The sequence below is a fragment of the Sceloporus occidentalis genome, unplaced genomic scaffold (assembly GCF_023333645.1).
Source record: "Sceloporus occidentalis isolate IW3139 unplaced genomic scaffold, rSceOcc1.0.p SCAF_240, whole genome shotgun sequence".
Lineage (NCBI taxonomy): Eukaryota > Metazoa > Chordata > Lepidosauria > Squamata > Phrynosomatidae > Sceloporus > Sceloporus occidentalis.
In genome coordinates, this window is record NW_028317220.1 from 1,103,172 (window position 1) to 1,167,940 (window position 64,769).

Sequence of the window (64,769 nt, forward strand, 5' to 3'; positions counted from 1 at the left end):
GAGAGAGGCACAACCAGGGTTCATGGAATTTTATTAAGGAGAAAAACTACACAAAATCCTGATCCGTTTCATACATTTATTATACATCTATGCACAGACATGTAGTACATACATATATTCCATTTAATCTGTAATAATTGAAAACTGTTCAGATCTTTAGTCATAATATAAACAAAAGCCACATAATAGCTTGATTTATACTTTCTATGCCGACTATCCGTTTTAATGGGTTAACTACTTCCATGTCTGCTTATGGTGAACATTTCGCCCTCACAAACACGGCAGCTCCTTGAGATGAGGTACAGATGGCAGACCGCACGGAGGGCACTGGGTGTACAGAACGGCACTAGAAGCATGAAATAAATACGTTAAAAAAAACCCACTGTATTTGTTGTTCGGTTTTGTTTATAATCCAGTCCCTCGTTTGATTGCTGCTAAAACACCGACATGTTTAGTGCGGCTGGTAACAGGCGGTGACCCGCCAACACGTCCTCTTCATGCGGAAGCTTTATATATATACGAGACCAGAGTTCTCCTCATTCCACGGTAAGCTGGACACTGTCACTTTGACCGTGCTGATCGTGTTTCCGTGCTGAAAAACATCAAGAATATTATCTTTTATTTATAATATAATATATATTTAGAATATATTCCTATAGTCCATACATTCAGAGTCTGACAAAACTAGAACTGACAGATTAAAAACGATCATTTACGTTAAGTAAATAGAGACCGGTCCGTAAACTTACAGTCTAGAGGATATTTCGATTCAATGGCCACCATCCTAGATTAAAACGCAAAAATTAACACATCTACCACTTTTGCTCCGGTTACATAGTTACATAGTTACATAGGCTGAAAAAAGACATGCGTCCATCAAGTTCAGCCTTTCCTATATCTGTTAATTTGTTGCTGTTTGATCCAAAAGAAGGCAAAAAACCCTGGCTTCGCTCTTTCCAATTTTGCACTAACCAGGGAAAAAAATTCCTTCTTGACCCCAAAATGGCAGTCAGATTTCTCCTTGGATCAATAAGCTGTTTCCCCATAATTAAAGATTATATCCCTGAATATTATGTTTTTCCAGGTATCCATCCAGTTGCAGTTTAAACGTCTGTACAGACTCTGATAAAACTACCTCTGCAGGCAGAGAATTCCACATCCTTACTGCCCTTACTGTAAAAAACCCTTTCCTCTGCTTTAGTCTAAATCTCCTTTCTTCCAGTCTAAATGCATGACCACGTGTCCTATGCATAGTCCTGTTTATGAACAGATTTCCACACAATGGTTTGTATTGGCCCCGAATATATTTATATAATGCTATCATATCCCCTCTGAGGCGACGTTTTTCTAAACTAAACAGATTTAAATTAGTTAACCTTTCTTCATAACTATATTGCTCCATTCCTTTTATTAATTTTGTAGCCCGCCTCTGCACCCTTTCTAGTGCTATGATATCCTTCTTTAGAAAAGGCGCCCAAAATTGCACAGCATATTCAAGGTGCGGCCTTACCATTGATTTATACAGAGGCAAAATTATATCTTTATTCCGCGACTTGATGCCCCTTTTTATACACGACAATACCTTACTGGCCTTAGCAACCGCAGACTGACACTGCACATTGTTGCCTAGTTTGTTGTCTATAACAATTCCCAAATCCTTCTCATTTGTCATTACCCCTAATTCACTACCGTTTAGGGTGTAGGTTGCTTGTGCATTCGCTACCCCGAAGTGCATAACTTTACATTTATCTACATTGAATTTCATCTGCCATTTGAGTGCCCAGTCCCCCAGTCTATCTAGATCCCTCTGCAGCACATTAATATCCTGCTCGCCCTGTATAACTTTACCTAGTTTTGTGTCATCTGCAAACACAGAAACATGACTTTCAATGCCTCCTGCCAGGTCATTTATAAATATGTTGAATAAAATTGGTCCCAGAACAGAACCCTGAGGGACACCACTTACCACTTTTGACCAGCTTGAAAATTTACCATTTATAACAACTCTCTGTTCTCTACCTCTAAGCCGATGTTCTACCCAAGAACAAGAATTTGCATCTAGGCCAATTTCCTTCAGTTTGAATACTAACCTATTGTGTGGAACCGAGTCAAACGCCTTGGCAAAAACCAAGTAGATTCCATCCACCGCGACCCCCTGATCCACACTTCTACTACCATCTACCATCTTAGCTTCTAGAACTTCCTTGTCATTGACATGACCACCATACTACCTCTCACCCCATCACTGATACCCCCACACCACCTCTCACCCTTCCTCTGTGCCTTATGTTTGTCACCCCATTCCCTCAAGATTGTAAGCTTGCAGGGTCCTCTCCACCAAATGTATCGGTTTGTCTCGTCAGACCCCTTGAATTTATGTATTGTATTAAGCGCTGCGTAAACTGTTGGCGCTATATAAATAAAAGATAATAATAATAATAATAATAAGATTATTAAGGCAGAGAACCAATTAACACTTTTCTGTTATAATATAGGGGGTTTTAATTTTTTATTTTATAATGAAATTAATAAAACACATAATATTCATAATTCTACCAAACTCAAACTATCTCTGCCAGCCTCATCCAAAAAAAGCATGCTGTATTTTTTATAATACAATACAAGGCAGTTAAAGGGGGCATATTAATCACTGAATGTTTAACTAGACTTGAGTACATGGACCAAAAATGATTTGGACACAATTTCAATTTTTCCTTTCCTGCACCTTTCGGTTTGGATGAGATTCAGGGTTTTTTTTTTGTTTTTTGTTTTTTATTATTATTATTATTATTATTATTATTATTATTATTATTATTAGTGCTCCATTCACTATCACACTCTCAATGTCCTCATACCTTTTTCGCCAGCCAGCATAGCTGAGCAGAAATCAGGAAGAAGATGACCAAGAAAGAAGATGGGGACACGGAAGAGATTAATGGGAAAATGTGTGCTGACGACCTATAGGATATGCCACAGCGTTTCGGCAGTGAAACAACTTATTTTCTCTTATTATACCCTATAGGGATTCATCTGTCATTCTCTAGCACACAGCTATATTTTCACTTAATCTGACTCTTAGAACCTGTGACTGTACTAAGTATGTGTGTACCAAAATCTACGTTTTATTCCTATGAACACTGACCCAGTGCTGTCATTCCGTAGGGGAAAAAAAAAAAAGATATAATTTCACTTAGTTTGACTCCAGAAAAAAACACAAAACATCTTATTACATTGGACATTTAACCATTTAACATTTAATCATTCATCTGTCACTCCCTAAAACACAGCAATTGTTTAAAATGCTATAAAGGGTGATAATGGCTCACATGCAGGGTTCTCAACTACTAATGTGTTAACTGCTCCAATTTAATTGTACAGCGCATCTTAATTTCTTTCTCTGAACAGATAAAGGGTAATAATAATTCCATCTAATCTAACTACCGCATTTGCTCGATTATAAGACGACCCTGATTATAAGACGACCCCCCAAATCTGAATATTAATTTAGGAAAAAAAGAAAAAGCCTGAATATAAGACGACCCTAAAGGAAAAAAGTTTTACCAGAAAATGTTAATTCATGTAAACTATTTTTTTTATAAAGCTATGATTGAGAAAAATATTTTTTTTGTTTTTATTTCCTTGTATTTTCCAACCTGTCCCCCAGTTACGCACATCTGCCCCCAGGCTTGCCACTCCAATATGGCACTGTGGCCCATGATATGCCTTTTAACCCTCTATATGCCACTGTGCCCCATGGTATGCCTTTTGACCCCCTATGTGCCACTCTGCCTCCAGAAATGCCTTATACCCCTAAATGCCACTCTGGCATTTAGGGGGTTAAAATTCATATTATGGGGCAGAGTGGCATATAGGGAGGTATAAGGCATTCCAGGAGGCAGAGTGGAATTAAGGGAGTTAAAAGGCATTGTATAGAGCACTCTGCCTCCAGAAATGCCTTATACCCCTATATGCCACTCTGGCATTTAGGGGGTTAAAAGGCATATTATGGGGCAGAGTGGCATATAGGGAGGTGAAATGCCTTATACCTCCCTATATGCCACTCTGCCCCATAATATGCTTTTTAACCCCCTAAGTGCCAGAGTGGCATATAGGGGTATAAGGCATTCCAGAAATGCCCTATGCCCCCATTTAACACACACACACACACACACACACACACACACACTTACTTACTTACCGGTGCTTCCAATTTCCTGCTGTTTTGCCGGGGCAGCGGGTTAACATCTCCTTCCGCTGCAGCGGGGTTTGTTGGCAGCGGGGTTTGTCTGCGTCCGTCTCATATAGCTTCCCTGGCTGTCAGAGATCAGAGTTCCCCGCACCGGTGCGAGGAACTCTGATCTCTGACAGCCGGGGAAGGTATACGCGACGGACGCAGACAACCCCCGCTGCTAGCCACACCTCCTTCCGGCTGCAGCGGACGTTGTGTATGCGGATCGCTGCCCCGGCAACACAGCAGGAAGCACCGGTAAGTGTGTGTATGGGGGGGGAGACAGGAGGATCCAGGTCCCCTGCAGCGGTGCGGGGGATCTGGATCTTAGTCTCATAATCAGACCTCTATTTGAGGTCTGATTAGAAGACGACCCCGATTAGAAGACCCAAAATGTGGGGTCACTTTCATGTATCAATTGCAAAAGGTTTTTTTAACGATTGATTAGCCTTTTAAACTTGGATTAGCAAACACAACGTGCCGTGGAACGCAGGAAAGATGGGTGAGATAAAGAGCCTCAAGAGTTATTCCATTAAAAATCACCAAAAAAGAATACCAGCTCTTCATCTAAACCCAGAGAAAGATGGGAAAGGGCAGACCTCCTGGAAGTATAATCTGTCGGCACTAAAGAGATTACCTGCTAGCCATACTGACCACAGAACATAATAAAACAAAACAAAAGTACACTCAGCACTGGAGATACATAATAATGTCGATCCTTAAAAGAAGGGAAAAAAAACAAGCACTATAATAGAATATCTGGAACAGACACATCGCGGACCCCTTCTAGCACACTAACTGTCAGGGGCGTAACTAGACGCCTCAGGGCCCGGGTGCGAGAATCTGTTAAGGGCCCCCCCACCCCCTCACCCCCCCCACCCCCTCACCCCCCCCAAAAAAACATGATTTTTACCCAACAATTTTTTTTCAACTAATTCAACAAATTCAATTTACATATTGAATCATAATCAAAGAAAAAGGGGCGCATGTACAAAGGGCATAATCCAGGGGTGTCCAAGTTTTTTCTGCAGTGGGCCACTTCATCAGAATTGTATACATGCGAGGGCCGCACTCATTTTTCACTGTGACAAAAAATATGGCCTTTAATAAAATATGCAGATTAAAATAAAGTAAAATGACACAAAACCTTTACTCTTCCTCTCACTGATTTCTGGGCCTTGAAAGTTTTGCGACTACAAATTCAGGATTCCCTAGATTTATTCTAAAGATGAACTAAAATGAAAATTCTGGACCAAAACATTCAGGGTTCACTTAGCCAAAACCGAAAATGACCCCCACCTTTAAAAATAATAATAAAAACTCACATATTTAATAAAAGTAGGTAACACACAATAGGACAAAATTAGCAATATGACTTGGCATGATAGGAGTGTGATTGCTGTTAGCCTAGGCAACCAGTAAATGCTGGTACCTAGGCATGATGGGACTGTGCTCGCTGTGATTGCTGTTAGCAATCACACTCCTATGATGCCAAGTCAGCCAGTACATGCTGGTACAGGGTGGCTGTAAGTGATGTCCAGACCCCATACTGCTGACAGCATCACTACACAAGGGGGGCAGCTAGCTAGGTTTCAGCATGTACTGGCTGACTTGGCATGATAGGAGTGTGATTGCTAACAGTAGTCACAGTCCCATCATGCCTAGGTTCCAGCACTTACACATCCATCCAGTAAATGCTGGAACCTAGGCATGATGGGACTCTGATTGCTGTTAGCAATCACACTCCTATCATGCCAAGTCAGCCAGTACACGCTGGTACAGGGTGGCTGTAAGTGATGTGGAGACCCCATACTGCTGGCAGCATCAATACACAAGGGGGGCAGCTAGCCAGGTTTCAGCATGTACTGGCTGACTTGGCATGATAGGAGTGTGATTGCTAACAGCAATCAAAGTCCCATCATGCCTAGGTTCCAGCACTTACACATCCATCCAGTAAATGCTGGAACCTAGGCATTATGGGACTGTGATTGCTGTTAGCAATCACACTCCTATCATGCCAAGTCAGCCAGTACATGCTGGTACAGGGTGGCTGTAAGTGCAGACCCCATACTGCTGGCATTATCACTACACAAGGGGGGCAGCTGGCCAGGTTTCAGCATGTACTGGCTGACTTGGCATGATAGGAGTGTGATTGCTAACAGCAATCACAGTCCCATCATGCCTAGGTTCCAGCACTTACACATCCATGCTAACACACACACACACACACACACACACACATTTATTCATATAATCATTAATTCACAGATTCATTCCCTCAATCACACACACTCATTCAAACACCCTCCCCACCCCCTTACCTGTACTGCAGCTCCCTCGATGCCGCTCACAGACTTCAGCAGGGGGCGCGGCCTCCCTCTGCCTTCTCTGCTAAAGCACAGAGGAAGTAGGAAGTCACGTGAACTCCGCTTCCTCCGTGCTGTCCAGAAGACCCTCCCACAAGTAAGTAGCAGGGCTTGAGGTGCGGCTCGTGTAAAATCGGTTGCCCTGGCTGCCGATCTTACGCGGGCCGCACCTCGAGGTCTCGCGGGCCGCATTTGGCCCACGGGCCGCATGTTGGACGCCCCTGCCTTATTTAAAAAAAAAAAACGTAAAAAAAAAGATTTCGGGCGGCCCCTTGGCTTGGGCCCCCCTGCCGCCGGGGCCCGGTCGCAGTCGCGACCCCTGCGACCCCTGTAGATCCGCCACTGCTAACTGTGAATAACGGTCAGGGACCCAGAACCTCCTCTAATGATCACACAAACCGCTATCTCCAGCGGCGCACACAGGCGCGGACCCGCATACATCTCCACACGGCCGACATAACAGTAACAACACGGCAACACCGTAAACTACACGGGTGTACACAACAATCTCCTGACCATACAAAGTGCTCGTGTTACTCCGGGACACAAGAATTATAGCAAAACATTCCTATGAGAAGGAGGACATCCTAAGAGGAATGTAATAGTCTTAAAACTTTAAGATGTAGGGTTTATAAAAATTCAAAAAAAAAATCACTTTTTATGCCCCTTTTATTATAGTCTACGGCCTACGGCCTTCCTTTTTATCCTCCCTGTTAGCATGTACCATGTTTCAGTTCTCTTATGACATAAATGAGCTCTAATGACGCCATATAATTACTAATTCACGCAAACACGAACATTACAAATGAGTGTGAATGTGCAGGTGAAACCTGTGACAGCCGGTAGCGCGGATGCAGAATAAAGGTATTTGGCGGTACTACAGACTTCCAAGAGCCCCAACACCGGCCCATTTAAACATAAAGGCATGCGGTCACCTGCTCACTAAACCGGCTCTCCTTGGCATTCTGTACCGGCGGGGCGACCACGAACCCCAAACACACAGGGAGCAGGAGCGGGTTCATGTCCTGTCACTCGTACCGGAGTCCCTCACAGCATTCTGACACAACGTCGCTTCCTGCTTCCTGCTCAACTGGCGAGAAAAGAGCGCTGGGATTGGTCCACGCATTCTAGCGGCTGAATGCTCGCTCATTATTGGTCAGAACTGATGACACGTCCTCCCAATAGCAATGCGCACCCGCCATCTTTATTCCTGGCAGCGATTACGCTACTGTTCGTGATCTGTCGCTTTTTCATTTATCTGTTTTGTGTACGGAATTCGTGTGGATTCTCATAACACTGTCTATATGTTTATTATCTGAAGCAAAACGATTGTTGAATAAAATAAATATTGTTTCCAATATATAATACTTTATCAATGCTCACTCACCCTTACACATAGACATTCATGCTCAAAATATATTTTCTGTAAGATATAACAAAATATTTTTCTGTATGTGATGTAAGGATAAAAATAAAAATAGAGATGTTTGTTGCACTCACAAGTGTATTAGAAATAGAAAGCTCGTCAAAAATCCATACTTTCTTTCGTCTTAGGAGCTTCTGTGTAGAAGATAAGAAACGAAATAGTGCAATAAAAACGATATTGTTTAATGAATATAGATGTCCCAAGACACTGTATAAAATGTAATAAATTCTCGTTTTCCGATTTTAAAGTAATAGGGATAGATTTAGTATCCCCCCACTGGCGGGGAGGAGATGTAAAAGATATGCTATCAAGAAAAGAAACTGAATGGATATATAAATTTCAAACCTACAAGAAAGACGGATTGAATGTAGAATTCGATATATCCATTTTTTTGTGAATCCATTCATTTTTTGTGTATTAATTCCCTTTTCAAACAATCAAAATTTATTTTTTCTTTTTTAAATTATATTTATTTTATTAAGTTTTTATTTACAACATATTTTATCACACATACTAATTAAAATTGCATATAAGCGTTTTTATTCATATACTTTTTATATACACGATTTTATACACATGATTTTTAAACAATATTTTTACAAGATTTCTCTCTTTTAATAACATCATTTTTACACCATGTTTGTTCCATCTGAAGGTTAATTGTTCAACCACAGAACAGATGGATATCAGTAACATAATCGTGACAGCATTCAATTAATCAATTAGCGAGAGTACAATCAGAATACTTTCTTCTACATCTCTCTCTTATGTCTTCTTTCGTGTGGGAGTTCTGTCCAACAGGATAGATTCCTAAGAAAATAAAAATACATTCACTGAATACATTGGATCTTTAAATTGGTACCAATTAATATTGTTACTAAGTTGCTACATTGTTTCACTTGCCTATTGAGGTTTGGACGGATGCCAAACCACATACACAGATGTCTTCTATCTTGAATCAGCCTGTCTGTCTTTCCTTCTGTTGGTCCCTTGATGCTCTGCCGATATATCCCTGTAACTAGAAAAGATAGTTAAATGAAAAACATTCTATATGTCATGTTTTTAACTGTATAAATCTATTTTACACACTTACCGATTTACGAATACTGCCGACTACGAGTCCCGTTGACAGAATGAAACAGAGGGTTCCACAACATCTGCCGTTATTTCATCCTGAGGAATTAAAAAAGAAAAGAAAAAAGAAAAAAGACTAAACGTGATGACGTCGAAATGACGCAAATAGAACAAGACGGCGAGCCGGGACCTTTAAAAGAACCGCGAAAACACAGACAGGATACAGATTGATTTCTTAAATTTTCTCCTGAGGAAGCCAGAATTGGTGAAACGCGTTGAGATATTTTGGAAAACTTTACAACTATTGAAAACCTGGACTTTACATGGACTTGATGATCATCCACTTATCTTTATAAAGGACACTGCTCTTACGCATAACCCAGTTGTTATGCCTACTTGTTTGTAAGTTTTTAATCTATATTCATTAAACAATATCTTTTTTATTGCACTATTTCGTTTCTTATCTTCTACACAGAAGCTCCTAAGACGAAAGAAAGTATGGATTTTTGACGAGCTTTCTATTTCTAATACACTTGTGAGTGCAACAAACATCTCTATTTTTATTTTTTTCGTATTAACTTATTACACTATATTTGTTTTATTTTTTCCCACATATCTATGCGCCCCGACCTTTGCCTATACATCATTTGTTATAACACTTATGAGGAGTGTTGATCTGCGGGAGCAGCAAGATTTGTAGGGTACTGTAATTTATTTCATATTCATTTTTTAAGACCTACCCACTCGTGAAGGTGTTTCTTTTCCGTTCTATATTGTGATGTAAGGATCTGGGGTATTACATAACTTTTAAGTCACTTAAATGCAAAATAAAACCAAACATGTCAGTGGTGACATTAAGTCACATAAAAATGATGTATTTCCAATCTTTAATCAATGTGCATTGCTATAGAATGCTTGATTCTTGTTTTGGAATCCACACAAGATATGAAATCTGAGATCGGTCTAAGCTTTTCCTTCAAGCATGCGAGCACGGTTTAATTGTTTTATTATTCAACATAAAATTTCCAGGTACTTAAAATCTAAATTTGTAAAATATAGCAAGGAAAAGGTATTTTTGCCAAATAGTAAAAGGAATTTTATTGGTGTAACAGTGCTATCCGCGTCAGGTTGGGTCTCTACTCTCCCTTGTTGAATTTGTCCTCATCAGTGTTCAAAAGCAAAGGAAATCTCCTCCCTGCGCAGATTCCAGATCTGATTTAGAGCACGGTGGTTGCCCATCAGACGGGACTGGGGTCTACTCGTGATCTTTTTCGTAGATACCAGTGAATGAAAACCACCAGCGGTCCCATAACCATTACAATGGCCGCACTCATTATCACTGCCACTAATGTTGTTTGAGGGATCCGGATGAATGAGGCGTTCTGTAAGTCTACACTTGGGGAGTCAGATCTTACGCATGAGTTGTCTTTTCCATTATATTCGTATAAAGGGGAACAGGAAGTGCAATTATTGGCAGACGACCCTTTACACGTAAAGCAGGATGGGTGGCAAGCGGCACAAGAACGAACAAGGTGAAAGCTGCTGGGCTCTGACACCTCCGCTCTCTGCGTAGACTTAAAGTATTTGGCAGGGCAGTAAGATAGACAGAGCTTTCCAAAGGTATAATATGGTGCCAAACATTCTATGCACGACCCATTTCTATCCCGCCTCAGACACTTTCTCATGACAGACTTCTTGATTTTCCTGGACATCATGTGTTCATCTGTCCCGTACAAAATCAACGTGACGTGATGTAGAAATCTGTGGTTGGTGTAGCTTCCTCTGTTCCTAAATTCTAAGGTCCAAAGGCCCAATGGATTTTCATCCCAAGATTGTGTGGTCATGAAGGACCAATCTCTGTACCCATCAGTGCTGGTATCATGTGGTCTCTTGCCCATCAGCACAGAACGGGTGCCCATAGGACTGGTAAGATAGATTTCCAGGTCACCTCTGCGACTGTAGCTGAGGGTCATTTGGGCTTGGACATGCTCAAGGGATGTTATGTGATTGGGGGACCCAGAACAGGCAGTGACATTGTAAGTCAAAATCAGATCTGAATGCACTCTTTTAGGGGTGCTCACAATTGTTATGAGGCACTTTCTTTGAGGCTGCGTTGTCTCCCATGTTTCGGCCAGCTCCACTACTCGTCCAGCATGCAAGAGTCCGTAGCCGAAAAAGTGGCTCACTTTTCTTCCCACTCCATTTATGACCCAATCGTCAGCCATTAGGTGGGCAGGACTGGACGCTCTTACCACGATATGTTGTATATCCCTCCATGTAAGAGCTGGGTTTGCCTCCAATGCCAAAGCAAGGATCCCGGCAGCAAGTGGAGTGGCGGCTGAAGTCCCGGTGTGTTTATCTGTACACGTGTGGCGTATATCAGTGGTGATAAAAGTCTCTTCCTCACCACCACCGCTGCTGTAAGTGCTTGTAAGTTTGCATGCACACGCCTCACTGTACCAAGGGACTGTTCCATGATTTGTGACACCCCCAACAGCAACAGTGTAGATACTGTTGGAGTAGCCGTCACTGTTGCAGTTGTCATTCCTGCCACCGTTTCCAGATGCCCAAACAAAGATAGATCCAAGGCCACGGCGGCCATTTAGTATTCCTTTGTAAAAAGCTTCAGAAGACAACACTCCTGGGCCATCCAGTATCTTTCCATCATCAGTGGGACCCCAGCTGGCGCTATAAATGTCAATATGCTGTGGGTTCAAACTCAACGACTGAGCTTCAACAAAGTCTGTGACTATCCCATCCAGCATTCGCACACCTCCTATTCTAGCGTTGTATGCTACTCCAGCGCCGCAGATATCATTATTGGCAACCGCAGCCACCTCGCCTGCACAGCGGGTCCCGTGGTTGGTCTCATTAGATGAGTTATATCGGGGCTGAGGGTCAGGATCGTCGTCATTAAAATCATAACTCGCTTCCGGATCATAGTTTAATGCGAGATCGGGGTGGTCCTTTTCAAGCCCTTCATCCAGAACGGTCACCACCACGCTTCGTCCGGTATATCCACGGTTCCAAGCAGTCTGGATGCCTAAGTCAAGATTTTTACCCAGGTACCACTGCAAGCTGAAGAGGGGGTCTGTGGGAACCATACTAGGCTGTCTTTTCTCCCTTCTCCTCAGCGTCTGCTGCTCAAACCAGCTAACCTTGGGTTCTTTTTTCAGTTGAATATTTCTACCCCAGTGAGGGCTGAAGGATTTCCTTTGAATGCCACGATGAGATAAATGGTAGAAATCACTGCCAAGCACCACCTGGCCAAGGTTGATGAAACCGAATTTCTGTGCAATACGTTCTGCCTCTACAGAGCCATCAGGTATGTGCACAGCCCAGCTATTTGTGTAAATCTCCAAAGTAAAGATCACATGGATCAGAACAGTAACAACGAAAACCAGAGCTATGCTCCTCATCTTGTACTGTCAGCTTACAAAAGCATCTGTTGGCCTAACGGCCAGTGCTTTTATAACCTACACTATGTCACAGTAGAAGGGCATGGCACATCTGTTACATCACAATAGCAGGGCGGGGCTCGGAACTCTCAGCGACAAGCCGGCTAGAAAATGCTTACAGTTATGATGTCAATATATAATTCTGAACCAGTAGCGTGTGATATATATATATATTATAAACACGGTATATATACACACATATATATATATATCACACTCAGACTACCATTCTAAAATATGGGGTCACTTGGAAAATAACAATTGCAAAGGGGTTTTCTAACGATTGATTAGCCTTTTAAAGTTAAACTTGGATTAGCAATCACAACGTGCCGTTGGAACGCAGGAATGATGGGAGTGATAAAGAGCCTCTGAAAAATCAGCTGTTTTCAGCTACAATCATTCAGTCATTTATAACATTAATGATGCCTGTGCTGTATTTCTGATGCATTTCATGTCATTTTAATAGACAACATTTGTTTTCAGAGACAGTTCTATGTGACCTCATACTTTTGGATGGTGGAGTTAGATATGTATATATATATATATAGATAGATAGATAGATAGATAGATAGATAGATATAATGCCAATATATTAGTAGTAATATAAACAAAACTCTTGGGGACTCTTATCAAGAGAATCTAAGAGTAATAAAGTAACAGAGTAATAAAGTGACATTTAAAGAAGCGACCTGATTAAGGGTTAAAAATTGTGTAGAAAGGGCACGAGAAGACAAGCAGTCGCAGGGTCAACCTTTGAACACTGAACAAGATGGCTCCGGATATAAAAACATCAAATCCATGGCATGTAGCTGTATGTCCTAGCAAGGTCTTGGGATAAGAACGGGATCGGCATATTGTTATCCCGACGACTGAGTGAAGATGCGACCAAGGACTGATTAAGGTCGGAGTCTGCAGTCAAACTCTATTCCTGTGTTTCCTGTACAAAATTAAATATGATTTAATGATCTTTTTTTTCCCCAGTGTGATACAGTGTTAGCTAATGCATACACACATATATAACCCTGGGGACGGTCACCTGTGGGATCCACAAGGTCCTCCATGATGACCTTATTTTAATGAGAATATACAGTAACATTAATCTAAATGCCTATGTTATGTGTTTCAATCGTCAACGTGCGCATGCCCAAAGCGCTTTTCACAGGAGTGTGTACTTATGCAGGTTCTGGTACCCTAAACACCTACTTAATGAGTAGACCATCAGGCTACGAGTTATTCTTTTTCTGCTTGTAACAAATACGTGTTTTTTTCTTGCAAGGGTTCAAAAACCTACTTTCTTGTTACCATCCGGTTTCAGCTCAGTCATTTTGTGACATAACATTGTAACAGCAGCGGCTCCAGACATACCGTGAACTCCTTGTGGATGATTGCAATGTAGGGGACACATTTTGTGTTATCCCAATGGGCAATAAAACCACCGTACATAACTATCACACTATGCAATGAAGAGATGCATACAACATACATCATACACTGCGCATCAGGCAAGCCCCAACTCTTCAACCAGCGACATCATTAATTAAGAGACATAATCAGAAGCTTTGGGAAGCAAAAGGTACAACCAGGGTTCATGGAATTTTATTAAGGAGAAAAACGACACAAAATCCTGATCCGTTTCATACATTTATAATACATCTATAATAACACAAGACAGGTGGAATTAATATAATCATTGAAAACTGTTCATCGGACTTTTAGTCACAAGCCACGTATTGATAGCGAAGTCACTATAAAAACAAAGGGGTAAACTAGCAGTTTTAATGGGTTAACAACTTCCATGTCTGCTTACGGTGAATACTTCACTCCAGTGGCGACTGTAGAAACAATATATAGGGGGGGAACACAAGATACCACAGTCAAACTGTGGGGGCATTCATAATTTCCAAAAGTAATGTGCTATGGAATTATACTTTTGTTATTGGGCTAAAATAATACTTGATCATTCAACATGGGAAGCCTGAAGCCACAATTGAGTGCGACTAATCCTTGAAATAAATATTATAACACAATAAATAACTTTTCCACTAAATGATTTCAGGGCCTTGAACATTTTGTCCCCTGAGGTCACTACAACTTCAGGAGGGCATTTTATCTCTGGATAAATATAAATTAAATAATTCCTACTGTAAGTTAAGTGCCAGGAACAGATGACCAAACACACACACCAACACAGGCTCTGTCACACCAACACCCAGACACACACACCAACACAGGCTCTGTCACACCAACACTCAGACACACACACCAGGACAGGCTCTGCGACACCGACAACCAAACATACACACACACCAGGACAGGCTCTGCCACACAGACACCCAGACACATACACCAACACAGACTCTGTCACACCAACACTCAGATACACACACCAGGACAGGCTCTGTGACACCGACAACCAAACATACACACACACCAGGACAGGCTCTGCCACACAGACACCCACACACATCAGGACCGGCTCTGCCACACCCACATCCAAACACACACACACACACCAGGACAGGCTCTGCCACTGTTAGCAATCACACTCCTATCATGCCAAGTCAGCCAGTGTATGCTGGTACAGGGTGGCTGTAAGTGATGGGCAGACCCCATACTGCTGGCAGCATCAATAGACAAGGGGGGCAGCTAGCTAGGTTTCAGCATGTACTGGCTGACTTGGCATGGTAGGAGTTTGATTGCTAACAGCAATCAAAGTCCCATCATGCCTAGGTTCCAGCACTTACACATCCAACCAGTAAATGCTGAAACCTAGGCATGATGGGACTGTGATTGCTGTTAGCAATCACACTCCTATCATGCCAAGTCAGCCAGTACATGCTGGTACAGGATGGCTGTAAGTGATGTGGAGACCCCATACTGCTGGCAGCATCCATAGACAAGGGGGGCAGCTAGCTAGGTTTCAGCATGTACTGGCTGACTTGGCATGATAGGAGTGTGATTGCTAACAGCAATCACAGTCCCATCATGCCTAGGTTCCAGCACTTACACATCCATGCTATCACACACACACTCATTCATTCATATACTCATTCATTCACAGATTCATTCCCTCAATCACACATTCTCATTCAAACTCCCTCCCCACCCTTTACCTGCACTGCAGCTCCTGGACGCTGCTCACAGACTTCAGCAGAGGGCGCATACATCTATGCACAGACATGTAGTCCATTTAATCTGTAATAACTGACAACTGCTCAGATGATCTTTAGTCACAATATAAACACAAGCCACATATTAATAGCCTGATTTATACTTTTTATGCCGACTATCAGTTTTAATGGGTTAACTACATTTCGCCCTCACAAACATGGCAGCTCCTTGAGATGAGGTACAGATGGCAGACCGCGGGAGGGCACTGGGTGTACAGAACGGCACTAGAAGCATGAAATAAATATGTAAAAAAAGTATTTGTTGTTCGGTTTTGTATATAATCCGGTCCCTCATCTGATCGCTGCACAGACACCAACATGTTTAGTGTGGCTGGTAACAGGCGGTGACCCGCCAACACGTCCTCTTCATGCGGAAGCTTTGTAATGTGTATATATATATATATATATATATACACACACACACAAACACACGAGACCAGAGCTCTCCTCATTCCACGGTAAGCTGGACGCTGTCACTTTGACCGTGATGATCGTGTTTCCGTGCTGAAAAACATCAAGAATATTACCTTTTATTCATACAGCGCTAACAATTTGTGCATATAGCCCTTCATATAGTCCATACATTCAAAGAGTCTGACAAAACTAAAACCGACAGATTAAAAATGATCATTTACGTTAAGTAAATAGAGACCGGTCCGTAAACTTACAGTCTAGAGGATATTTCGATTCAATGGCCACCATCCTAGATCAAAATGCAAAAGTTAACACATCCACCACTTTTGCTCCGGTTGCCCACCGACTTGATGAAAGGTTACATATTATGTTTAAATAATTCCATAATTGGAACCCTGCTATGTGTACCCAATAAGTAGACACAACTACCTTGAACTGAGTACAGCAGGAATGAACAGTTTATTGTTGTAAAACATAGACTGATATAGCCACAGAACTTCATTAACATAAATTAACATTGATAAACAGGTAGACAACCCAACCTTTAATCCCCTTTAGCTACCGAATATCCCCCTGGTAGCCATCCTGTTAATGGGATTACTTTACACAATGGAGTTCCTGCCTGTTTGGCAGCCAGGCTGGAGCCATCTCTGAGTACCTTGGGCCCCTGTATGACAGGTAATTCTGTCACATATCTCCCCTTTTAAAAAGAAGACTGAACTGGAGCCAGACCCCAACCGGGTCTGCATCCAGTTCAGTCGGACAGCACAGCTCCGTCGCTCCTGGAGTTGTGGATGCAGGGGGCTGGCAAAGGGCACCTTTCCCACTAACCAGTCCTGGGGTGCACTTAGAGACTGGGGAGTTCGGGTCCCAGACGAGGACAACAGTCCCACTCGCCAGGGCAGGGAGACAGGGTCCATAATCTGCGGGTAGCAGGCATGCTTTCAGTCCTCTCCAGGGGCCCCAGTGATGGACAGTTCCGTCACACACTCCATCACATATCTCCTTTTTCTGGGGGAGACTGACGTCTGATAAGACCCCACACGGCTTAACTCCAAAGTCAGTCTGTATATCCGAACCACCACTGCCAGCCACAAATTGGTACTCCCCAAAACAATTTAACAAAGGACCAGTACTCACCCAGCCGCACTCTGCTTCTCCCAAATAGTGTAACTGCCGCTGGGGAGAAGGGCCAAATGTGCCTTCTCCCTGGAGTCCTCTCAGCCGCTGGGGAGAAAACAGAGAGGCTGGGGTCCCTTCCATATGGGGTTCTGGGCTGACTGCTCGGCACCTCTCGGGACTGCAGGTGGTGACCGTAGTCCAATCCACCTGCATGGTACAAATGTTTGTATGATCCTCGGCGAGGGGAGGAAAGCCACATGCATCCCCTCCTGTATACTCCATTTGCTGGGGAGGGAGAGATGTCGATCTGCCTCTCTCCCATTGCCAACACTTCTGCTGGGGATACAGGATCCATAAAAATCACTGCCTCTGGGCAACATTGGGGGGGTAAAGCCAATGGAGCTGGGGTCACAGAGGGGAGCGGGCAGAGGCCAGCGGCACTCTGCCCCGAGGGCAGCGCTTCAGCTGCATTTGTAAAATCCAGGGGCACCACCAACTCTGTGGCTGCCTGACTGGACCCTCCTTGGTTACTGCGGTCAGGCTTGGGAACAAGTAGAACGGGTGGGCAGAGGCCAGCAGTGCTCTGCCTCGAAGCCAGCAGTTCAGCTGGGGGATCTGGCTGGGACATGCAGGGGGGGTCTTGGTCAGTTTCTGGGCCATATTGCGGGGAATAGGGCAAAGTGTCTGGGGTGAGGGAAGGGAGTGGGCAGAGGCCAGTTGCGCTCTGCTCGGATGTTTGTGCTTCTGGTGGGGGCACAATACTCACAGGATCCATTGGGGCACACTGCTGAGCACGGTCAAAGAGTTCTCGGTAGGCCTGCTCCAGGAACCATTCTTGGTAAACCAAATAATCAAAATCAGCCCACAAGTCGGGCAGGTAACAGGGCACATCTGCGAGAATCCCTTCCCTGAACTCCCAGATCTCCTCGCACCGATATTTCGATGGGCTCCCAAAATCTCGGTCCTCTTGTAGGCTTTCCATTATCAATCCCGGGCCGCCAAAGTCATCGCCCTCTGGCACGTAGTCATCCTTCAGCTCTGGACACCACTGCACGGCCTGCCAATACAGGGCCCGGTATCCACAATCCACAGTCATTTCAAGTGGAAGCAACTTCTCCAACTCAGCCACCAAGTTCTCTTGAGGCTGCTCTCCCAGGTACTGCATTCGCCAATCTAGTTGTAGCACGTACCATTCCTTGGAGGATGGGAGGACTATTCCCCGGACACCCTGGTCCACTCTGAGAGCCTCCATCCAGGCATTTATGTAACTTGCGACTCTGCTGTGCACCAACACGTCCTGTAGTGCTGGAACCATCTTTGGCTTGCTGCTGGTATACCCGCTGGTACTCCGCTGGGACCTTTGCAAGGAGGTTCCCGCCGCTGCCGCCAATGTAACAGGTTCACCAAGAGAGCTGTAGTAACTCCCAGAGATCACCCACATGTATCCTCCTGTTGTCCCCGGAATCACTTCCAGCACCAGTCAGCATGCGCACCTTGGAACCCTGCTATGTGTACCCAATAAGTAGACACAACTACCTTGAACTGAGTACAGCAGGAATGAACAGTTTATTGTTGTAAAACATAGACTGATATAGCCACAGAACTTCATTAACATAAATTAACATTGATAAACAGGTAGACAACCCAACCTTTAATCCCCTTTAGCTACCGAATATCCCCCTGGTAGCCATCCTGTTAATGGGATTAGTTTACACAATGGAGTTCCTGCCTGTTTGGCAGCCAGGCTGGAGCCATCTCTGAGTACCTTGGGCCCCTGTATGACAGGTAATTCTGTCACAGGGATTAATACATATTATTAGATATCATATTTTCTTAATTACTCTAGAATGTCGTGAAGAATCTCCCACTAAGACAAACGTAACTCACTTCCTTGCATACATGAAGAGTCCAAAGCTGACGAGTCACAATCAAATAGACGTTTGTGGCCTCGTTCCATGCCTCGTGGACGGAACGTCTGTCGATGTACGCTGCGCAGCCCGCCGGGTCCTGCAACACAAGGGTCTTGCTGTTAGCAAAACACTATCACTGTTTGATGTAGCGCCATCGTATTCCGCAGCGCTACACAATGGGCACAGAGCTCCCTCTGGTGGAGCCAGGCAGGAATGCACCATCAACCAATTCCCAGAGCTCCCTCTGCTGGAGGCACCCAGTTTTACGGTACCGTTTTAGTTTATGGGACGGTTCCCCCGCCAGACTCTCAATTTACATGCGTGAGATCAGAGATTATTCGGGACATTAAAAAGGAAAATATAGCACTGTGGGTGCAAGAAGCGGATATATATATATTAATGGGATTGTTAGCAAAATAAAGCTAATATATATATTTTTTTATATATATATCCACTGAAATGCAGAAAGATAAAAAGAAGCTACTTCTAAAGTTGCGATGGAAACATTCACTAGGTCACAGGAGTAACTTCATGTATCCTTTACATATTAGGTTGAGATTAAAGTTAGGTAGGATACACTTTTAATGTAAATATCTTTTCAATGCATAATGCCACCTCCATACAGAAAATACATTGTGACTCCCAAACACCCAAGATGAAATGTACACTCACTAGTAACGTATCCAGAGCATCAATTAATGTCAAAGAAAAACTGAAAGACAAAAACAGAACGGTAGAGAGAGAGAGAAAGCTTTTTTCACTGATTTTTATTTGGTAAAATTTATGTCATGCCGGTCACTACTTAAGTGACTTATATTTTACTTTCTATCTTTCTGCTCCAATAACACCTTATCTCCTATATCTGCCCCTGTCCAGTATGTAACTCTCTCTATTACAGTTCTCATAGCCTGCAATACCCATCTTCATATTCCCCACAATCAACTAAATTTATTCTGGGTAACTAACATTCCTTCTTCATTCCTATTTAATCTTTCTCTATTGTCTGGTACTCTCCTACAATATTCGGCAATTTACTACTTAATCATGTTTTTCTCGATGCAGTCTCATCACCTGCCCCACGTATCTTGTCCATCACAGGTAAGAGGTCGCAACTCATCATACGGGAAGGCATTCTCCAGGTAATTGTTGTAAGCGTGATAAAACATGGACTTCACTCGATCCCTGAGGATGACAAAGGAAAAAAGAAACATTAATCGCCGAATGTTTAACTAGACTCGGGCAGAATAAAGGTATTTGGCGGTACTCAGAGGCGTATCTACTGAAAATAGCGCCTATGGCAAGCACTGAAATTGCGCCCCTGTCCAAATAAAAACCCATTTACTAGCCCCTGCTGCCTATATATATATATATATATATATATATATATATATATATATATTAGTCCCTGCTGCCGATAGCGGGTATAGATCAACACGCAAACCCAGATCAATTGAAATTCACTTGTGATCTCAGCACTGAAGGTATATATCAAATAAACAGAATCAGACATACAAGTCCTGTATTTGCAGGTATACAATAATAATATATGAAACGTAGCATCGCAGGTATAGATCAACTGAATAAGACATATTAACCCTGTATTTGCAGGTACACATAAATAATGTATGGAAACATAGCATAGCAGATATGGATCTACAGCATAACACAAAAACCCAGCTTTGCAGGTAAAGATCAATTGGAATTCACATAAAAACACAGCATTAAAGGTATATTTAAAACCCCCTAAATTACAGGCATAGATCACAGGTTGCACACCGCAAAGCCAGCCCTGGCGTCCACACTGCCGACATAGAACCTGGCCAGCACCCAGATTACACACATAAGATTTGCCATCTTTGTCCCCAAATAGCCCACCACAAGTCAACTTTGTCCCCAAACAGTCCGGCCAGTGCCATCTTTGTCCCATATACACCCTGCCTGTGCCATCTCGGTCCCCAAGGCTCAAACCTCCTGCTAGTGCCATCTTTGCCCTTCCACAATTATACATCTATGATACACAAACACTTTTACAGTCACTCACTATTTCACACTTTAATTCAGACAACTCATCCACACATTAACTCATGCTCTCCCTCATTCAGACAATTCATCCACACATTAACTCATGCTCTCCCTCATTCAGACAATACATTCACATATTAACTCATGCTCGCCCTCATTCAGACAACTCATCCACACATTAACTCATGCTCTCTCTCATTCACTCAATGCATCCACACATTAATGCACACTCTTTACTTATATCTACCCCCCTCCCTCATCACTTTTTAACCCCCTCCCTCCCTCATCACTTTTTAACCCACCCCCTCCCTCACCACTTTTTAACCCCCTCCCTCCCTCCCTTACCACTTTTTAACCCCCTCCCTCCCTCCCTCCCTTACCACTTTTTACCCCCCTCCCTCCCTTACCACTTTTTACCCCCCTCCCTCCCTCCCTTACCACTTTTTACCCCCCTCCCTCCCTCCCTTACCACTTTTTACCCCCCTCCCTCCCTTACCACTTTTTAACCCCCCTCCCTCCCTTACCACTTTTTAACCCCCCTCCCTTACCACTTTTTAACCCCCCTCCCTCCCTTACCACTTTTTAACCCGTAATATGACGTCATATTTTGGCGCCCAGCAGTGAAGCAGCAGGCACCAGCGAGCGGCTTTTAAACACTGATGCGGAGGAGATAGAGGGGCGCCTAGCAACCACTCGGCGCCCCTCTATCTCCTCCGCATCAGTGTTTAAAAGCCGCTCGCTGGTGCCGGCATTTCATGCAGAGCGCCGCAATATGCCGGCATATTGCGGCGCTCTGCATGAAATGCCGGCACCGGGATGGGGGTAGAGGGCTCGTGGAGGAGAATGAGGGGCGCCGAGCGGTTGCTAGGCGCCCCTCTCTCTCCTCCGCATCAAAAAAAAAATAAAAAAATGCCGGTGAGCGGCATTTAAAAGCCGCTCACCGGCGCCCCCCTTGGGATGGCGCCCATGGCACGTGCCATGGCTGCCATACCCTATATACGCCTCTGGCGGTACTACAGACACCCACAATGACGACTCCGGTAGGAGCCCCAACACCGGCCCATTTAAACATAAAGGAACGCGGTCACCGGCAGCGCCATCTCTACCTGTAATGCGCCGCGTCCTGCTCACTAAACCGGCTCTCCTTGGCATTCTGTACCGGCGGCAGGGCGACCACGAACCCCAAACACACAGGGAGCAGGAGCGGGTTCATGTCCTGTCACTCGTACCGGATTCCCTCACAGCATTCTGACACAACGTCGCTTCCTGCTTCCTGCTCAGCTGGCGAGAAAAGAGCATTGTGATTGGTCCACGAATTCTAGCGGCTGAATGCTCGCTCAGTATTGGTCAGAACTGATGACACGTCCTCCCAATTGCAAGGCGCATCCGCCATCTTTACTCCTGGCAGCGATTACGCTACTGTTTCGTGATCTGTCGCTTTTTCATTTATCTGTTTTGCGTACGGAACGGAATTCGTGTGGATTCTCATAACACTGTCTATATGTTTATTATCTGAAGCAAAACGATTGTTGAATAAAATAAATATTGTTTCCAATATATAATACTTTATCCATGCTCACTCACCCTTACACATAGACATTCAAGTAGGCCCCGGAGACACCACGAAATAGCAGGAGGGGCCCCATGATCCGGCCTTGATTATTGTAAGGGTCAGGCTTGACCTCAGATTGGCCCTAGGCAGATCAAGTGGGCGTGTGGCCACTTGGCTATTTAAGGAAGGCCAGGGGTCGTGGCCTTCCACTTTTAAAATTTTGGAAGCAGTGAAGAAGTTTTTCTGTTTCCTATTACAAAAAAAAATAAAAAAAAATAGCAGTCCTATTTTGTCTTACCTGCTCTCTTTTTCAGTGCCATGGCTGACCTGGATGGGCTGCTGTCTCGGGTCCGGGATTCGGCGGTGCAGTTCGGGACGTCCTGGATCGAGGAGCGTTTGGCCCAGCTGGCGGCGGAAACGGCTCAGCTGTCGGCGGGAGCGACGCAGGATCCGGTGGTGCCGCAGGAGAGGTCTACGAGGACTCGGAGGACTCGTCCGCCGGTGAGGCTGAGCCCGGAGGTGTCGACTGGCCCGAGCAGACGACTTCGATCCCGACCGTCGGCCGTCGCGGCGAGTGGTGAGCAGGCCTCATCTGAGGCGCGCGAGTCGGCGGTTGAGGTGGGGTCACCTGGCTGGCGTCGTGCCAGCGAGTCGGAGGGACGACGGGACGGCGGGCGTCGTCGGCGTTCGGCTTCGCCGGCGCCTGTGTGCCGTGGGCGGCTGGATGCGGCGTCTACCGGTGGCCGGCGGGGGAGTGAACAGCCGGAGGATGTCCCGCGACGGCGGTCCCCGTCTCGGGGATCGCTTTCTTCTGCCGCGGCTTCTAGTCGGGCCCGGGGCCAGGCGCGTGGTCGGACCCCCTCCCCCCCCCCTTCACGGCGGTCTCGCTCTCGGCGGGGTTCCACCCCCCGTTCTCGGACGGGCGACCGTTATTCCCGGGATCACGGCGATGCGGGCAGCGGTTCCAGACGGCGTAGTAGGGCGCGGTCGTCTCAGCGGTTGTCGGCTACTCCTGCTATCTTCTCTACACCTGCTGCTGGCGATGAGAGCGCGTCTGGAACGGCTGTGCACGGATCTCAAGGCCAGCTCGGTGAGTCTACAGGGGATACTGGTCCCGCAGGGTTATCTCAGGCTTCTCAGCAGTCCATTGCGCATGTGGCTGGGGCGGCTGCACAGGGTCCGGTGGTTCCTCCTGGGGATTGGGGATCTCTGGTTGCAGCCTTTAAAGCGGTTTTAGACAAGTTTCCGGCTGCTTCTGCTGCTGTTCCGTCTGCTGCGCTTGGGAGCGCGTCCCCGGCTTCTGTCTGGGTGAGTGGTGCGGCTCGCGCCGGTGAAGTGCCGTCTGTCCCTGGCTCTTCGTTAGGATCGGCTGCTGTGGGGGAAGGGGGTGCCGGCGCGGGCTCTTCTGCAGTTGTGTCCCCTACGGCTGCGGCTGGTGCAAAGGAGGCAGGGGATTTGGCTCGCCCTTCTGACACGGCGAAAGGGGAAGTTTATGTTTGCTTCGAGGGCCCTTTGGGGGCCCATCTCAAGCAGGAGGTTAAGGAAAAGATATGGAAGGGTGAATATGTCGACATTTTCACCCTGCTGCCTTTGGAGCGATTTAATTTGGATAGGTCATCCAAAACGGAGGAGAAAAAGAAGGAGGATGAGGAACGGCGTAGGTTTCGGCTGATTCCTAGGACCTTTCAAAATTGGCTCCAGGCGTTTGCCATATTAGCCAGTGTTATCGGTGAAAGGGCGTCTGATCACTGCTCGCAGCTGTTCTGTTATATGGATAGTATTGGCGAAGCGCATAGGGTTTATGGCGGTTTGGCTTGGCTCCGTTATGATGAGCAATTCCGTCAGCGCAAGGCGGTGCGTCCCTCCATTCGTTGGGATCACAAGGACATTGCTTTTTGGCTTAAGGTTACGGCTCCGGTACGTCAGCCCTTTTCAGGGTCTGCCGGCGGAGCCCATAGCTCGCCGTCGGCGGGTCCCAGAAAGGGCTATTGCTGGCAATTCAATGAAGGCCAGTGTAAGTGGGGCTCCACTTGTAGGTTCAAACATGAGTGTTCAGGGTGTGCCGGTTCCCACCCCCTGTCCAAGTGCTTTAAAAAGGCAAAAGAGGGAAAGGCCTCTGGTGCTGGAGGAAAAGGGGGCGACTCCGGTGAGGGTAAATGAGATGGTCCCCTGGTTGGATAGGTATGCTGATAGGCAGGCGGCGGAGTTGATTTTTTCGGGTTTTTCGGAGGGTTTCTACATTCCGTTTCGGGAGGGGGATGTTTTTCATGCCCCTCGGAACTTGAAATCCGCTTTGTCGTTTCCTGGGGTGGTGGGAGAGAAATTGGCCAAAGAGGTTGAGTTGGGGCGCATGGCGGGACCGTTTGATAGTTCTCCTCTTCCTAATTTGCGGGTTTCCCCTTTGGGTGTGGTGCCCAAGAAGGAACTGGGCAAGTACCATTTGATACATCACCTCTCCTTTCCTAAGGGGGGATCTGTTAACGATGGTATTGATAAGGAGCTGTGTAGGGTCTCATACGCTTCCTTTGATTCTGCCTTGCATTGGGTTCGGCGCTATGGCCGTGGTGCCTTGTTGGCTAAGTCCGATATAGAGGCGGCCTTCCGGCTATTGCCGGTTCATCCGGATTGTTTTCACCTCCTGGGCTGTATGTGGGATGGGCAGTTTTTTGTTGACAAGTGTTTGCCTATGGGGTGCTCGATCTCCTGTTTTTATTTCGAAACGGTTAGTTGTTTTTTGGAATGGGTGGTCAGGGAGGAGTCTGGGGTTCCGTCCGTCATCCATTATCTGGATGATTTTCTGTGTGTCGGTCCGAGTGGTTCTCCGGTCTGTGCCATGATTTTAGCGACATTGCAGGGGGTCATGAGTCGTTTCGGGGTTCCGTTGGCCCTGGATAAGACGGAGGGCCCTGTTACCCGGCTGAAGTTCTTGGGCATCGAAATCGATACGGTGTCTATGATTTTCCAGCTGCCCGAGGATAAAGTTACTGATTTGCGTTCGTGGGTCGGTCGTTTCCGTGCGGCTCGAAAGGTTACGTTGCGGCAGTTGCAGTCCTTGTTGGGGAAGTTCAATTTTGCGTGTCGCATTATCCCGATGGGGCGGGTTTTTTGCAGGCGGTTGGCTCTGGCCTCAGCGGGCGTCCGTTCGGCTCATCATTTCATTCGGATTACCTCGGAGTTGAGGGAAGATCTCGCTGTTTGGGACGTCTTCTTGAGTGAGTTTAATGGGAAGGCTATTTGGATGGACGAGGCGGTGGCTAGCATCGATATGGAGTTTTATACTGATGCTGCTGGTGGCGTGGGTTACGGGGCTTTCTTCCAGGGTCGGTGGAGCGCGGCCTCTTGGCCCGCGGCTTGGACAGCCTCTGGGCTTTGCAGGAATCTGGTGTTCCTGGAACTCTTTCCAGTTGTGGTGGCTGTGGAACTCTGGGGGGATTTGCTGCGGAATAAGAGGGTTCGGCTTCATTGTGATAACATGGGCGTGGTGTTGGCCATTAACAATGTTTCTGCTTCCTCCCCCCCTGTGTTGCGGTTGCTGCGGCATCTCGTGTTGCGCTGCCTGCAGTTGAACATGTTTTTGACGGCTGCCCATATCCCTGGCGTGGACAATTCTATAGCGGATGCTTTGTCTCGACAGCTGTGGTCGCGTTTCCGGGAGCTGGCACCGGGAGCATCGCAGGAGGGTCTGGCTTGCCCACCTTGGCTTTGGACCATGGGGGACGTCGCACGTTGATGTTGCTGCAGCGGTCCCTGGCTCCCTCTACTTGGACGGCCTACCAGAGGGCTTGGTCGGTGTGGGATGCGTTCCTGGCTTCGGCTGACGACTCGTCTTCAACTGAAGGGCGAGTGTTGGCTATGTTGAGGTATCTGGGTGAGGCCTTTGAACAAGGTGTGTCGGTGTCCAGGGTCAATCAGCTGATAGCCGCGGTGTCCTTCAGGTGCAAGTTGGTTGGTGATGCTGATTTTTGTAAAGAATTTCTTGTTCAGCAGGCGCTTCGTGGTTTTCGGAAGGGTTTTCGGACGCGGGATACGCGTAGGCCGGTGACTTTTTCTATTCTGGGTCGGCTCTGTGGCCGTTTGGTTTTGGTTTGTACGGATCTCTATGAACAGGTGTTGTTTCGCGCGGCTTTTGTGGTGGCCTTTTTTGGGGCGACCCGCATTAGTGAGTTGGTCAGCCCGTCGCGAGTCCTGAGCGGTGGACTTCGTCTTGAGGATGTGTGTGTGGGTCGTGACGACGTTCGTCTGGTTATCAGGCGATCTAAAACCGATCAGTCGGGCAGGGGTTTTGCTGTCGTGCTGCGCAAGTTGGTCGGTTCTGACCTCTGTCCTGTGGATTGCTTGGTTCGTTTTTTGCGGTTACGTCCGCAGGTCCCGGGCCCCCTTTTTGTTCACGCTGACGGCTCCTTTTTGTCCCGGTTTCAATTTGTGGCCGTTTTCCGTAAGGGTTTATTGGGTATGGGCCTGTCTCCTGGGGAATTTGCCTCTCATTCCTTCCGTATTGGGGCCGCTACGGAGGCGGCTAGGTGGGGTCTTCCAGAGGCGACGATTATGAGATTGGGGCGTTGGGGTTCTGCTCGCTATCGCTCTTATGTTCGGCCTTCGTTGGTTTAATTGTTTTCTTGCTCTGATGTTTGGTGTTACTTTCTCGCTCTTTTTCAGATCGTGAGCGTTGCCGTGTCTGGATTTTCGGGCACTCCTTCGTCTACTGGGCTGAAAAGAGGGCTGCGGTGCGCGTTCAGGGTACTCAGCTGGGTCTCCCGCTCAGTGATGCTCAGGTTCGCTGGTTTGGGTTTCGGGGCAAGTCTTGGGATTTTGTTCTGTCGGAGTTTTATGCTCGGGCTGCCGTTGGTTCGCCCCCTCATGTTTTGGTGTTGCATGGGGGGGGTAACGATCTTTGCGTGGTTCCTTTGCGGGTGTTAGTTCGGAATATTAAGTGCGACTTGCTGCGGTTGTGGACCCGTTTCCCTGGGCTAGTTGTGGTTTGGTCCCATATCGCCCCTCGGCTGTTTTGGAGGGGGGCAAAATCTCTTCAGGGCGTCAACAGGGCGCGGGTGAAGGTTAATAAATCTATTTCCCGTTTTGTGTCCAGGTTTGGGGGGATAGTTGTGCCCCACCCGGATCTTGAGGGTGATAATTCGTCTTTGTTTCGGGCGGATGGTGTTCATCTGACGGATATAGGTTCTGATATTTGGTTGCTGGATGTTCGTTTCGGTTTGGAGAAGGCGGTTGCTGTGTGGAGGAGCCACTGCATTCAAGTAGGTTCGAATGCATTGGCCGTGGCGGGGAACTGAGGTTCCGGTTGGCTGTTTTAAGGATACTTATTAGTGGTACCTGGTTATAATTGGGTGGTTTCTCATCCGAGGTATGGGAACCGTGTTTATTTGTCACGTTTTGTGGGCGTTTCCCACGGGCACGGTCCCAAGGGAATGAGGGGGCCGTTGTGCTTATGCCACGTGCTGGTGCGGTTTACGGCTCGTGGTTGGGGTGCACGGCAAAAGTTGGTGGCAGCTCCCGGCGGAGGTGGAGCTGTCTGGAAAGGATGTCGGTTTATCCTTAAGGGGTGTGGTAGTAACCTCCATGGGGTGAAGTGTGGTAGTAGGGGTGGAGGGACCCTAAGTCATGGAGGTTACAATGTTACAAAGTTGTGTACGTTTTAAAATTAAAATAAAGTTTTATGTGTTACAGTGATTTTACAATAAATAAAGCTGTGGCCTTTTTTCAAAATCCATTTGGTTGTCCGTCTCATTTATTTTATGGTACAATACATTATGTTTTAAACCCGTTAGCATGACCCACAAGCTGTCAAGTGCTCGGATCAAGTAGGCCCCGGAGACACCACGAAATAGCAGGAGGGGCCCCATGATCCGGCCTTGATTATTGTAAGGGTCAGGCTTGACCTCAGATTGGCCCTAGGCAGATCAAGTGGGCGTGTGGCCATTTGGCTATTTAAGGAAGGCCAGGGGTCGTGGCCTTCCACTTTTAAAATTTTGGAAGCAGTGAAGAAGTTTTTCCCTCCCGCCCGCCCTACTGTTGGTGTGTTGTTTCCGGTTTGTGTCCTTGTGGTGGGGGGCACGTGGGGCAGCTTGACTTCATTGGCGGGGAACTGAGGTTCCGGTTGGCTGTTTTAAGGATACTTATTCGTGGTACCTGGTTATAATTGGGTGGTTTCTCATCCGAGGTATGGGAACCGTGTTTATTTGTCACGTTTTGTGGGCGTTTCCCACGGGCACGGTCCCAAGGGAATGAGGGGGCCGTTGTGCTTATGCCACGTGCTGGTGCGGTTTACGGCTCGTGGTTGGGGTGCACGGCAAAAGTTGGTGGCAGCTCCCGGCGGAGGTGGAGCTGTCTGGAAAGGATGTCGGTTTATCCTTAAGGGGTGTGGTAGTAACCTCCATGGGGTGAAGTGTGGTAGTAGGGGTGGAGGGACCCTAAGTCATGGAGGTTACAATGTTACAAAGTTGTGTACGTTTTAAAATTCAAACAAAGTTTTATGTGTCACAGTGATTTTACAATAAATAAAGCTGTGGCCTTTTTTCAAAATCCATTTGGTTGTCCGTCTCATTTATTTTATGGTACAATACATTATGTTTTAAACCCGTTAGCATGACCCACAAGCTGTCAAGTGCTCGGATCATGCTCACATACACTGTTACAGAGACATTCATGCTCCCTCACCCTTACACATAGACATTCATGCTCACATACACTGTTACAGAGACATTCATGCTCCCTCACCCTTACACATAGACATTCATGCTCACATACACTGTTACAGAGACATTCATGCTCACTCACCCTTCCACATAGACATTCATGCTCAAAATATATTTTCTGTAAGATATAACAAAATATTTTTCTGTATGATTACGTGTGATGTAAAGTGGAATAGCCTCTGGGTTTAAGTCACTTAAATGCAAAAAAAAAAACCATGTCAGTGGTGACATTAAGTCACATAAAAATGATGTATTTCCAATCTTTAATCAATGTGCATTGCTATAGAATGCTTGATTCTTGTTTTGGAATCCACACAAGATATGAAATCTGAGATCGGTCTAAGCTTTTCCTTCAAGCATGCGAGCACGGTTTAATTGTTTTATTATTCAACATAAAATTTCCAGGTACTTAAAATCTAAATTTGTAAAATATAGCAAGGAAAAGGTATTTTTGCCAAATAGTAAAAGGAATTTTATTGGTGTAACAGTGCTATCCGCGTCAGGTTGGGTCTCTACTCTCCCTTGTTGAATTTGTCCTCATCAGTGTTCAAAAGCAAAGGAAATCTCCTCCCTGCGCAGATTCCAGATCTGATTTAGAGCACGGTGGTTGCCCATCAGACGGGACTGGGGTCTACTCGTGATCTTTTTCGTAGATACCAGTGAATGAAAACCACCAGCGGTCCCATAACCATTACAATGGCCGCACTCATTATCACTGCCACTAATGTTGTTTGAGGGATCCGGATGAATGAGGCGTTCTGTAAGTCTACACTTGGGGAGTCAGATCTTACGCATGAGTTGTCTTTTCCATTATATTCGTATAAAGGGGAACAGGAAGTGCAATTATTGGCAGACGACCCTTTACACGTAAAGCAGGATGGGTGGCAAGCGGCACAAGAACGAACAAGGTGAAAGCTGCTGGGCTCTGACACCTCCGCTCTCTGCGTAGACTTAAAGTATTTGGCAGGGCAGTAAGATAGACAGAGCTTTCCAAAGGTATAATATGGTGCCAAACATTCTATGCACGACCCATTTCTATCCCGCCTCAGACACTTTCTCATGACAGACTTCTTGATTTTCCTGGACATCATGTGTTCATCTGTCCCGTACAAAATCAACGTGACGTGATGTAGAAATCCGTGGTTGGTGTAGCTTCCTCTGTTCCTAAATTCTAAGGTCCAAAGGCCCAATGGATTTTCATCCCAAGATTGTGTGGTCATGAAGGACCAATCTCTGTACCCATCAGTGCTGGTATCATGTGGTCTCTTGCCCATCAGCACAGAACGGGTGCCCATAGGACTGGTAAGATAGATTTCCAGGTCACCTCTGCGACTGTAGCTGAGGGTCATTTGGGCTTGGACATGCTCAAGGGATGTTATGTGATTGGGGGACCCAGAACAGGCAGTGACATTGTAAGTCAAAATCAGATCTGAATGCACTCTTTTAGGGGTGCTCACAATTGTTATGAGGCACTTTCTTTGAGGCTGCGTTGTCTCCCATGTTTCGGCCAGCTCCACTACTCGTCCAGCATGCAAGAGTCCGTAGCCGAAAAAGTGGCTCACTTTTCTTCCCACTCCATTTATGACCCAATCGTCAGCCATTAGGTGGGCAGGACTGGACGCTCTTACCACGATATGTTGTATATCCCTCCATGTAAGAGCTGGGTTTGCCTCCAATGCCAAAGCAAGGATCCCGGCAGCAAGTGGAGTGGCGGCTGAAGTCCCGGTGTGTTTATCTGTACACGTGTGGCGTATATCAGTGGTGATAAAAGTCTCTTCCTCACCACCACCGCTGCTGTAAGTGCTTGTAAGTTTGCATGCACACGCCTCACTGTACCAAGGGACTGTTCCATGATTTGTGACACCCCCAACAGCAACAGTGTAGATACTGTTGGAGTAGCCGTCACTGTTGCAGTTGTCATTCCTGCCACCGTTTCCAGATGCCCAAACAAAGATAGATCCAAGGCCACGGCGGCCATTTAGTATTCCTTTGTAAAAAGCCTCAGAAGACAACACTCCTGGTCCATCCAGTACCTTTCCATCATCAGTGGGACCCCAGCTGGCGCTATAAATGTCAATATGCTGTGGGTTCAAACTCAACGACTGAGCTTCAACAAAGTCTGTGACTATCCCATCCAGCATTCGCACACCTCCTATTCTAGCGTTGTATGCTACTCCAGCGCCGCAGATATCATTATTGGCAACCGCAGCCACCTCGCCTGCACAGCGGGTCCCGTGGTTGGTCTCATTAGATGAGTTATATCGGGGCTGAGGGTCAGGATCGTCGTCATTAAAATCATAACTCGCTTCCGGATCATAGTTTAATGCGAGATCGGGGTGGTCCTTTTCAAGCCCATCATCCAGAACGGTCACCACCACGCCTCGTCCGGTATATCCACGGTTCCAAGCAGTCTGGATGCCTAAGTCAAGATTTTTACCCAGGTACCACTGCAAGCTGAAGAGGGGGTCTGTGGGAACCATACTAGGCTGTCTTTTCTCCCTTCTCCTCAGCGTCTGCTGCTCAAACCAGCTAACCTTGGGTTCTTTTTTCAGTTGAATATTTCTACCCCAGTGAGGGCTGAAGGATTTCCTTTGAATGCCACGATGAGATAAATGGTAGAAATCACTGCCAAGCACCACCTGGCCAAGGTTGATGAAACCGAATTTCTGTGCAATACGTTCTGCCTCTACAGAGCCATCAGGTATGTGCACAGCCCAGCTATTTGTGTAAATCTCCAAAGTAAAGATCACATGGATCAGAACAGTAACAACGAAAACCAGAGCTATGCTCCTCATCTTGTACTGTCAGCTTACAAAAGCATCTGTTGGCCTAACGGCCAGTGCTTTTATAACCTACACTATGTCACAGTAGAAGGGCGTGGCACATCTGTTACATCACAATAGCAGGGCGGGGCTCGGAACTCTCAGCGACAAGCCGGCTAGACAACGCTTACAGTTATGATGTCAATATATAATTCTGAAACAGTAGTGTGTGATTATATATATATATATATATACACGGTATATACACACACACACATATATATATATCACACACAGACTACCATTCTAAAATGTGGGGTCACTTGGAAAATAAATGTCTAGCTGTAACAATTGCAAAAGGGGTTTTCTAATGATTGATTAGCCTTTTAAATTTAAACTTGGATTAAACACAACGTGCCGTTGGAACGCAGCTACAATCATTCAGTCATTTATAACATTAATGATGCCTGTGCTGTATTTCTGATGCATTTCATGTCATTTTAATAGACAACATTCGTTTTCTTACAAAAAGAGAGACAGATCTATGTGACCTCGTACTTTTGAATGGTAGAGTATATATATATATAATTATAATTATATATATATATATATATATATATTGCCAAGAGAACGCCAAGTATAAACAAAACCCTTGGGGACTCTAATCAAGATAATCTAACAGAGTAATAAAGTGACATTTAAAGAAGCGACGTGATTAAGGGTTCAAAATGGTGTAAAAAAGGCACGAGAAGACAAGCAGTCGCAGGGTCGGCCCCTGTACTTACGCCACTGACCAAGATGGCTCCGGATATAAAAACATCAAATCCATGGCATGTAGCTGTATGTCCTGACTGAGTGGTGGCGGTTAACACAGTAAGGGAATATAGATATGAATGGGATCGGCATATTGTTATCCCGACTCCTGAGTGAAGATGCGAGTCTGCAGTCAAACTCTATTCCTATGTTTCTTTTTTTTTTTGATTCCCATTGCTATGTTTCATGTACAAAGTGAAATATGTTTTAATGATCCCTTTTTTTCCCAGTGTGATACCCACAGTGTTAGCAAATGCATACACACGTATATAACCCTGGGGGGACCTGTGGGATCAATAAGGATGTCCTCCATGATGAGAGAGGCACAACCAGGGTTCATGGAATTTTATTAAGGAGAAAAACTACACAAAATCCTGATCCGTTTCATACATTTATTATACATCTATGCACAGACATGTAGTACATACATATATTCCATTTAATCTGTAATAATTGAAAACTGTTCAGATCTTTAGTCATAATATAAACAAAAGCCACATAATAGCTTGATTTATACTTTCTATGCCGACTATCCGTTTTAATGGGTTAACTACTTCCATGTCTGCTTATGGTGAACATTTCGCCCTCACAAACACGGCAGCTCCTTGAGATGAGGTACAGATGGCAGACCGCGCGGAGGGCACTGGGTGTACAGAACGGCACTAGAAGCATGAAATAAATACGTTAAAAAAAAAACACTGTATTTGTTGTTCGGTTTTGTTTATAATCCAGTCCCTCGTTTGATTGCTGCTAAAACACCGACATGTTTAGTGCGGCTGGTAACAGGCGGTGACCCGCCAACACGTCCTCTTCATGCGGAAGCTTTATATATATACGAGACCAGAGTTCTCCTCATTCCACGGTAAGCTGGACACTGTCACTTTGACCGTGCTGATCGTGTTTCCGTGCTGAAAAACATCAAGAATATTATCTTTTATTTATAATATAATATATATTTAGAATATATTCCTATAGTCCATACATTCAGAGTCTGACAAAACTAGAACTGACAGATTAAAAACGATCATTTACGTTAAGTAAATAGAGACCGGTCCGTAAACTTACAGTCTAGAGGATATTTCGATTCAATGGCCACCATCCTAGATTAAAACGCAAAAATTAACACATCTACCACTTTTGCTCCGGTTACATAGTTACATAGTTACATAGGCTGAAAAAAGACATGCGTCCATCAAGTTCAGCCTTTCCTATATCTGTTAATTTGTTGCTGTTTGATCCAAAAGAAGGCAAAAAACCCTGGCTTCGCTCTTTCCAATTTTGCACTAACCAGGGAAAAAAATTCCTTCTTGACCCCAAAATGGCAGTCAGATTTCTCCTTGGATCAATAAGCTGTTTCCCCATAATTAAAGATTATATCCCTGAATATTATGTTTTTCCAGGTATCCATCCAGTTGCAGTTTAAACGTCTGTACAGACTCTGATAAAACTACCTCTGCAGGCAGAGAATTCCACATCCTTACTGCCCTTACTGTAAAAAACCCTTTCCTCTGCTTTAGTCTAAATCTCCTTTCTTCCAGTCTAAATGCATGACCACGTGTCCTATGCATAGTCCTGTTTATGAACAGATTTCCACACAATGGTTTGTATTGGCCCCGAATATATTTATATAATGCTATCATACCCCTCTGAGGCGACGTTTTTCTAAACTAAACAGATTTAAATTAGTTAACCTTTCTTCATAACTATATTGCTCCATTCCTTTTATTAATTTTGTAGCCCGCCTCTGCACCCTTTCTAGTGCTATGATATCCTTCTTTAGAAAAGGCGCCCAAAATTGCACAGCATATTCAAGGTGCGGCCTTACCATTGATTTATACAGAGGCAAAATTATATCTTTATTCCGCGACTTGATGCCCCTTTTTATACACGACAATACCTTACTGGCCTTAGCAACCGCAGACTGACACTGCACATTGTTGCCTAGTTTGTTGTCTATAACAATTCCCAAATCCTTCTCATTTGTCATTACCCCTAATTCACTACCGTTTAGGGTGTAGGTTGCTTGTGCATTCGCTACCCCGAAGTGCATAACTTTACATTTATCTACATTGAATTTCATCTGCCATTTGAGTGCCCAGTCCCCCAGTCTATCTAGATCCCTCTGCAGCACATTAATATCCTGCTCGCCCTGTATAACTTTACCTAGTTTTGTGTCATCTGCAAACACAGAAACATGACTTTCAAAGCCTCCTGCCAGGTCATTTATAAATATGTTGAATAAAATTGGTCCCAGAACAGAACCCTGAGGGACACCACTTACCACTTTTGACCAGCTTGAAAATTTACCATTTATAACAACTCTCTGTTCTCAACCTCTAAGCCGATGTTCTACCCAAGAACAAGAATTTGCATCTAGGCCAATTTCCTTCAGTTTGAATACTAACCTATTGTGTGGAACCGAGTCAAACGCCTTGGCAAAAACCAAGTAGATTCCATCCACCGCGACCCCCTGATCCACACTTCTACTACCATCTACCATCTTAGCTTCTAGAACTTCCTTGTCATTGACATGACCACCATACTACCTCTCACCCCATCACTGATACCCCCACACCACCTCTCACCCTTCCTCTGTGCCTTATGTTTGTCACCCCATTCCCTCAAGATTGTAAGCTTGCAGGGTCCTCTCCACCAAATGTATCGGTTTGTCTCGTCAGACCCCTTGAATTTATGTATTGTATTAAGCGCTGCGTAAACTGTTGGCGCTATATAAATAAAAGATAATAATAATAATAATAATAATAAGATTATTAAGGCAGAGAACCAATTAACACTTTTCTGTTATAATATAGGGGGTTTTAATTTTTTATTTTATAATGAAATTAATAAAACACATAATATTCATAACTCTACCAAACTCAAACTATCTCTGCCAGCCTCATCCAAAAAAAGCATGCTGTATTTTTTATAATACAATACAAGGCAGTTAAAGGGGGCATATTAATCACTGAATGTTTAACTAGACTTTAGTACATGGACCAAAAATGATTTGGACACAATTTCAATTTTTCCTTTCCTGCACCTTTCGGTTTGGATGAGATTCAGGGTTTTTTTTTTGGTTTTTTTTTTATTATTATTATTATTATTATTATTATTATTATTATTATTATTAGTGCTCCATTCACTATCACACTCTCAATGTCCTCATACCTTTTTCGCCAGCCAGCATAGCCGAGCAGAAATCAGGAAGAAGATGACCAAGAAAGAAGATGGGGACACGGAAGAGATTAATGGGAAAATGTGTGCTGACGACCTATAGGATATGCCACAGCGTTTCGGCAGTGAAACAACTTATTTTCTCTTATTATACCCTATAGGGATTCATCTGTCATTCTCTAGCACACAGCTATATTTTCACTTAATCTGACTCTTAGAACCTGTGACTGTACTAAGTATGTGTGTACCAAAATCTACGTTTTATTCCTATGAACACTGACCCAGTGCTGTCATTCCGTAGGGGGAAAAAAAAAAGATATAATTTCACTTAGTTTGACTCCAGAAAAAAACACAAAACATCTTATTACATTGGACATTTAACCATTTAACATTTAATCATTCATCTGTCACTCCCTAAAACACAGCAATTGTTTAAAATGCTATAAAGGGTGATAATGGCTCACATGCAGGGTTCTCAACTACTAATGTGTTAACTGCTCCAATTTAATTGTACAGCGCATCTTAATTTCTTTCTCTGAACAGATAAAGGGTAATAATAATTCCATCTAATCTAACTACCGCATTTGCTCGATTATAAGACGACCCTGATTATAAGACGACCCCCCAAATCTGAATATTAATTTAGGAAAAAAAGAAAAAGCCTGAATATAAGACGACCCTAAAGGAAAAAAGTTTTACCAGAAAATGTTAATTCATGTAAACTATTTTTTTTATAAAGCTATGATTGAGAAAAATATTTTTTTTGTTTTTATTTCCTTGTATTTTCCAACCTGTCCCCCAGTTACGCACATCTGCCCCCAGGCTTGCCACTCCAATATGGCACTGTGGCCCATGATATGCCTTTTAACCCTCTATATGCCACTGTGCCCCATGGTATGCCTTTTGACCCCCTATGTGCCACTCTGCCTCCAGAAATGCCTTATACCCCTAAATGCCACTCTGGCATTTAGGGGGTTAAAATGCATATTATGGGGCAGAGTGGCATATAGGGAGGTATAAGGCATTCCAGGAGGCAGAGTGGAATTAAGGGAGTTAAAAGGCATTGTATAGAGCACTCTGCCTCCAGAAATGCCTTATACCCCTATATGCCACTCTGGCATTTAGGGGGTTAAAAGGCATATTATGGGGCAGAGTGGCATATAGGGAGGTGAAATGCCTTATACCTCCCTATATGCCACTCTGCCCCATAATATGCTTTTTAACCCCCTAAGTGCCAGAGTGGCATATAGGGGTATAAGGCATTCCAGAAATGCCCTATGCCCCCATTTAACACACACACACACACACACACACACACACACTTACTTACTTACCGGTGCTTCCAATTTCCTGCTGTTTTGCCGGGGCAGCGGGTTAACATCTCCTTCCGCTGCAGCGGGGTTTGTTGGCAGCGGGGTTTGTCTGCGTCCGTCTCATATAGCTTCCCTGGCTGTCAGAGATCAGAGTTCCCCGCACCGGTGCGAGGAACTCTGATCTCTGACAGCCGGGGAAGGTATACGCGACGGACGCAGACAACCCCCGCTGCTAGCCACACCTCCTTCCGGCTGCAGCGGACGTTGTGTACGCGGATCGCTGCCCCGGCAACACAGCAGGAAGCACCGGTAAGTGTGTGTATGGGGGGGGAGACAGGAGGATCCAGGTCCCCTGCAGCGGTGCGGGGGATCTGGATCTTAGTCTCATAATCAGACCTCTATTTGAGGTCTGATTAGAAGACGACCCCGATTAGAAGACCCAAAATGTGGGGTCACTTTCATGTATCAATTGCAAAAGGTTTTTTTAACGATTGATTAGCCTTTTAAACTTGGATTAGCAAACACAACGTGCCGTTGGAACGCAGGAAAGATGGGTGAGATAAAGAGCCTCAAGAGTTATTCCATTAAAAATCACCAAAAAAGAATACCAGCTCTTCATCTAAACCCAGAGAAAGATGGGAAAGGGCAGACCTCCTGGAAGTATAATCTGTCGGCACTAAAGAGATTACCTGCTAGCCATACTGACCACAGAACATAATAAAACAAAACAAAAGTACACTCAGCACTGGAGATACATAATAATGTCGATCCTTAACCCCTTAAGGACCGGGCTCATTTTTCGTTTTGTACCCTGTGGGACCGAGGCTGTTTTGACACTTTTGTGGTGCTTGTGTTCAGCTGTAATTTTCTCCTCACCCATTTAGTGTACCCACATAAGTTATATATTGTTTTTTTCAGGACAAGATGGGCTTTCTTCAGATATCATTATTTTGATCGTATCATCTTATTTACTATAAAAAAAATAAAAAAAACATGGTGAAAAATTGAAAAAAAACCACATTTTATGACTTTTATTTGAAAAATCTTTTACTCACCTAAAAAAGCAAGTAAAAAAACTAGCTAAATAGATTCTACTACTTGTCCTGAGTTTAGAAATACCCAATGTTTTTATGTTTTTTTGCTGTTTTTTGTAAGTTATAGGGCAATAAGTACAAGCAGCGTTTTATGATTTCCAAATCTTTTTTAACAAATCTGGTCAGTCTGCCTCCATCTCCTCTTTGGAACATCTTTGAAGCCGGTTAACTCAATTTAACCCATTCAAACCATATATTTTTGAAAACTAGACACCCCAGGGTATTCCAAATGCTGTTATTTTAACCCTTTCCATGCACCAATTATACAACTACACTTTGTCAAACTTTGTAATAGTAATTTTTTTTATTTCTTTTTCCACACAAATTGTACTTTAGTTATAGATATACAGGTGCTGGTATATGCCACTGTCAAACAACACCCCAATATGTGTTCAGCAACATCTCCTGAGTACAGCGATACCCCACATGCATGGGTTTGTCAGATTGTTTGGCTGGTAAAAGGCTACTTTTGGGGCATGCGTAATTCAGGTGGTCATTTGGTCATTGTGCCTCCCTCTCCTCTTTGGAATATCTTTGAAGCCGGTTAACTCAATTTAACCCATTCAAACCATATATTTTTGAAAACTAGACACCCCAGGGTATTCCAAATGCTGTTATTTTAACCCTTTCCATTTACCAATTATAGAACTACACTTTGTCAAACTTTGTAATAGTAATTTTTTTTATTTTTTTTTCCACACAAATTGTACTTTAGTTATAGATATACAGGTCCTGGTATATGCCACTGTCAAACAACATGCCAATGTGTGTTCAGGAACATCTCCTGAGCGCAGTGATACCCCACATGCATGGGTTTGTCGGGTTGTTTCAGATTTAAAATGCCACATTTGGGAAGTGCGCTTTTTTTCTCCATTTTGGTCAGTCTGTACCTATGCTCTATCTTTGAGCTAGGCCACTCCAATTTACCCCATCATTTTTTTTTTATATATTAGACACCCCTTGGGTATTTGAAGTGCTTTTATTTTAACTCTTTGTTGAGATTTTTGAGAAATTTTAGCACTTGCTCAAAATAATAAACTTTATTTTTTAATTTTATTTTATTTTTTTAATACTTTTTTATATTTTTTTTTACACATTTTGCTGGTACTGGATGGTTCATCTAGTGACATCACTGCATAATTATTTTTAAATGTTAGCACATTTTTTTAAAAAAAAATTTTCCATTTTTTTTTTATTTTTTTTTGAATATTTTACTAATCACATAGTGATTAGAAAGCTGGGCTCCATTGACTTGCATGGTTGAATGCAGTACCTGTATTCAACCAGCAAGTGGAGCCAGTTCTCTAGAGGGTCTGGAGACCCTCTAGCGAACTTTTTCGTCTTTATTGTTTTAGTTCCCGGGCCGCCGCCATCTTGCTTGATGGCGAAGATCACCGGCAGCGGCGGCTGTGACCGCTCTCCGGAGCGGTCACAGCCCACCCAGAGGTAAGTGTTTGGTGTCGCTGGATGCCTCCTGATCGAGGCATTACAGCTACACCATTTAAGTTTAGGAGGCGATCGTTGATCGCCTCCTAAACGCTTTTAAAACGGGCGTCCGCCGCCATACAATGTATGGCGGCTGTTGACGCCCCGGGGAGGGGCCAGACATGGCCCCCGATGCCGATCTCGGCCTTGCTGAATGCCTCGACATCGAGGCATTGCAGCAAGGCCGTTTAAGCGAAGAAAGTGATCCTTGATCACTTTCTAAGCTTATTTAATTTTTAAACGGTTCAGGACCGCCAAAGGTCATTTAGTGACCTTCTTGTTATGACGGTCCTGAACCGGCAAAGGTCGCGAAGGGGTTAAAAGAAGGAAAAAAAAACAAGCACTATAATAGAATATCTGGAACAGACACATCGCGGACCCCTTCTGGCACACTAACTGTGAATAACGGTCAGGGACCCAGAACCTCCTCTAATGATCACACAAACCGCTATCTCCAGCGGCGCACACAGGCGCGGACCCGCATACATCTCCACACGGCCGACATAACAGTAACAACACGGCAACACCGTAAACTACACGGGTGTACACAACAATCTCCTGACCATACAAAGTGCTCGTGTTACTCCGGGACACAAGAATTATAGCAAAACATTCCTATTAGAAGGAGGACATCCTAAGAGGAATGTAATAGTCTTAAAACTTTAAGATGTAGGGTTTATAAAAATTCAAAAAAAAATCACTTTTTATGCCCCTTTTATTATAGTCTACGGCCTACGGCCTTCCTTTTTATCCTCCCTGTTAGCATGTACCATGTTTCAGTTCTCTTATGACATAAATGAGCTCTAATGACGCCATATAATTACTAATTCACGCAAACACGAACATTACAAATGAGTGTGAATGTGCAGGTGAAACCTGTGACAGCCGGTAGCGCGGATGCAGAATAAAGGTATTTGGCGGTACTACAGACTTCCAAGAGCCCCAACACCGGCCCATTTAAACATAAAGGCATGCGGTCACCTGCTCACTAAACCGGCTCTCCTTGGCATTCTGTACCGGCGGGGCGACCACGAACCCCAAACACACAGGGAGCAGGAGCGGGTTCATGTCCTGTCACTCGTACCGGAGTCCCTCACAGCATTCTGACACAACGTCGCTTCCTGCTTCCTGCTCAACTGGCGAGAAAAGAGCGCTGGGATTGGTCCACGCATTCTAGCGGCTGAATGCTCGCTCATTATTGGTCAGAACTGATGACACGTCCTCCCAATAGCAATGCGCACCCGCCATCTTTATTCCTGGCAGCGATTACGCTACTGTTCGTGATCTGTCGCTTTTTCATTTATCTGTTTTGTGTACGGAATTCGTGTGGATTCTCATAACACTGTCTATATGTTTATTATCTGAAGCAAAACGATTGTTGAATAAAATAAATATTGTTTCCAATATATAATACTTTATCAATGCTCACTCACCCTTACACATAGACATTCATGCTCAAAATATATTTTCTGTAAGATATAACAAAATATTTTTCTGTATGTGATGTAAGGATAAAAATAAAAATAGAGATGTTTGTTGCACTCACAAGTGTATTAGAAATAGAAAGCTCGTCAAAAATCCATACTTTCTTTCGTCTTAGGAGCTTCTGTGTAGAAGATAAGAAACGAAATAGTGCAATAAAAACGATATTGTTTAATGAATATAGATGTCCCAAGACACTGTATAAAATGTAATAAATTCTCGTTTTCCGATTTTAAAGTAATAGGGATAGATTTAGTATCCCCCCACTGGCGGGGAGGAGATGTAAAAGATATGCTATCAAGAAAAGAAACTGAATGGATATATAAATTTCAAACCTACAAGAAAGACGGATTGAATGTAGAATTCGATATATCCATTTTTTTGTGAATCCATTCATTTTTTGTGTATTAATTCCCTTTTCAAACAATCAAAATTTATTTTTTCTTTTTTAAATTATATTTATTTTATTAAGTTTTTATTTACAACATATTTTATCACACATACTAATTAAAATTGCATATAAGCGTTTTTATTCATATACTTTTTATATACACGATTTTATACACATGATTTTTAAACAATATTTTTACAAGATTTCTCTCTTTTAATAACATCATTTTTACACCATGTTTGTTCCATCTGAAGGTTAATTGTTCAACCACAGAACAGATGGATATCAGTAACATAATCGTGACAGCATTCAATTAATCAATTAGCGAGAGTACAATCAGAATACTTTCTTCTACATCTCTCTCTTATGTCTTCTTTCGTGTGGGAGTTCTGTCCAACAGGATAGATTCCTAAGAAAATAAAAATACATTCACTGAATACATTGGATCTTTAAATTGGTACCAATTAATATTGTTACTAAGTTGCTACATTGTTTCACTTGCCTATTGAGGTTTGGACGGATGCCAAACCACATACACAGATGTCTTCTATCTTGAATCAGCCTGTCTGTCTTTCCTTCTGTTGGTCCCTTGATGCTCTGCCGATATATCCCTGTAACTAGAAAAGATAGTTAAATGAAAAACATTCTATATGTCATGTTTTTAACTGTATAAATCTATTTTACACACTTACCGATTTACGAATACTGCCGACTACGAGTCCCGTTGACAGAATGAAACAGAGGGTTCCACAACATCTGCCGTTATTTCATCCTGAGGAATTAAAAAAGAAAAGAAAAAAGAAAAAAGACTAAACGTGATGACGTCGAAATGACGCAAATAGAACAAGACGGCGAGCCGGGACCTTTAAAAGAACCGCGAAAACACAGACAGGATACAGATTGATTTCTTAAATTTTCTCCTGAGGAAGCCAGAATTGGTGAAACGCGTTGAGATATTTTGGAAAACTTTACAACTATTGAAAACCTGGACTTTACATGGACTTGATGATCATCCACTTATCTTTATAAAGGACACTGCTCTTACGCATAACCCAGTTGTTATGCCTACTTGTTTGTAAGTTTTTAATCTATATTCATTAAACAATATCTTTTTTATTGCACTATTTCGTTTCTTATCTTCTACACAGAAGCTCCTAAGACGAAAGAAAGTATGGATTTTTGACGAGCTTTCTATTTCTAATACACTTGTGAGTGCAACAAACATCTCTATTTTTATTTTTTTCGTATTAACTTATTACACTATATTTGTTTTATTTTTTCCCACATATCTATGCGCCCCGACCTTTGCCTATACATCATTTGTTATAACACTTATGAGGAGTGTTGATCTGCGGGAGCAGCAAGATTTGTAGGGTACTGTAATTTATTTCATATTCATTTTTTAAGACCTACCCACTCGTGAAGGTGTTTCTTTTCCGTTCTATATTGTGATGTAAGGATCTGGGGTATTACATAACTTTTAAGTCACTTAAATGCAAAATAAAACCAAACATGTCAGTGGTGACATTAAGTCACATAAAAATGATGTATTTCCAATCTTTAATCAATGTGCATTGCTATAGAATGCTTGATTCTTGTTTTGGAATCCACACAAGATATGAAATCTGAGATCGGTCTAAGCTTTTCCTTCAAGCATGCGAGCACGGTTTAATTGTTTTATTATTCAACATAAAATTTCCAGGTACTTAAAATCTAAATTTGTAAAATATAGCAAGGAAAAGGTATTTTTGCCAAATAGTAAAAGGAATTTTATTGGTGTAACAGTGCTATCCGCGTCAGGTTGGGTCTCTACTCTCCCTTGTTGAATTTGTCCTCATCAGTGTTCAAAAGCAGAGGAAATCTCCTCCCTGCGCAGATTCCAGATCTGATTTAGAGCACGGTGGTTGCCCATCAGACGGGACTGGGGTCTACTCGTGATCTTTTTCGTAGATACCAGTGAATGAAAACCACCAGCGGTCCCATAACCATTACAATGGCCGCACTCATTATCACTGCCACTAATGTTGTTTGAGGGATCCGGATGAATGAGGCGTTCTGTAAGTCTACACTTGGGGAGTCAGATCTTACGCATGAGTTGTCTTTTCCATTATATTCGTATAAAGGGGAACAGGAAGTGCAATTATTGGCAGACGACCCTTTACACGTAAAGCAGGATGGGTGGCAAGCGGCACAAGAACGAACAAGGTGAAAGCTGCTGGGCTCTGACACCTCCGCTCTCTGCGTAGACTTAAAGTATTTGGCAGGGCAGTAAGATAGACAGAGCTTTCCAAAGGTATAATATGGTGCCAAACATTCTATGCACGACCCATTTCTATCCCGCCTCAGACACTTTCTCATGACAGACTTCTTGATTTTCCTGGACATCATGTGTTCATCTGTCCCGTACAAAATCAACGTGACGTGATGTAGAAATCCGTGGTTGGTGTAGCTTCCTCTGTTCCTAAATTCTAAGGTCCAAAGGCCCAATGGATTTTCATCCCAAGATTGTGTGGTCATGAAGGACCAATCTCTGTACCCATCAGTGCTGGTATCATGTGGTCTCTTGCCCATCAGCACAGAACGGGTGCCCATAGGACTGGTAAGATAGATTTCCAGGTCACCTCTGCGACTGTAGCTGAGGGTCATTTGGGCTTGGACATGCTCAAGGGATGTTATGTGATTGGGGGACCCAGAACAGGCAGTGACATTGTAAGTCAAAATCAGATCTGAATGCACTCTTTTAGGGGTGCTCACAATTGTTATGAGGCACTTTCTTTGAGGCTGCGTTGTCTCCCATGTTTCGGCCAGCTCCACTACTCGTCCAGCATGCAAGAGTCCGTAGCCGAAAAAGTGGCTCACTTTTCTTCCCACTCCATTTATGACCCAATCGTCAGCCATTAGGTGGGCAGGACTGGACGCTCTTACCACGATATGTTGTATATCCCTCCATGTAAGAGCTGGGTTTGCCTCCAATGCCAAAGCAAGGATCCCGGCAGCAAGTGGAGTGGCGGCTGAAGTCCCGGTGTGTTTATCTGTACACGTGTGGCGTATATCAGTGGTGATAAAAGTCTCTTCCTCACCACCACCGCTGCTGTAAGTGCTTGTAAGTTTGCATGCACACGCCTCACTGTACCAAGGGACTGTTCCATGATTTGTGACACCCCCAACAGCAACAGTGTAGATACTGTTGGAGTAGCCGTCACTGTTGCAGTTGTCATTCCTGCCACCGTTTCCAGATGCCCAAACAAAGATAGATCCAAGGCCACGGCGGCCATTTAGTATTCCTTTGTAAAAAGCCTCAGAAGACAACACTCCTGGTCCATCCAGTATCTTTCCATCATCAGTGGGACCCCAGCTGGCGCTATAAATGTCAATATGCTGTGGGTTCAAACTCAACGACTGAGCTTCAACAAAGTCTGTGACTATCCCATCCAGCATTCGCACACCTCCTATTCTAGCGTTGTATGCTACTCCAGCGCCGCAGATATCATTATTGGCAACCGCAGCCACCTCGCCTGCACAGCGGGTCCCGTGGTTGGTCTCATTAGATGAGTTATATCGGGGCTGAGGGTCAGGATCGTCGTCATTAAAATCATAACTCGCTTCCGGATCATAGTTTAATGCGAGATCGGGGTGGTCCTTTTCAAGCCCTTCATCCAGAACGGTCACCACCACGCCTCGTCCGGTATATCCACGGTTCCAAGCAGTCTGGATGCCTAAGTCAAGATTTTTACCCAGGTACCACTGCAAGCTGAAGAGGGGGTCTGTGGGAACCATACTAGGCTGTCTTTTCTCCCTTCTCCTCAGCGTCTGCTGCTCAAACCAGCTAACCTTGGGTTCTTTTTTCAGTTGAATATTTCTACCCCAGTGAGGGCTGAAGGATTTCCTTTGAATGCCACGATGAGATAAATGGTAGAAATCACTGCCAAGCACCACCTGGCCAAGGTTGATGAAACCGAATTTCTGTGCAATACGTTCTGCCTCTACAGAGCCATCAGGTATGTGCACAGCCCAGCTATTTGTGTAAATCTCCAAAGTAAAGATCACATGGATCAGAACAGTAACAACGAAAACCAGAGCTATGCTCCTCATCTTGTACTGTCAGCTTACAAAAGCATCTGTTGGCCTAACGGCCAGTGCTTTTATAACCTACACTATGTCACAGTAGAAGGGCGTGGCACATCTGTTACATCACAATAGCAGGGCGGGGCTCGGAACTCTCAGCGACAAGCCGGCTAGACAACGCTTACAGTTATGATGTCAATATATAATTCTGAAACAGTAGTGTGTGATTATATATATATATATATATATATACACGGTATATACACACACACACATATATATATATCACACACAGACTACCATTCTAAAATGTGGGGTCACTTGGAAAATAAATGTCTAGCTGTAACAATTGCAAAAGGGGTTTTCTAATTATTGATTAGCCTTTTAAATTTAAACTTGGATTATATATATATATATATATATATTGCCAAGAGAACGCCAAGTATAAACAAAACCCTTGGGGACTCTAATCAAGATAATCTAACAGAGTAATAAAGTGACATTTAAAGAAGCGACGTGATTAAGGGTTCAAAATGGTGTAAAAAAGGCACGAGAAGACAAGCAGTCGCAGGGTCGGCCCCTGTACTTACGCCACTGACCAAGATGGCTCCGGATATAAAAACATCAAATCCATGGCATGTAGCTGTATGTCCTGACTGAGTGGTGGCGGTTAACACAGTAAGGAAATATAGATATGAATGGGATCGGCATATTGTTATCCCGACTCCTGAGTGAAGATGCGAGTCTGCAGTCAAACTCTATTCCTATGTTTCTTTTTTTTTTTGATTCCCATTGCTATGTTTCATGTACAAAGTGAAATATGTTTTAATGATCCCTTTTTTTCCCAGTGTGATACCCACAGTGTTAGCAAATGCATACACACGTATATAACCCTGGGGGGACCTGTGGGGTCAATAAGGATGTCCTCCATGATGAGAGAGGCACAACCAGGGTTCATGGAATTTTATTAAGGAGAAAAACTACACAAAATCCTGATCCGTTTCATACATTTATTATACATCTATGCACAGACATGTAGTACATACATATATTCCATTTAATCTGTAATAATTGAAAACTGTTCAGATCTTTAGTCATAATATAAACAAAAGCCACATAATAGCTTGATTTATACTTTCTATGCCGACTATCCGTTTTAATGGGTTAACTACTTCCATGTCTGCTTATGGTGAACATTTCGCCCTCACAAACACGGCAGCTCCTTGAGATGAGGTACAGATGGCAGACCGCGCGGAGGGCACTGGGTGTACAGAACGGCACTAGAAGCATGAAATAAATACGTTAAAAAAAAAACACTGTATTTGTTGTTCGGTTTTGTTTATAATCCAGTCCCTCGTTTGATTGCTGCTAAAACACCGACATGTTTAGTGCGGTTGGTAACAGGCGGTGACCCGCCAACACGTCCTCTTCATGCGGAAGCTTTATATATATACGAGACCAGAGTTCTCCTCATTCCACGGTAAGCTGGACACTGTCACTTTGACCGTGCTGATCGTGTTTCCGTGCTGAAAAACATCAAGAATATTATCTTTTATTTATAATATAATATATATTTAGAATATATTCCTATAGTCCATACATTCAGAGTCTGACAAAACTAGAACTGACAGATTAAGATAAGGTTAAGTAAATAGAGACCGGTCCGTAAACTTACAGTCTAGAGGATATTTCGATTCAATGGCCACCATCCTAGATTAAAACGCAAAAATTAACACATCTACCACTTTTGCTCCGGTTACATAGTTACATAGTTACATAGGCTGAAAAAAGACATGCGTCCATCAAGTTCAGCCTTTCCTATATCTGTTAATTTGTTGCTGTTTGATCCAAAAGAAGGCAAAAAACCCTGGCTTCGCTCTTTCCAATTTTGCACTAACCAGGGAAAAAAATTCCTTCTTGACCCCAAAATGGCAGTCAGATTTCTCCTTGGATCAATAAGCTGTTTCCCCATAATTAAAGATTATATCCCTGAATATTATGTTTTTCCAGGTATCCATCCAGTTGCAGTTTAAACGTCTGTACAGACTCTGATAAAACTACCTCTGCAGGCAGAGAATTCCACATCCTTACTGCCCTTACTGTAAAAAACCCTTTCCTCTGCTTTAGTCTAAATCTCCTTTCTTCCAGTCTAAATGCATGACCACGTGTCCTATGCATAGTCCTGTTTATGAACAGATTTCCACACAATGGTTTGTATTGGCCCCGAATATATTTATATAATGCTATCATATCCCCTCTGAGGCGACGTTTTTCTAAACTAAACAGATTTAAATTAGTTAACCTTTCTTCATAACTATATTGCTCCATTCCTTTTATTAATTTTGTAGCCCGCCTCTGCACCCTTTCTAGTGCTATGATATCCTTCTTTAGAAAAGGCGCCCAAAATTGCACAGCATATTCAAGGTGCGGCCTTACCATTGATTTATACAGAGGCAAAATTATATCTTTATTCCGCGACTTGATGCCCCTTTTTATACACGACAATACCTTACTGGCCTTAGCAACCGCAGACTGACACTGCACATTGTTGCCTAGTTTGTTGTCTATAACAATTCCCAAATCCTTCTCATTTGTCATTACCCCTAATTCACTACCGTTTAGGGTGTAGGTTGCTTGTGCATTCGCTACCCCGAAGTGCATAACTTTACATTTATCTACATTGAATTTCATCTGCCATTTGAGTGCCCAGTCCCCCAGTCTATCTAGATCCCTCTGCAGCACATTAATATCCTGCTCGCCCTGTATAACTTTACCTAGTTTTGTGTCATCTGCAAACACAGAAACATGACTTTCAATGCCTCCTGCCAGGTCATTTATAAATATGTTGAATAAAATTGGTCCCAGAACAGAACCCTGAGGGACACCACTTACCACTTTTGACCAGCTTGAAAATTTACCATTTATAACAACTCTCTGTTCTCTACCTCTAAGCCGATGTTCTACCCAAGAACAAGAATTTGCATCTAGGCCAATTTCCTTCAGTTTGAATACTAACCTATTGTGTGGAACCGAGTCAAACGCCTTGGCAAAAACCAAGTAGATTCCATCCACCGCGACCCCCTGATCCACACTTCTACTACCATCTACCATCTTAGCTTCTAGAACTTCCTTGTCATTGACATGACCACCATACTACCTCTCACCCCATCACTGATACCCCCACACCACCTCTCACCCTTCCTCTGTGCCTTATGTTTGTCACCCCATTCCCTCAAGATTGTAAGCTTGCAGGGTCCTCTCCACCAAATGTATCGGTTTGTCTCGTCAGACCCCTTGAATTTATGTATTGTATTAAGCGCTGCGTAAACTGTTGGCGCTATATAAATAAAAGATAATAATAATAATAATAAGATTATTAAGGCAGAGAACCAATTAACACTTTTCTGTTATAATATAGGGGGTTTTAATTTTTTATTTTATAATGAAATTAATAAAACACATAATATTCATAATTCTACCAAACTCAAACTATCTCTGCCAGCCTCATCCAAAAAAAGCATGCTGTATTTTTTATAATACAATACAAGGCAGTTAAAGGGGGCATATTAATCACTGAATGTTTAACTAGACTTGAGTACATGGACCAAAAATGATTTGGACACAATTTAAATTTTTCCTTTCCTGCACCTTTCGGTTTGGATGAGATTCAGGGGTTTTTTTTTGTTTTTTTTTTTATTATTATTATTATTATTATTATTATTATTATTAGTGCTCCATTCACTATCACACTCTCAATGTCCTCATACCTTTTTCGCCAGCCAGCATAGCCGAGCAGAAATCAGGAAGAAGATGACCAAGAAAGAAGATGGGGACACGGAAGAGATTAATGGGAAAATGTGTGCTGACGACCTATAGGATATGCCACAGCGTTTCGGCAGTGAAACAACTTATTTTCTCTTATTATACCCTATAGGGATTCATCTGTCATTCTCTAGCACACAGCTATATTTTCACTTAATCTGACTCTTAGAACCTGTGACTGTACTAAGTATGTGTGTACCAAAATCTACGTTTTATTCCTATGAACACTGACCCAGTGCTGTCATTCCGTAGGGGGAAAAAAAAAAAGATATAATTTCACTTAGTTTGACTCCAGAAAAAAACACAAAACATCTTATTACATTGGACATTTAACCATTTAACATTTAATCATTCATCTGTCACTCCCTAAAACACAGCAATTGTTTAAAATGCTATAAAGGGTGATAATGGCTCACATGCAGGGTTCTCAGCTACTAATGTGTTAACTGCTCCAATTTAATTGTACAGCGCATCTTAATTTCTTTCTCTGAACAGATAAAGGGTAATAATAATTCCATCTAATCTAACTACCGCATTTGCTCGATTATAAGACGACCCTGATTATAAGACGACCCCCCAAATCTGAATATTAATTTAGGAAAAAAAGAAAAAGCCTGAATATAAGACGACCCTAAAGGAAAAAAGTTTTACCAGAAAATGTTAATTCATGTAAACTATTTTTTTTATAAAGCTATGATTGAGAAAAATATTTTTTTTGTTTTTATTTCCTTGTATTTTCCAACCTGTCCCCCAGTTACGCACATCTGCCCCCAGGCTTGCCACTCCAATATGGCACTGTGGCCCATGATATGCCTTTTAACCCTCTATATGCCACTGTGCCCCATGGTATGCCTTTTGACCCCCTATGTGCCACTCTGCCTCCAGAAATGCCTTATACCCCTAAATGCCACTCTGGCATTTAGGGGGTTAAAATGCATATTATGGGGCAGAGTGGCATATAGGGAGGTATAAGGCATTCCAGGAGGCAGAGTGGAATTAAGGGAGTTAAAAGGCATTGTATAGAGCACTCTGCCTCCAGAAATGCCTTATACCCCTATATGCCACTCTGGCATTTAGGGGGTTAAAAGGCATATTATGGGGCAGAGTGGCATATAGGGAGGTGAAATGCCTTATACCTCCCTATATGCCACTCTGCCCCATAATATGCTTTTTAACCCCCTAAGTGCCAGAGTGGCATATAGGGGTATAAGGCATTCCAGAAATGCCCTATGCCCCCATTTAACACACACACACACACACACACACTTACTTACTTACCGGTGCTTCCAATTTCCTGCTGTTTTGCCGGGGCAGCGGGTTAACATCTCCTTCCGCTGCAGCGGGGTTTGTTGGCAGCGGGGTTTGTCTGCGTCCGTCTCATATAGCTTCCCTGGCTGTCAGAGATCAGAGTTCCCCGCACCGGTGCGAGGAACTCTGATCTCTGACAGCCGGGGAAGGTATACGCGACGGACGCAGACAACCCCCGCTGCTAGCCACACCTCCTTCCGGCTGCAGCGGACGTTGTGTACGCGGATCGCTGCCCCGGCAACACAGCAGGAAGCACCGGTAAGTGTGTGTATGGGGGGGGAGACAGGAGGATCCAGGTCCCCTGCAGCGGTGCGGGGGATCTGGATCTTAGTCTCATAATCAGACCTCTATTTGAGGTCTGATTAGAAGACGACCCCGATTAGAAGACCCAAAATGTGGGGTCACTTTCATGTATCAATTGCAAAAGGTTTTTTTAACGATTGATTAGCCTTTTAAACTTGGATTAGCAAACACAACGTGCCGTTGGAACGCAGGAAAGATGGGTGAGATAAAGAGCCTCAAGAGTTATTCCATTAAAAATCACCAAAAAAGAATACCAGCTCTTCATCTAAACCCAGAGAAAGATGGGAAAGGGCAGACCTCCTGGAAGTATAATCTGTCGGCACTAAAGAGATTACCTGCTAGCCATACTGACCACAGAACATAGTAAAACAAAACAAAAGTACACTCAGCACTGGAGATACATAATAATGTCGATCCTTAAAAGAAGGAAAAAAAAACAAGCACTATCATAGAATACCTGGAACAGACACATCGCGGACCCCTTCTGGCACACTAACTGTGAATAACGGTCAGGGACCCAGAACCTCCTCTAATGATCACACAAACCGCTATCTCCAGCGGCGCACACAGGCGCGGACCCGCATACATCTCCACACGGCCGACATAACAGTAACAACACGGCAACACCGTAAACTACACGGGTGTACACAACAATCTCCTGACCATACAAAGTGCTCGTGTTACTCCGGGACACAAGAATTATAGCAAAACATTCCTATTAGAAGGAGGACATCCTAAGAGGAATGTAATAGTCTTAAAACTTTAAGATGTAGGGTTTATAAAAATTCAAAAAAAAATCACTTTTTATGCCCCTTTTATTATAGTCTACGGCCTACGGCCTTCCTTTTTATCCTCCCTGTTAGCATGTACCATGTTTCAGTTCTCTTATGACATAAATGAGCTCTAATGACGCCATATAATTACTAATTCACGCAAACACGAACATTACAAATGAGTGTGAATGTGCAGGTGAAACCTGTGACAGCCGGTAGCGCGGATGCAGAATAAAGGTATTTGGCGGTACTACAGACTTCCAAGAGCCCCAACACCGGCCCATTTAAACATAAAGGCATGCGGTCACCTGCTCACTAAACCGGCTCTCCTTGGCATTCTGTACCGGCGGGGCGACCACGAACCCCAAACACACAGGGAGCAGGAGCGGGTTCATGTCCTGTCACTCGTACCGGAGTCCCTCACAGCATTCTGACACAACGTCGCTTCCTGCTTCCTGCTCAACTGGCGAGAAAAGAGCGCTGGGATTGGTCCACGCATTCTAGCGGCTGAATGCTCGCTCATTATTGGTCAGAACTGATGACACGTCCTCCCAATAGCAATGCGCACCCGCCATCTTTATTCCTGGCAGCGATTACGCTACTGTTCGTGATCTGTCGCTTTTTCATTTATCTGTTTTGTGTACGGAATTCGTGTGGATTCTCATAACACTGTCTATATGTTTATTATCTGAAGCAAAACGATTGTTGAATAAAATAAATATTGTTTCCAATATATAATACTTTATCAATGCTCACTCACCCTTACACATAGACATTCATGCTCAAAATATATTTTCTGTAAGATATAACAAAATATTTTTCTGTATGTGATGTAAGGATAAAAATAAAAATAGAGATGTTTGTTGCACTCACAAGTGTATTAGAAATAGAAAGCTCGTCAAAAATCCATACTTTCTTTCGTCTTAGGAGCTTCTGTGTAGAAGATAAGAAACGAAATAGTGCAATAAAAACGATATTGTTTAATGAATATAGATGTCCCAAGAACTGTATAAAATGTAATAAATTCTCGTTTTCCGATTTTAAAGTAATAGGGATAGATTTAGTATCCCCCCACTGGCGGGGAGGAGATGTAAAAGATATGCTATCAAGAAAAGAAACTGAATGGATATATAAATTTCAAACCTACAAGAAAGACGGATTGAATGTAGAATTCGATATATCCATTTTTTTGTGAATCCATTCATTTTTTGTGTATTAATTCCTTTTTCAAACAATCAAAATTTATTTTTTCTTTTTTAAATTATATTTATTTTATTAAGTTTTTATTTACAACATATTTTATCACACATACTAATTAAAATTGCATATAAGCGTTTTTATTCATATACTTTTTATATACACGATTTTATACACATGATTTTTAAACAATATTTTTACAAGATTTCTCTCTTTTAATAACATCATTTTTACACCATGTTTGTTCCATCTGAAGGTTAATTGTTCAACCACAGAACAGATGGATATCAGTAACATAATCGTGACAGCATTCAATTAATCAATTAGCGAGAGTACAATCAGAATACTTTCTTCTACATCTCTCTCTTATGTCTTCTTTCGTGTGGGAGTTCTGTCCAACAGGATAGATTCCTAAGAAAATAAAAATACATTCACTGAATACATTGGATCTTTAAATTGGTACCAATTAATATTGTTACTAAGTTGCTACATTGTTTCACTTGCCTATTGAGGTTTGGACGGATGCCAAACCACATACACAGATGTCTTCTATCTTGAATCAGCCTGTCTGTCTTTCCTTCTGTTGGTCCCTTGATGCTCTGCCGATATATCCCTGTAACTAGAAAAGATAGTTAAATGAAAAACATTCTATATGTCATGTTTTTAACTGTATAAATCTATTTTACACACTTACCGATTTACGAATACTGCCGACTACGAGTCCCGTTGACAGAATGAAACAGAGGGTTCCACAACATCTGCCGTTATTTCATCCTGAGGAATTAAAAAAGAAAAGAAAAAAGACTAAACGTGATGACGTCGAAATGACGCAAATAGAACAAGACGGCGAGCCGGGACCTTTAAAAGAACCGCGAAAACACAGACAGGATACAGATTGATTTCTTAAATTTTCTCCTGAGGAAGCCAGAATTGGTGAAACGCGTTGAGATATTTTGGAAAACTTTACAACTATTGAAAACCTGGACTTTACATGGACTTGATGATCATCCACTTATCTTTATAAAGGACACTGCTCTTACGCATAACCCAGTTGTTATGCCTACTTGTTTGTAAGTTTTTAATCTATATTCATTAAACAATATCTTTTTTATTGCACTATTTCGTTTCTTATCTTCTACACAGAAGCTCCTAAGACGAAAGAAAGTATGGATTTTTGACGAGCTTTCTATTTCTAATACACTTGTGAGTGCAACAAACATCTCTATTTTTATTTTTTTCGTATTAACTTATTACACTATATTTGTTTTATTTTTTCCCACATATCTATGCGCCCCGACCTTTGCCTATACATCATTTGTTATAACACTTATGAGGAGTGTTGATCTGCGGGAGCAGCAAGATTTGTAGGGTACTGTAATTTATTTCATATTCATTTTTTAAGACCTACCCACTCGTGAAGGTGTTTCTTTTCCGTTCTATATTGTGATATAAGGATCTGGGGTATTACATAACTTTTAAGTCACTTAAATGCAAAATAAAACCAAACATGTCAGTGGTGACATTAAGTCACATAAAAATGATGTATTTCCAATCTTTAATCAATGTGCATTGCTATAGAATGCTTGATTCTTGTTTTGGAATCCACACAAGATATGAAATCTGAGATCGGTCTAAGCTTTTCCTTCAAGCATGCGAGCACGGTTTAATTGTTTTATTATTCAACATAAAATTTCCAGGTACTTAAAATCTAAATTTGTAAAATATAGCAAGGAAAAGGTATTTTTGCCAAATAGTAAAAGGAATTTTATTGGTGTAACAGTGCTATCCGCGTCAGGTTGGGTCTCTACTCTCCCTTGTTGAATTTGTCCTCATCAGTGTTCAAAAGCAAAGGAAATCTCCTCCCTGCGCAGATTCCAGATCTGATTTAGAGCACGGTGGTTGCCCATCAGACGGGACTGGGGTCTACTCGTGATCTTTTTCGTAGATACCAGTGAATGAAAACCACCAGCGGTCCCATAACCATTACAATGGCCGCACTCATTATCACTGCCACTAATGTTGTTTGAGGGATCCGGATGAATGAGGCGTTCTGTAAGTCTACACTTGGGGAGTCAGATCTTACGCATGAGTTGTCTTTTCCATTATATTCGTATAAAGGGGAACAGGAAGTGCAATTATTGGCAGACGACCCTTTACACGTAAAGCAGGATGGGTGGCAAGCGGCACAAGAACGAACAAGGTGAAAGCTGCTGGGCTCTGACACCTCCGCTCTCTGCGTAGACTTAAAGTATTTGGCAGGGCAGTAAGATAGACAGAGCTTTCCAAAGGTATAATATGGTGCCAAACATTCTATGCACGACCCATTTCTATCCCGCCTCAGACACTTTCTCATGACAGACTTCTTGATTTTCCTGGACATCATGTGTTCATCTGTCCCGTACAAAATCAACGTGACGTGATGTAGAAATCCGTGGTTGGTGTAGCTTCCTCTGTTCCTAAATTCTAAGGTCCAAAGGCCCAATGGATTTTCATCCCAAGATTGTGTGGTCATGAAGGACCAATCTCTGTACCCATCAGTGCTGGTATCATGTGGTCTCTTGCCCATCAGCACAGAACGGGTGCCCATAGGACTGGTAAGATAGATTTCCAGGTCACCTCTGCGACTGTAGCTGAGGGTCATTTGGGCTTGGACATGCTCAAGGGATGTTATGTGATTGGGGGACCCAGAACAGGCAGTGACATTGTAAGTCAAAATCAGATCTGAATGCACTCTTTTAGGGGTGCTCACAATTGTTATGAGGCACTTTCTTTGAGGCTGCGTTGTCTCCCATGTTTCGGCCAGCTCCACTACTCGTCCAGCATGCAAGAGTCCGTAGCCGAAAAAGTGGCTCACTTTTCTTCCCACTCCATTTATGACCCAATCGTCAGCCATTAGGTGGGCAGGACTGGACGCTCTTACCACGATATGTTGTATATCCCTCCATGTAAGAGCTGGGTTTGCCTCCAATGCCAAAGCAAGGATCCCGGCAGCAAGTGGAGTGGCGGCTGAAGTCCCGGTGTGTTTATCTGTACACGTGTGGCGTATATCAGTGGTGATAAAAGTCTCTTCCTCACCACCACCGCTGCTGTAAGTGCTTGTAAGTTTGCATGCACACGCCTCACTGTACCAAGGGACTGTTCCATGATTTGTGACACCCCCAACAGCAACAGTGTAGATACTGTTGGAGTAGCCGTCACTGTTGCAGTTGTCATTCCTGCCACCGTTTCCAGATGCCCAAACAAAGATAGATCCAAGGCCACGGCGGCCATTTAGTATTCCTTTGTAAAAAGCCTCAGAAGACAACACTCCTGGTCCATCCAGTATCTTTCCATCATCAGTGGGACCCCAGCTGGCGCTATAAATGTCAATATGCTGTGGGTTCAAACTCAACGACTGAGCTTCAACAAAGTCTGTGACTATCCCATCCAGCATTCGCACACCTCCTATTCTAGCGTTGTATGCTACTCCAGCGCCGCAGATATCATTATTGGCAACCGCAGCCACCTCGCCTGCACAGCGGGTCCCGTGGTTGGTCTCATTAGATGAGTTATATCGGGGCTGAGGGTCAGGATCGTCGTCATTAAAATCATAACTCGCTTCCGGATCATAGTTTAATGCGAGATCGGGGTGGTCCTTTTCAAGCCCTTCATCCAGAACGGTCACCACCACGCCTCGTCCGGTATATCCACGGTTCCAAGCAGTCTGGACGCCTAAGTCAAGATTTTTACCCAGGTACCACTGCAAGCTGAAGAGGGGGTCTGTGGGAACCATACTAGGCTGTCTTTTCTCCCTTCTCCTCAGCGTCTGCTGCTCAAACCAGCTAACCTTGGGTTCTTTTTTCAGTTGAATATTTCTACCCCAGTGAGGGCTGAAGGATTTCCTTTGAATGCCACGATGAGATAAATGGTAGAAATCACTGCCAAGCACCACCTGGCCAAGGTTGATGAAACCGAATTTCTGTGCAATACGTTCTGCCTCTACAGAGCCATCAGGTATGTGCACAGCCCAGCTATTTGTGTAAATCTCCAAAGTAAAGATCACATGGATCAGAACAGTAACAACGAAAACCAGAGCTATGCTCCTCATCTTGTACTGTCAGCTTACAAAAGCATCTGTTGGCTAACGGCCAGTGCTTTTATAACCTACACTATGTCACAGTAGAAGGGCGTGGCACATCTGTTACATCACAATAGCAGGGCGGGGCTCGGAACTCTCAGCGACAAGCCGGCTAGACAACGCTTACAGTTATGATGTCAATATATAATTCTGAAACAGTAGTGTGTGATTATATATATATATATATATATATACACGGTATATACACACACACACATATATATATATCACACACAGACTACCATTCTAAAATGTGGGGTCACTTGGAAAATAAATGTCTAGCTGTAACAATTGCAAAAGGGGTTTTCTAATTATTGATTAGCCTTTTAAATTTAAACTTGGATTAAACACAACGTGCCGTTGGAACGCAGCTACAATCATTCAGTCATTTATAACATTAATGATGCCTGTGCTGTATTTCTGATGCATTTCATGTCATTTTAATAGACAACATTCGTTTTCTTACAAAAAGAGAGACAGATCTATGTGACCTCGTACTTTTGAATGGTAGAGTATATATATATATAATTATATATATATATATATATATATATTGCCAAGAGAACGCCAAGTATAAACAAAACCCTTGGGGACTCTAATCAAGATAATCTAACAGAGTAATAAAGTGACATTTAAAGAAGCGACGTGATTAAGGGTTCAAAATGGTGTAAAAAAGGCACGAGAAGACAAGCAGTCGCAGGGTCGGCCCCTGTACTTACGCCACTGACCAAGATGGCTCCGGATATAAAAACATCAAATCCATGGCATGTAGCTGTATGTCCTGACTGAGTGGTGGCGGTTAACACAGTAAGGGAATATAGATATGAATGGGATCGGCATATTGTTATCCCGACTCCTGAGTGAAGATGCGAGTCTGCAGTCAAACTCTATTCCTATGTTTCTTTTTTTTTTTGATTCCCATTGCTATGTTTCATGTACAAAGTGAAATATGTTTTAATGATCCCTTTTTTTCCCAGTGTGATACCCACAGTGTTAGCAAATGCATACACACGTATATAACCCTGGGGGGACCTGTGGGATCAATAAGGATGTCCTCCATGATGAGAGAGGCACAACCAGGGTTCATGGAATTTTATTAAGGAGAAAAACTACACAAAATCCTGATCCGTTTCATACATTTATTATACATCTATGCACAGACATGTAGTACATACATATATTCCATTTAATCTGTAATAATTGAAAACTGTTCAGATCTTTAGTCATAATATAAACAAAAGCCACATAATAGCTTGATTTATACTTTCTATGCCGACTATCCGTTTTAATGGGTTAACTACTTCCATGTCTGCTTATGGTGAACATTTCGCCCTCACAAACACGGCAGCTCCTTGAGATGAGGTACAGATGGCAGACCGCGCGGAGGGCACTGGGTGTACAGAACGGCACTAGAAGCATGAAATAAATACGTTAAAAAAAACCCACTGTATTTGTTGTTCGGTTTTGTTTATAATCCAGTCCCTCGTTTGATTGCTGCTAAAACACCGACATGTTTAGTGCGGCTGGTAACAGGCGGTGACCCGCCAACACGTCCTCTTCATGCGGAAGCTTTATATATATACGAGACCAGAGTTCTCCTCATTCCACGGTAAGCTGGACACTGTCACTTTGACCGTGCTGATCGTGTTTCCGTGCTGAAAAACATCAAGAATATTATCTTTTATTTATAATATAATATATATTTAGAATATATTCCTATAGTCCATACATTCAGAGTCTGACAAAACTAGAACTGACAGATTAAAAACGATCATTTACGTTAAGTAAATAGAGACCGGTCCGTAAACTTACAGTCTAGAGGATATTTCGATTCAATGGCCACCATCCTAGATTAAAACGCAAAAATTAACACATCTACCACTTTTGCTCCGGTTACATAGTTACATAGTTACATAGGCTGAAAAAAGACATGCGTCCATCAAGTTCAGCCTTTCCTATATCTGTTAATTTGTTGCTGTTTGATCCAAAAGAAGGCAAAAAACCCTGGCTTCGCTCTTTCCAATTTTGCACTAACCAGGGAAAAAAATTCCTTCTTGACCCCAAAATGGCAGTCAGATTTCTCCTTGGATCAATAAGCTGTTTCCCCATAATTAAAGATTATATCCCTGAATATTATGTTTTTCCAGGTATCCATCCAGTTGCAGTTTAAACGTCTGTACAGACTCTGATAAAACTACCTCTGCAGGCAGAGAATTCCACATCCTTACTGCCCTTACTGTAAAAAACCCTTTCCTCTGCTTTAGTCTAAATCTCCTTTCTTCCAGTCTAAATGCATGACCACGTGTCCTATGCATAGTCCTGTTTATGAACAGATTTCCACACAATGGTTTGTATTGGCCCCGAATATATTTATATAATGCTATCATATCCCCTCTGAGGCGACGTTTTTCTAAACTAAACAGATTTAAATTAGTTAACCTTTCTTCATAACTATATTGCTCCATTCCTTTTATTAATTTTGTAGCCCGCCTCTGCACCCTTTCTAGTGCTATGATATCCTTCTTTAGAAAAGGCGCCCAAAATTGCACAGCATATTCAAGGTGCGGCCTTACCATTGATTTATACAGAGGCAAAATTATATCTTTATTCCGCGACTTGATGCCCCTTTTTATACACGACAATACCTTACTGGCCTTAGCAACCGCAGACTGACACTGCACATTGTTGCCTAGTTTGTTGTCTATAACAATTCCCAAATCCTTCTCATTTGTCATTACCCCTAATTCACTACCGTTTAGGGTGTAGGTTGCGTGTGCATTCGCTACCCCGAAGTGCATAACTTTACATTTATCTACATTGAATTTCATCTGCCATTTGAGTGCCCAGTCCCCCAGTCTATCTAGATCCCTCTGCAGCACATTAATATCCTGCTCGCCCTGTATAACTTTACCTAGTTTTGTGTCATCTGCAAACACAGAAACATGACTTTCAATGCCTCCTGCCAGGTCATTTATAAATATGTTGAATAAAATTGGTCCCAGAACAGAACCCTGAGGGACACCACTTACCACTTTTGACCAGCTTGAAAATTTACCATTTATAACAACTCTCTGTTCTCTACCTCTAAGCCGATGTTCTACCCAAGAACAAGAATTTGCATCTAGGCCAATTTCCTTCAGTTTGAATACTAACCTATTGTGTGGAACCGAGTCAAACGCCTTGGCAAAAACCAAGTAGATTCCATCCACCGCGACCCCCTGATCCACACTTCTACTACCATCTACCATCTTAGCTTCTAGAACTTCCTTGTCATTGACATGACCACCATACTACCTCTCACCCCATCACTGATACCCCCACACCACCTCTCACCCTTCCTCTGTGCCTTATGTTTGTCACCCCATTCCCTCAAGATTGTAAGCTTGCAGGGTCCTCTCCACCAAATGTATCGGTTTGTCTCGTCAGACCCCTTGAATTTATGTATTGTATTAAGCGCTGCGTAAACTGTTGGCGCTATATAAATAAAAGATAATAATAATAATAATAAGATTATTAAGGCAGAGAACCAATTAACACTTTTCTGTTATAATATAGGGGGTTTTAATTTTTTATTTTATAATGAAATTAATAAAACACATAATATTCATAATTCTACCAAACTCAAACTATCTCTGCCAGCCTCATCCAAAAAAAGCATGCTGTATTTTTTATAATACAATACAAGGCAGTTAAAGGGGGCATATTAATCACTGAATGTTTAACTAGACTTGAGTACATGGACCAAAAATGATTTGGACACAATTTCAATTTTTCCTTTCCTGCACCTTTCGGTTTGGATGAGATTCAGGGGTTTTTTTTTGTTTTTTTTTTTATTATTATTATTATTATTATTATTAGTGCTCCATTCACTATCACACTCTCAATGTCCTCATACCTTTTTCGCCAGCCAGCATAGCCGAGCAGAAATCAGGAAGAAGATGACCAAGAAAGAAGATGGGGACACGGAAGAGATTAATGGGAAAATGTGTGCTGACGACCTATAGGATATGCCACAGCGTTTCGGCAGTGAAACAACTTATTTTCTCTTATTATACCCTATAGGGATTCATCTGTCATTCTCTAGCACACAGCTATATTTTCACTTAATCTGACTCTTAGAACCTGTGACTGTACTAAGTATGTGTGTACCAAAATCTACGTTTTATTCCTATGAACACTGACCCAGTGCTGTCATTCCGTAGGGGAAAAAAAAAAAAGATATAATTTCACTTAGTTTGACTCCAGAAAAAAACACAAAACATCTTATTACATTGGACATTTAACCATTTAACATTTAATCATTCATCTGTCACTCCCTAAAACACAGCAATTGTTTAAAATGCTATAAAGGGTGATAATGGCTCACATGCAGGGTTCTCAACTACTAATGTGTTAACTGCTCCAATTTAATTGTACAGCGCATCTTAATTTCTTTCTCTGAACAGATAAAGGGTAATAATAATTCCATCTAATCTAACTACCGCATTTGCTCGATTATAAGATGACCCTGATTATAAGACGACCCCCCAAATCTGAATATTAATTTAGGAAAAAAAGAAAAAGCCTGAATATAAGACGACCCTAAAGGAAAAAAGTTTTACCAGAAAATGTTAATTCATGTAAACTATTTTTTTTATAAAGCTATGATTGAGAAAAATATTTTTTTTGTTTTTATTTCCTTGTATTTTCCAACCTGTCCCCCAGTTACGCACATCTGCCCCCAGGCTTGCCACTCCAATATGGCACTGTGGCCCATGATATGCCTTTTAACCCTCTATATGCCACTGTGCCCCATGGTATGCCTTTTGACCCCCTATGTGCCACTCTGCCTCCAGAAATGCCTTATACCCCTAAATGCCACTCTGGCATTTAGGGGGTTAAAATGCATATTATGGGGCAGAGTGGCATATAGGGAGGTATAAGGCATTCCAGGAGGCAGAGTGGAATTAAGGGAGTTAAAAGGCATTGTATAGAGCACTCTGCCTCCAGAAATGCCTTATACCCCTATATGCCACTCTGGCATTTAGGGGGTTAAAAGGCATATTATGGGGCAGAGTGGCATATAGGGAGGTGAAATGCCTTATACCTCCCTATATGCCACTCTGCCCCATAATATGCTTTTTAACCCCCTAAGTGCCAGAGTGGCATATAGGGGTATAAGGCATTCCAGAAATGCCCTATGCCCCCATTTAACACACACACACACACACTTACTTACTTACCGGTGCTTCCAATTTCCTGCTGTTTTGCCGGGGCAGCGGGTTAACATCTCCTTCCGCTGCAGCGGGGTTTGTTGGCAGCGGGGTTTGTCTGCGTCCGTCTCATATAGCTTCCCTGGCTGTCAGAGATCAGAGTTCCCCGCACCGGTGCGAGGAACTCTGATCTCTGACAGCCGGGGAAGGTATACGCGACGGACGCAGACAATCCCCGCTGCTAGCCACACCTCCTTCCGGCTGCAGCGGACGTTGTGTACGCGGATCGCTGCCCCGGCAACACAGCAGGAAGCACCGGTAAGTGTGTGTATGGGGGGGGAGACAGGAGGATCCAGGTCCCCTGCAGCGGTGCGGGGGATCTGGATCTTAGTCTCATAATCAGACCTCTATTTGAGGTCTGATTAGAAGACGACCCCGATTAGAAGACCCAAAATGTGGGGTCACTTTCATGTATCAATTGCAAAAGGTTTTTTTAACGATTGATTAGCCTTTTAAACTTGGATTAGCAAACACAACGTGCCGTTGGAACGCAGGAAAGATGGGTGAGATAAAGAGCCTCAAGAGTTATTCCATTAAAAATCACCAAAAAAGAATACCAGCTCTTCATCTAAACCCAGAGAAAGATGGGAAAGGGCAGACCTCCTGGAAGTATAATCTGTCGGCACTAAAGAGATTACCTGCTAGCCATACTGACCACAGAACATAATAAAACAAAACAAAAGTACACTCAGCACTGGAGATACATAATAATGTCGATCCTTAAAAGAAGGAAAAAAAAACAAGCACTATAATAGAATATTTGGAACAGACACATCGCGGACCCCTTCTGGCACACTAACTGTGAATAACGGTCAGGGACCCAGAACCTCCTCTAATGATCACACAAACCGCTATCTCCAGCGGCGCACACAGGCGCGGACCCGCATACATCTCCACACGGCCGACATAACAGTAACAACACGGCAACACCGTAAACTACACGGGTGTACACAACAATCTCCTGACCATACAAAGTGCTCGTGTTACTCCGGGACACAAGAATTATAGCAAAACATTCCTATTAGAAGGAGGACATCCTAAGAGGAATGTAATAGTCTTAAAACTTTAAGATGTAGGGTTTATAAAAATTCAAAAAAAAATCACTTTTTATGCCCCTTTTATTATAGTCTACGGCCTACGGCCTTCCTTTTTATCCTCCCTGTTAGCATGTACCATGTTTCAGTTCTCTTATGACATAAATGAGCTCTAATGACGCCATATAATTACTAATTCACGCAAACACGAACATTACAAATGAGTGTGAATGTGCAGGTGAAACCTGTGACAGCCGGTAGCGCGGATGCAGAATAAAGGTATTTGGCGGTACTACAGACTTCCAAGAGCCCCAACACCGGCCCATTTAAACATAAAGGCATGCGGTCACCTGCTCACTAAACCGGCTCTCCTTGGCATTCTGTACCGGCGGGGCGACCACGAACCCCAAACACACAGGGAGCAGGAGCGGGTTCATGTCCTGTCACTCGTACCGGAGTCCCTCACAGCATTCTGACACAACGTCGCTTCCTGCTTCCTGCTCAACTGGCGAGAAAAGAGCGCTGGGATTGGTCCACGCATTCTAGCGGCTGAATGCTCGCTCATTATTGGTCAGAACTGATGACACGTCCTCCCAATAGCAATGCGCACCCGCCATCTTTATTCCTGGCAGCGATTACGCTACTGTTCGTGATCTGTCGCTTTTTCATTTATCTGTTTTGTGTACGGAATTCGTGTGGATTCTCATAACACTGTCTATATGTTTATTATCTGAAGCAAAACGATTGTTGAATAAAATAAATATTGTTTCCAATATATAATACTTTATCAATGCTCACTCACCCTTACACATAGACATTCATGCTCAAAATATATTTTCTGTAAGATATAACAAAATATTTTTCTGTATGTGATGTAAGGATAAAAATAAAAATAGAGATGTTTGTTGCACTCACAAGTGTATTAGAAA

General features: G+C 43.2%; 4 pseudogenes; all 4 read right to left on the reverse strand.

Moving 5' to 3' along the window:
- Positions 1 to 9,183: 9,183 nt before the first annotated feature.
- Positions 9,184 to 12,198, reverse strand: LOC149276426 (proprotein convertase subtilisin/kexin type 4 pseudogene; annotated as a pseudogene).
- A 15,196-nt stretch (positions 12,199 to 27,394) lies between these two features.
- Positions 27,395 to 32,247, reverse strand: LOC149276427 (proprotein convertase subtilisin/kexin type 4 pseudogene; annotated as a pseudogene).
- A 10,434-nt stretch (positions 32,248 to 42,681) lies between these two features.
- Positions 42,682 to 46,061, reverse strand: LOC149276428 (proprotein convertase subtilisin/kexin type 4 pseudogene; annotated as a pseudogene).
- An 8,090-nt stretch (positions 46,062 to 54,151) lies between these two features.
- LOC149276429 (proprotein convertase subtilisin/kexin type 4 pseudogene) lies at positions 54,152 to 57,524 on the reverse strand (annotated as a pseudogene).
- Between the last annotated feature and the right edge of the window lie 7,245 nt (positions 57,525 to 64,769).